Source organism: Gallinula chloropus (assembly GCF_964237585.1).
Source record: "Gallinula chloropus genome assembly, chromosome: 1".
Classification (NCBI taxonomy): domain Eukaryota; kingdom Metazoa; phylum Chordata; class Aves; order Gruiformes; family Rallidae; genus Gallinula; species Gallinula chloropus.
In genome coordinates, this window is record NC_140085.1 from 20216238 (window position 1) to 20285518 (window position 69281).

At 48.2% G+C, this 69281-nt stretch overlaps 6 protein-coding genes across 8 annotated transcripts; 4 read left to right on the top strand and 2 right to left on the bottom strand.

Annotated features, from left to right (window-relative positions):
* Window positions 1-224: 224 nt before the first annotated feature.
* IL2RB (interleukin 2 receptor subunit beta) lies at window positions 225-11265 on the top strand (the record flags this gene model as incomplete). Its single annotated transcript, XM_084277907.1, has 9 exons — window positions 225-351; window positions 674-800; window positions 2294-2399; window positions 3569-3677; window positions 4659-4807; window positions 5218-5389; window positions 7177-7273; window positions 9051-9135; window positions 10438-11265. The coding sequence occupies 9 exons, from the start codon at window positions 225-227 to the stop codon at window positions 11263-11265; spliced, it is 1800 nt and encodes a 599-aa protein (XP_084134033.1).
* A 4712-nt stretch (window positions 11266-15977) lies between these two features.
* TMPRSS6 (transmembrane serine protease 6) lies at window positions 15978-34528 on the top strand. Of its 2 annotated transcripts, none has more exons than XM_084264616.1 (18): window positions 15978-16022; window positions 17630-17786; window positions 17956-18098; window positions 18293-18360; window positions 19554-19738; window positions 22450-22491; window positions 23449-23653; window positions 24010-24146; window positions 24702-24814; window positions 25300-25409; window positions 26471-26616; window positions 27568-27666; window positions 28874-28987; window positions 29278-29394; window positions 30164-30332; window positions 31413-31684; window positions 32609-32745; window positions 33419-34528. In XM_084264616.1, the coding sequence occupies exons 2-18, from the start codon at window positions 17630-17632 to the stop codon at window positions 33575-33577; spliced, it is 2373 nt and encodes a 790-aa protein (XP_084120742.1). In that variant the 5' UTR covers window positions 15978-16022; the 3' UTR covers window positions 33578-34528. The 2 variants fall into 2 exon arrangements, with proteins under 2 accessions (XP_084120742.1, XP_084120743.1); XM_084264617.1 differs by lacking the exon at window positions 15978-16022 and adding an exon at window positions 16083-16122.
* A 2512-nt stretch (window positions 34529-37040) lies between these two features.
* On the bottom strand, window positions 37041-42373 carry KCTD17 (potassium channel tetramerization domain containing 17; the record flags this gene model as incomplete). The annotated part of the gene is made up of 6 exons (XM_084269801.1): window positions 37041-37139; window positions 37851-37976; window positions 38347-38442; window positions 39349-39440; window positions 41153-41261; window positions 42167-42373. The coding sequence occupies 6 exons, from the start codon at window positions 42371-42373 to the stop codon at window positions 37041-37043; spliced, it is 729 nt and encodes a 242-aa protein (XP_084125927.1).
* Window positions 42374-49381: 7008 nt separating this feature from the next.
* MPST (mercaptopyruvate sulfurtransferase) lies at window positions 49382-52218 on the bottom strand. 2 transcript variants are annotated; one of them, XM_084279274.1, is made up of 3 exons: window positions 52194-52218; window positions 50981-51633; window positions 49382-50381 (listed from the first exon to the last, which is right to left on the bottom strand). In XM_084279274.1, the coding sequence occupies exons 2-3, from the start codon at window positions 51573-51575 to the stop codon at window positions 50083-50085; spliced, it is 894 nt and encodes a 297-aa protein (XP_084135400.1). In that variant the 5' UTR covers window positions 51576-51633; window positions 52194-52218; the 3' UTR covers window positions 49382-50082. The 2 variants fall into 2 exon arrangements, with proteins under 2 accessions (XP_084135400.1, XP_084135399.1); XM_084279273.1 differs by lacking the exon at window positions 52194-52218 and adding an exon at window positions 52029-52061.
* Window positions 52219-52347: 129 nt separating this feature from the next.
* LOC311204992 (thiosulfate sulfurtransferase) lies at window positions 52348-61146 on the top strand. Its single transcript, XM_084279275.1, has 2 exons — window positions 52348-53018; window positions 60663-61146. Exons 1-2 carry the CDS (start codon window positions 52433-52435, stop codon window positions 60959-60961), a joined length of 885 nt encoding a protein of 294 aa, XP_084135401.1. The 5' UTR covers window positions 52348-52432; the 3' UTR covers window positions 60962-61146.
* A 3717-nt stretch (window positions 61147-64863) lies between these two features.
* On the top strand, window positions 64864-67381 carry CIMIP4 (ciliary microtubule inner protein 4; the record flags this gene model as incomplete). The annotated part of the gene is made up of 4 exons (XM_084274459.1): window positions 64864-65118; window positions 65632-65779; window positions 66988-67098; window positions 67296-67381. Exons 1-4 carry the CDS (start codon window positions 64900-64902, stop codon window positions 67379-67381), a joined length of 564 nt encoding a protein of 187 aa, XP_084130585.1. The 5' UTR covers window positions 64864-64899.
* Between the last annotated feature and the right edge of the window lie 1900 nt (window positions 67382-69281).

Here is a 69281-nt window from a genome sequence, read left to right on the forward strand (position 1 = left end):
AGAAGGCTTTACTCCTGCAAACAACCTTTCTGTGTTGCACTGAAAACGGTTTCAGTGCTGAGCAAAGCACCCAAACCAGGAAAAAGATGAGGTGCTGAGGGAAAAGCACAGCTCCAGCTTGGAAAGTTTCTGTGCCTGGCAGATCAGCGCTGGCTTTGAGTCCTGCTCATGGTCAGAGGATGCCTCCTGTGAGATGACATCTTTCTAATTTGCATTGCTGAGCTATGTTGGGGGGGTGTCTTCTGTCTTTCAGTGTGTCACCAGTACAGATGAAGCCCTCTCTGCTGCTTATGTGTCACCTCTGGCTGTTCAACCTCACGTCTCTCTCACAGGCGTCAGACTCGACACAAGGTAAGAAGTGCTTCTCCTCACCTGTGCTAGCTGGGCGAGCAGGGAGAGGTGTCCGCTGGAACAGTGTGTGTGCCATGGTGTTTTGCTGCGCAGTGCTTGTGTTGTAACATAAAGCCACAGGAGGTTGCAGTAGTTAAAGGTCTCTTATGAGCACATCAGCCTCCAAGGACAGTGAAGCGAGTGTCTCTGTCTGTCTTACTTGGAGACAGATATCCAGCAGAGGAGTCAGTCTGGATGGGGCAGAATTGTCTGTGGTGATGGTTAATGCCCAACATCATTGCTAATTCAGTCATGCTGCTGTCCATCTCTTCTCTGCTGGCAGGTGCCTCCAGCCTGACTTGTACATATGACTCACGGGCAGCTCTCTTCTGTGACTGGAACCCAGGCAGGGACCTGGTTGAAGCACCGTGCCAGCTGGAGTTTATATCAAAGTTAGGTTTTTCTTACAGGTGGGTGACTGGAGAGGCTGAGGAAAGCCAATGCTTTGAATTAAAAGTGTCTCGGAAAGTTTATCACTTAAAAATGTAGGCTCTCCCTCCCCAGGCCATGTGTAGTGAAGTCACAGTCACAGAGCTGAGGGGCTTTGTCTTGAACTCTGTCTCTAATCCCGCGTGGGTTGAGGTGCTGGACACTGATCAGTGTTTGTCATCTGATGGTCCCAGACTGTCTAGCCCAGTCCAAGTTCCAGCTCCATAGCTGTGTTTCATTTTCAAAAAAATCCCTCTTTCTTGGTAGCCACCCTCTGAACTGAAAGGAATTTTCAACAGAAGAGGAGGATGTATAGAGATGGAGGCAGAGGAGGGTGGAATTAAAATTATCTAGGGGCCATTTGCCCATCGCCAGGATGAGATGGGATGTTGCACCCTTAGTAACAATAAATGAAGGAAAATATTGTTTCCCTTATCTCCCCTGGCCCTTTCATATCTCTCAGTTCATGATGTTTTCCTCTCCCACATATCTGCCAGCAAAGGAGTAGGTATGTGGCCAGTACTGCAATACTGTGGTCTCCAAGTATGACATCTCCAGCCAAGAGACTTAGCAGCCTACCCCAGGGCTTCCCTGGGTGCCTGTCATAAGGAGAGGGTCAGTGTGATTCTTGCAGTGTTGCATGACTGGCATAGAGACACCCCTACCAGGGTGAGATTGGTAAATATATTCCGGGGCCAGGTGCATGCACCTAGAAAGCCAGAACATTTATGTTGCTCCATCGGTGTTAACCACAGTGTGGGGCTGGATTTGGAACTATGCCATTGCTTGATCAGAGCTCTAGGACACCACCTCTTCTCACCATCAGCAAGTCCTGGGTTTGATCTGACCTTACAGATGGAGCAGCCAGCTCAGTCTGATATTTCCTCAGCTGCAACCCCATGGATCCTCTCCTACCCTGTCACCCCTTATGTTATAGCTCAGCTTGGGCTGTCTAGCCACACTTGTCAGAGCAGAAGACAGGTCATGGCGTAGCACTGTCAAGCGTGAGCCATGGTCCTGGCTGACTAGGATGTGACCTGGTTCAGAAGTTATGTCTCATGCAGCATCTGAAATGGTCTAGGACTGCCAGTGGCTTGAAGGAGACCTGTAAATCCTAAAGAGGCTGAAACAGGGACCTGCCTGCAAGGACCATGCTGGCGTGGTTGTGGGCAGCAGGTGTGTTTAGGCTCTGTATGCCCTCTGTTAACATTAAGCAGCAGAGGAAATAGCAAGAGGGTTTTGTGAAGACTTGGAAACTGGAAACCTGCTGTTATCTTTGGCTTGAAATAACTGGGATGCATTAACTCTGCAAGTGCCAACACATAAAATTTCTGAGTGATGCAGTGGGGAGAGAAAGTGGGATTACATCTTTACTGTAACCCCTTCAGCAAATACGGTAGGATACAAAATGCATTGAAAGACCTTTAGTGTTCCATAAAATTTGGCTAACTACAACCTCTTGCTTAAAACCCAGGTTATATTTGTCTTCTGAAGAATCCAGTGAGTTCTGTGAATTACCCAAAGCAGAACACACGACAGGACTGAGGAGATGCATCAAGACCTTCAGCGAAAACAGTAATGTGAGTAATTAATCTGGGATGTCCCAGCTAAGAACAAGGTAGAAAGGACTTGTATGTGGCTTTTGGGTGTATAAACATTGTGATGCCCAAGAGTGGTATAAAAAGCCCACACCTAATCCTTGACTCCAGTTCTGAGGTTGGGCCTGAAGTTGTATGCTGTTGATAATGCATCGCCCTTGTTGTTCCTCTGGATTCACTGTGAGCTGGGCAATGCTGACCTGACACATGTAGAGGAGATGTGAGGCGGACAGATCACATGCAATGTTCCATGTCTCAGTTACCTGGGTTTGGTCCCAATCTCTTCCTCTGAGAAGGGATGGACATCACCACCGGCTCTGAGGTCACCTCCTGACCTCATTTTCTCTGAAGAGGTCAGTACCATTTTCCAGACCATTAACTACTGTGAAGCCTGATGAGATGTGTCAAATGCAAGATGAAACAGCAACACATCACTGGAACTAATGGTGATGAAAATCCTCTAGCTATTATTCTTTATTTAAATCAGTCTTTTTTTAAGACTCATTATGTATTTCCTTGTCATATCCAGAACTACTGTAGTCCTTGTGTTTTCAGAAAACAACCCACCCAAATATGAGCTAATTCTCTTTACTGATAAAGTCACAATCAATTCCAATGACAGACAAGCTTTCTTACATTTGTACATCATCTGCAAAGATAAATTGCAGGGCTGGTAAACAGCTCCAAAACATTTTATTTCTAATCAAGCTAATTTCCCTACTGCTTATTTAATACTGTATGATGTATGTGGACCTTTAGTATCATTGTATTTCAAGAGTAATATTTAATACTAATGTCATCTTAACTTTACCAATGAATACAAAATGTTTTGGTGAAAATATTTTTCCTCAGTAAATGTCACTCTGAGAAAGTAACTTTTTTCCTTCTTAGTCAGCACATACAGCAATCCTAGCAAAGCAGCATATCACAACATTTTGTACCCTTCTCTCTAATGAACAAAAAACATCCAATCACATCAGGTATACATTTTTGGTTCTTCACTCACCACCAAAACTCATGCCTTTCAGCCACATATAACCTCCATAATTATTGTAAAGCATTCTTAAAGCTCTTATACAAAGGCAATGCTTCAAAATAGGAATGCTTATTGATGAGGCCTCTGTATCATCAATGGCAAATTTCCTTGGCAGAGTCAAATCTTCACCACTGCAGACCGTCTTACCATCTCTGTCCATTGCCGCATTGGAGAGAACAGTTCTACACCTGTGCGAATAGAAGGTTTCAGCCCGCTTGCAAATAGTGAGTACTCATCTTTCTTGCAGTCTTTGAAGCTCCCCCATGAAATGATAGGTAATTCCTCTTCCCCATCCACCCCTATGCAACACCCATAGCTGGTTTTAGACTTGTGTCTTTTCCTTGTCCCTTGCTGCAACTAGCATGGATGAATGGCATCGACTCCTGCCATGGGCATCTCTAACATGCAGCGTTATTCCAGCCACTGCCTGTCCTGTGCCTGGGACACTGTTGAATGGTAGTGCTTTGCACTAGGAGTTTTGGCTTCCAATAGGCAATGACAGCTCAGCTGACCTGAAAAATGCACAGTGCAAGGAGAAAGGAAAATGTTGCTGCTTTTCTCCTTCCCCTCTTACCAGATATGTGCTTCCACCCTCCTTTAAGGTAGCTATGGCATGCATCAGTCTTTGCTGAAAGGATTCCACTCACCAATCCAGCAGAAAAACATCTGCTTGGCTCATTTTTATTTTTTCCCCTGGATGTGTGAGTGTACCTAGCTCAAGGAGAAGTCCAATAAAGGTGCTGGAAGTTGAGACACAGGAAGGGATGGCTGGAATCAGGGAATGTGAAGGATCAGCTCAGAGAGTCTGTGTAACTCCATCCTATGTGGCTTCAGCTCTCAGAAAGAGCAGCTGGGATGCTGCTCAACCATGGTCCATTCCTGTCTGTACAATTGCCTTGTGGACCACCCCTGCAAGATAGGATGTGTAGCGGCATGGGGTTGGTTGCACTGACTTCAGGGGACACTTTCACAGGCTCACAGGAGGAGCTGCCTTTAATCTAGTCCAGAGACTTTTGTCTGCAGTGACAGCAGGGATAAAGGAGGAATGGAGAGAGGGAATTCACTGACCATCTCATGTGGCCATGGTCATTGCTGGGTGGAGTCTGTGAGCATGGCCAAGAGACCAGCCCTGATGCAGTGGGGTTTGCGGTAAAACCCTGTTATGGACAGTGTGGAGGTATCAGCCCTGCTTCTTCTGTTTTCAGTAAAGCTGAGGCCTCCAGGAAATCTTCACCTGGTTAGCAAAACTGAAAACACCTACAACTTAACATGGAGCCTGAATATTTCCTCTCACTATTTGAATGGGGAGCGGGAATATCAAGTGCGGTACCGAACCACGAGTCAGTCCTGGGAGGTGAGTATGGAGGGGTGCACTGGGACCTGTCACCATACATATCCTGGTCTTCTTTACATCACACAGGACTTGCTCCTGGGCCTCCCCTCAGGATGAAATCAGTTTTAGTGAAGCTGGAGAACGGATGACACCTATCTGTGTCACCTGCTGCCAAGCATGTGGACATAACAGTGAGGCAGACAGGAATCCTATTTTATTTAGTGCTGTCACAAAGAAATCCAGACAGCTCCAGGACAGATCTGAAAGGGATGAAAGAAGCAAAGCAAAGAAGACTTGTACTCTGGGGTGAACAAGCAGTGCACAAGGCATAGGGATCTGAAACAGGTCCTTTCTGAGGGCCTTGGAAGAGACAGGTACATGAGGCTATAAGCCAGGGTGTTGATGATGCTCTAATTTTGCCCTACTCCCAGGAGGCCAGGAACTTCACCATTATGCAGGACCAGATGTGGGTGATGTTTGAGAGCCTCTCCCCTGACATGAAATATGAAGCAGCTGTCCGTGCAAGGCCAAGTGCCTCAAGTACCTTGAAAGGCGTGTGGAGCGACTGGAGTGAGACCATACTGTGGACGACACATGCTGACCGTAAGGATCGGAGTCAGGCAGTCTGGTTTGGAGGTAAAAAGGGGAAAACAAACTAGAAGGGACAAGCAGGCTGAGAAGCTGGAGAAAGATGGATAGGGAGGGCTGTGTTAATCAAAAAGCAATAGAAAGGTCGGAAATGATCTGTCCCTCCTCATCTGTTAGGTCAGACTGGCTCAACAGGGCTTTGGGGCAAAGACCCCATGACCCCAAATAGCCACTCTGACTTAAAGGAGCCAGGCAGATGTAAATCGGGGCTTACTTCTCCAGAGCAGCAAGGCCAGATGTGTGGTCTGCGGAAGCAGTGGTGAGGGCTGGCATTTTCTCAGGTGCTCTTGTGACCTAGGAACATAAATCCAGCTTTCTAAAAGGGCCTGGTTCACTGGAGCCATTGATCTGTGAAATGCAATGAAAAGGACCACTCAGCTACTGAACCAAAGGAGACCTGAGCCAAGGAAGCAAAGTCTCATAGAGAATCAAAGGAACTTACATGCATGTAAGTCCCTTCCAAAGCAGTCTGTTGAGACTTGCATCAGTCATTACCATGAACCACAGCATGGAGAATAGCTCCAGTCTTGAAAGATAATGCCCTGAGCAAGTCTCTTCAGTGAGTCACTGGCTGTGGTCTCTGTCATTTCTTTTCCAAAAAATAAGCAGATAGAGGTTATTCCCGCTCGTGTCGCCTCCACCCTACCCCTGCTCAGCCCCTCCCTGTTGTGCCTGGTGCTGGTATAAACAGAAGAGCTATGTTTAGAAAGGGCACTGTGTTGCTGTGGCGATCAAATTTTGACAGTGTGTGATGTCAATGAATAGGATACAGCCGCAACCAGTTGTCATAGCAACCAAGACCCAAAGATAACCAGGGTACCAGAGGCAGAGGAGACAGAGTGATCTAAGTAGCATCTCAAGGACAGGCAAAGAATGTCCTAAAAATGTCTCCTCCCTATTTTATTTTTCTCTGCTTCCTCACAGCTACTCTAGAGGAGCTCTGCAGGCCCAGACCAAGGGGTTCTAGGGATGGAGGGATTTGGGGGTAGAAGGCAGAGGGGACAGGCATCAGAACAGCAAGACCAAGCAAAAGTGTATTGAGGAGATGTGTGTGTAAGAGGCAGATTAAGAGAAGTCTGGGATAATGCCAAACAAGCCTGAGGAGGGCTGGCAGCATTGGTAATGTGGGAACTCAGTCTCTAACCCTACAATCCAAATACCAAAATCATCATGTGGTACAAAGTTCCTAGCCTCTCAAAGCTTTCTTATACCTGTCCAAAGATAGAAACCAACCCCTTGACCTCTAACCTTCTCCATCCTTGGGCCTCCTTCCTTCTCAAAGGCCTGTGAACCTCATGACTCCACTCCCCCACTGATTGATAATGGTGTTTCAAGTGCCCAACCCCACGCTGATTCTAGGACTTCCTGCTTTCCTTTGCAACAAAATAGACAGGTTGATGGACACTTCAACCAGTAGACTGTGGTACCTCATCTGTGCAACACCCAGCTGTGGTGGTGTTATGAACATGGGCTTTAACCTGTTCAGCCCAAGTTATCTATTAGGTATGCCAAGTAGACTCTGAAACCTATCTCAGCTCAAAGACATCCTACACAACACAGCAGAACTCATTTATCTGACCTGTATCATATTTTTTAATAATACAATGTTTTATATATTATATAAAATCATAATAAAGGCCCACTTTGATCAGCTTGAGCAGCCATGGAAGGGATGCAGCTCCCACTTCCAGAATCCTGGCTAACTTTTCACAGCAACTCCTCCATTCTCTCTCATTTTGCAGAAACATCTGGGCCGTTCTTGCCAGCTCTTATAGCAAGCACTTGTGTTATCGTGATCATCGTGACTCTCTTCCTTATTAACTTCCGGAACCTGAAATGGTAAATGAGAATCCAGCTTTCCTCTCTGTTCCCCTCCTATATTTTGTGTGTCTTCTCAAAACCCTGGCTATTTTTCACCTGGTATAGTTCAGGATAGAGAGTGACTTAAAAATATGGTTTATAGCCCAACCTTTTGAGGCTGACATTTGCCTGGGGAGATACATATCACCACCCAAGATGATGCCGGTTCACCGCTGTCATCATATTGTGCCGCACTCCCATGACCTTGTGCCATGCCCTGGCTGATCCAAAACAGCTGCCTCAACACTTCTGTTGTCTGTGGGTTAGAATGGTGTTACCTGGCAGGGATGCACCAAAACTGACTCTTAAAAAGAAGGCCACTGGGCTGAGCACTCCCTCAGCAGAGAGGACGAAGCAACCCTAGGTACCGCTACCTTCTTGCTTCGTTAAACACTGGCAAGAGCTCAGGCAGGGCTTGGTTACATTCAGTCTGCAGTCAAAAATGAGTACAGTTCTTCTTCTCCCTGGTCTGTGTAGTCCTGAAGTGTCTCATCACACTCTGGTAAACATCTACATGATACTTTAAAGGTCTGTTTGCCAGTCCTTCTACCCAGGCACTGTTTTTATGCAGGACTGAAAGTACCTCACTAGGTTACTCTGTGCAATAATATGGAGAGTGATGTGTCAGCATGGTAATGTTAGAAATGCCCTCAGATTTTGTCATCTCAGGACAGGGGCAGAGAAACAGGATGCTAATGTTTGTGGCAGAGAGCAAGGAGAAACGTTCCCAGGGACAAGGCAGAAGAGGCTGGGATGGTTCTTCTGTAAGGAAAGAAGAAGATGCATATGGAAGGAAGATGGGTATTGAGAAAGTCGCTGGTCATAATAGAAGGGCAAAGAAGTGTTGGCTATATGGCATAGAGAGAGATAAAAAATCCTCCTTTCACCACAGAGTATAATTAACCTGAGGGAATTGGGTGGAAGATAATGCTGAGGTAAGATCCAAGGAAGGATTAGACATGCATGAATAAAAATAGCATCTGCAGTGATGTAAGGTAGTTTATATGCAAGAACTAGCAAATTCCGATGCTTCAGAGAGTACACTGATTGCCTCCAGAGGTCAGGAGTGTTTTTCCTCAGAGCATCCCACACCAAAGCTTCAGCAAATTGCTGACAGGATCAGCCACCCTCTCTGAGGGATGGAGGAGCAGATCAGATCACTTAATGCTGCCTCAGGATGACAACATATTGTATCCAGTAAAGTACAGGCCACTGGGCTGGTGCAAGGCATGCTCAGAAGGCTTGCACGGCCAGCGTGTCCTACTTATGCCATACAGTGTCCTGCTAACAGGACAGCCAGCCAGCTGTGGCACAGCTTTGCCTGTGATGGTACCATTCAGGCCACATGAGTCACTGTAGCAGCAGCAGCAAAGGAAAGACAGGGCAACTCACGGTAGCTAGAGCTTGGATATGAGGGAGACCTGCCCAGCTTGTCATCAGAACAAAGGGCTAAGGGGCCAGGTGGAGAAGTTAAGGTGACTGGTCAAGGCAGGGAAGAAACCAGTGAAAAGCTAGTTACGCTCCCCTTGAGAGAAGGCTGAGGGGAGTGTACTGTCAGGTTTAACTGCCTCATCTCTAGACATCTCATCCTTCAGCTACTGCATTTTAGTCCACTTAAGAGCATAAAGAGCCCTCAGCCTTGTATTTGACCTCTCCCCATGCCAGGGTAGTACCTGTGAGCTGTGATGTTCTATCCTCACCACAGTGCCAGGATCAGATCCTGCTTCATTCCTCCTTCTCATGTTCTTTTTTCAAGGTTTAAGAAGATCCTGAAGATTCATATCCCAGACCCCGAGAAGTTCTTTCCCCCACTTGTTTCAGTTCATGGAGGTGATATTCAGGTATGGGACTGGGGATGGAGCCACTTGGTAATGAGGGAAACATGAGGGCAAGGAGGATCCAACTGCACATGTCTGGGAAAAATAGCTGGTTGCTGGACCTACATGTGCACACAAAACACATGTGCCTGTAACCCCAGCTGCCACGTTCTCTGCTCAAGTTTTATTTTCTGACCTTCTAAAACCTGACACTTGGCTGAGGCATCTCTAATTACAGAACTGAGAAACCCCAAACTACGCAAACCTCAGCACAAGGGACCTCAGATCTCCTTCCACTCCACTTCTGCCCCTCCCTGCTTGCCTTCGGCTGCCCAGCTCTTCCCCAGAGTTACTGCTGTGATACCCTCCTCCTGGATGTGAGCCTTTCCTCTGCTCCTAATGTGAATTGCTGTCATGCTGGTTGGCACTTAGCCAGTTTCTGCATTCTCGTTCTCCCTCCCTTTTTTTCTCCAGGCTCACTTTCTCCCTTCCCCTAATCTCTCCTTGAGTATAGGCAGCTACAAGGAGACACCATTCTGTGCAGTACTGAAGGGAGTGTCAGATGCAAGATGTGGGAGGCGATCTCAAGGGACATCTCACTTTAAGAAGTGGTGAAACAAATGGCAGAGGATCCAGAGGACAGCAAAGTTTTGGAAAAGCTTAAGTGCAAAAAGCCTTAGAAAGCCACAGGGGCAGAGCGGGGGGTAGGGGGTGAAGGTGTGCAACGGGCACTGGAGACACTTTCTCAGTGCAAAAAGAAATAGAAAAACTGGCTTTACTGGCCATAAAGACAGTTAAGTTAGATGTTATCAAAACTGGTTTATTTTTAAGGAGAACGATGGACTGCAGGATATCACTCATGGTAAGTGTGAAAATCTAGGCAAAAGGGGCCTGGAAGAGCACTTCAGACAAGAAATCTGCATAGGGCCACACAGATTTATCAGGAACTGGTTCAGCACCTAGGAATAGATTGCATGAGATGCATCTCAGTACCACTTTTTGTGCTTCCACATTCACTTCATCTTGTAAATTTTTTCTTCCTTTAATTCTCCATCTTCCATTCCCCCCTCTAGAAATCACAAAACATAGGCTTGCAAGATCTGCTCAGGGTTTCAAAGTGACAGAAAGATATACTGTCTCTGAAAATCCTGCAGATGAGACATCATGAATGTGAATTTCACACCCCACTACCTCCAGCAACTCTTGCTTGGATGGAGAAACGGTCATTTGGTTGCTGTGGGTACTCAAGAGAAGAAACCTTTGGTTTCTCACTGAGAGTTATACTTGGCATGTAACAATCTCCCTCCTTTGTTTCTTCCTCATCAGAAATGGCTCTCGTCCCCATTCTCCACATCTTCCTACTGTGTGAACAGCACAACCCCGGAGATCTCCATACTTGAGGTGATGCAGAAGAATGACCATGAATCCCAGTTTCTGTTATCCAAGGGAACCCTGACTCCTGATCCTCCCTTAGAAACTAGTGGGCACTCTGTATCCAGCTGCTTCACCAACCAAGGGTACTTCTTCTTCCACCTTCCCAACTCCTTTGAGATCGAGCCCTGTCAGGTCTACTTCACCTATGAGCCTTTTACCCAGGAGGGCAGTGGCAATGAGGATGGCGAGTCTTACCATGGTCTCCCCTCCCCGGACCTCTGCACATTGACAGAGAACATGCCCATGTTGCCCCACAATTTCCTTCACTGTATCAAAGCAACCGAGGGCTTCCAAAACAACTCCTTCATGGAAGAGACAGAAGGTGAAGCCCAGCAGGCCATAGCTATTTCTGGGGCTCTCCAGTCAAGTGAGGGCACCGCACCCACACCAGTTCTGAAACAAGGTGAGAAGGTGATGGACAAAACAGATTTACAACCTGCTGAGGCCTTTTGCCATCTAGACACTGACTTTCCTGACCCACCGGACCTGAATGACAGTGATACTAACGATGTAATGGAGGAGAGTGGAAAGGTGGGTACTCTGCCTGGCCCCTGTACACCAGCAGCATGTGCTACCTCTTCTTTCTCTGAGGATCCACCTTTAAGGCAAAGCCAGGAGGAGGATCCATGCAGAACAGCCTTCTCCAGCCAGGTCCTAAACACTGGTGCCTACCTTTCTCTGAGGGACCTCCAAAGCCAGTACAGCCATTGCTCTGTCTAGGATGTGCCTGCAGAAAACCACAGGTGGGAAAGGTCTTCTCTGCAAGAAAGGCTAGGTGGACAGATTTTCTATTCATGACATGAATGTGACTTCAGTATCGAACCCTCTGAGACTGTTCCTTATTGAGGCTGGAGAACACAGTTACTCTAGAGGGTTCCAAAACCAGAAAAGGGATAGGATGGACAAGGATGGCTACATGGATAGCACTCCTTCCCAAGGTAAAGTGTTAGTGAAACAGACCACCGGAAATGAGAGGCCATTTTGCATGGATAGCTGGGCTAATGGACAGTAAAGCCACACATGGATAATGATAAAGGCTCTTCAGTGGCTACACAGCTAATGAAGACATAGAAGACGATTCTTAGACATACAGGCAAGCAAGGACTCACCTTCATAACTGAACCTGTTTCTGTTATTACTGGATCAAAATGGCATAGAAACCCCTTCCCACACTGCTCAAGTGCCATCCTGAACCTCACCAGCTTGTTTTTTCCTTCCCAGCTCCCAGTAGGCGGCTGTGCCAGCATTTCCATGCTCTGCACTCAGCTTTGAGGCTGAGCACGCACATGGTTCATTTGCCTTACCCAGCTGAAAGACCTCTAATGGGAGAAGAAGCTCCTAAAGAGGTAGATACGGGATTTTGTACAAGGGACAGTAGCACTGCCAGTCAGTGCTGGGGCCAATAATGAAATGGCTGAAAATATCTCCTCCTGACTAAGGGTGCAATTGATTCTCTGATGTCCCCACTTCACGTTTTAATCAGAGATAACATTCTGAACTACTTAGTCCAGCTTTAGACTCAAGTCTCTAAGGTCGTCTCAGAGCCACAACTGTGTCAGCTGTGTAAGCAGTGCAGCGCAAAAAGAAATCCCCATTGTTGGGTTAAAAATACTGGGGAAATCCCCCCCCTCCTCCCCCTTCTTTCCCCCAGGTCTGACGATGGCAGTAAAAAGAACGCACACGATTTCCCATTCTTGCTGCGCTATTTTTCATGAAATCGAAAGCCTCTCTGCCCTGCTGGCAAAAGACAGTTATTTGACTATGATAAGCTGATTGCAGAATAGTTCATCCCACATCCTGTATTAGTGGAAAACATCGCAACGGTGCTGCCTATTCCTTCCATTGCTCAAAGGAAACCATTGCCTAATTAGCAGCAAAGATATGGTGAATGAGTCCAGAAAACTAACCCACAAATCAGCACCTTTGCTGAAAAGAAAAACCTCATTCCACTCACAAAGAATGAGGATAGCAAAAACTATGGGGTGTTGGGATTTTTTTTTTATTTTCACTCTGCATTTACTGATCTGAGTTGAGAAAAAGTAGCACACCATAGAAGAAAAGTGACAAGGCAAAGGAAGACAGACTGTTCTGGCTACATCTATCCTTGCATTCAACATCTGTACTTTCTGTATGCTTTCTTGCCATATTTCTGGACTATTCAGCAGTGGGAAAATACCAACCCTGTGCTAAAAAATCTTCCTTCAAAGAGTTTTTTTTTATCAAAAAGGTCAAAGATATCAAACTTCTTGGTACTTCTGTCACTCCTGTGAGTATCACCCAGAACTAATTCTTCCCTACCTCTGTCTGTACTAGTGTCGAGCTTCCCCTTTGTCCTGGTCCCACACTGTTACCTGACCTTGCATTATGTGGTCTGAATATCATTATGAGTCCCAGCTATGGGGTCACCCACTGGCTTGGATTTCACCTCAGAAGAGCTGCTCAAAGGAGTTGAGCCTGCCTGTAGCTGAGAGGGCTGAGGGAGCTGTACCTCTCCTCTCATCAGCTTCCTCACCACCTGCATCAAGATGTGGACTGCTCCATTGTCTCAGGGAGATAGCAGGTGAAGAAGATCCCATAGCTTCCCAGATAGGGAAGACAAGGCTTGCTCAGCTGTTTGCTGTACTTAAGGAATTTTCCCAGATGGAGTTCAAAAAGAGACACTGACTCCCTTGCCCCTGATGGGCTATTTGCTATCCTATGTAAGCCAAGCACCCCAGTTGTACTGATGGTTGTTCTGTCCCAAGATAGGTCTTCATAAGCTTTTCAATTATTCTTGCTGCTAAAATGAGTACAAGAGAAAAAAAAAAAGCCTCTTTGTAAATAAAAGAAATATTAATGAATACACATTGTTTTTTCTGTCCTTCGGTGGGTATGTGTGGGTGGATTAACAGGTTTTCTAAATAGGCAAGTGGGCAAAGCTTTGCTCTGACCCATACACCTTTAGCTCTCCTTCCTACTCCCTTCTCCAAGGAACTCAGCCACCAAAACCATAAAATAGAGTTGGAAGGGATCCTGCTGCAAGACCCTGAGGACCATCCTGCTGGCTCAGTATTTCCTCCCCCCACCCCTTGTGAAAATGCTGACAGCTTTCAAGCTGGCAAGCTGTTAGTACTGTGTTCACAGCCATGCTGGGTGTGAATGTGTGACACACTGCGGCAGGAAGTGCTCGACATCAGATCTAGTGATAACTGGACCTTTCTTCCAGGAAGACAAGATCATGTGGTCTCATATGTGAGTAACCCAGGTTGTGAATACCAAAGACAGAACGCCCTCAGTGATACGGGGCCCTTTCTCTGCTGGGTTGCCAACAGCGCTTTGGAAATGTCACATGAGGAGTGGTACCCTCTCAGGCAGATGCAAACACTCTGTGTGGTTCATAAAACCACAGAAATATGCTATGACAGTATCCATCGGTACCATAGACAAACCAAAGCTGCACACCAGCACTGTGTGGAAACTACTGAGCTAACAGCCACAGACTCAGTCCTCTCTTTCTCTTTACCCCAGAGGCAGCAAAGATAGCTGTCACCTCTCTCCTCTCTCTCTTTCTTTTTTTAAGATACCTTGTTTGTAAATAGGCAACACCACTCTCATCCCCCTCCCACATCCCTTCTTTTTTTTTTTTTTTTACTGTGGATAAGCAAAAAGTCAAGGGTACTTGCAGCAAAGGAATTCCTCTGAAGTCAAATCTGATCAAGGTTTTGGGTCCTTGGTTGATTCAAAAGCCTGCGGTGATAGATGTGGTATGCTTGCTTAGATAGATCAGATTGAGATTCTATATTTTTTGTTCTGCTGAAAACACCAAAGAAGAAGGATGCTTCTTTCCAGGAAAGTTGGATACAAAAAAGTAAGGTCTCTGGCACTGGGAAATACCCTCAGCTGGGTTCTGACACTCTAGCAAGCCCTCATAGCATAAGCTTGGGAAAACCATATAAAAATAATTATCTGCCTAAAGATGCAGCTAGTCTCCTGTTATCTGGGGAAATTTTGGCTCAAAGAAAATTTAAGAGTGAAATCTGATCTCTTAAATCTCTTGAGCACTTCTGCGAGCATTTCTTATTGTCCTTGCATGACTCAGTTTCCCTTATGTACAGCAATGAGTTAGTCAGGATAACCACACCAACATATTCCCAGTAAACACCACAGCTTTACATCCACATTTAACTTTTATCTACTATAATCCACCATGACACAAATACAGCAATAGCTTTTGGTCTTATAGAATCATAGAATCATAGAATGGTCTGGGTTGGAAGGGACCCCAAGGATCATAGAGCTCCAACCCCCCTGCCACAGGCAGGGACACCAACCTCCAGGCCTGGATCTACACAAGGCTGCCCAGGGCCCCATCCAACCTGGCCTTGAACACCTCCAGGGACGGGGAATCCACTACCTCTCTGGGCAGCCTGTTCCAGCACCTCACCACTCTTTCTGTAAAATCTTTCCCCTAATATCTAATCTAAACCTTCCCTCCTTTAGCTTTAGTCCGTTCCCCCTTGTCCTGCCATTATCTGCTCTTTTAAAAAGTCGAATCCCCTCCTGCCTATAAGCTCCCTTCAGGTACTGGAAGGCTGCAATCCCAGATCTGAAGTCCTGAACCAGTGGCAGAGCTGAAAGCAGATATCCCTGCCCAGATGCCAAAATGAGCCAAAATGAGCTCAGCCCCAGGTCAATGCCACTGGCTGGAGCTCAGACCTAGGTCAAGAGTCATCCATGTCCCATCCCTTCCCCCCATTTATTGACAGAATAACTCTATTTACTCTGCTTTATCTGGACCGTGGTTGCTTTTTGTGAAAAATAAAGGGGCACGTACAGAGCTGTGAGGCTGTAAGCAGAACGTGGTGCCGGTGAGGTAGGTGAGGAGGGCCCAGGGCTATAAGAGAAGCAGATGCTGCAGGGAGGAGTGAGTGGCAGTGCAACGGGGTGCGGGGAGCCCAGTGCCAGGAGACTGGGCAGTGGGAAGTGCAAGAGGACCAGACAGCATCTTGCAGGTCAGGACTGAGAGACATTGCGCTTTGCTTTCGTCTGCATGACCACTGTGGGAACTGGACTGGCTGCCTGCTGCCACCAACCCTCTTTCAAGCGATCTACACCTGCCAGCCAGTGTCTGCTCGTCGGTGTGCTGGGGACAAACACCCTGCGCTTTGCCTCTCCCCTCAATGGGAGGGTAGCTAAGAAATACATCAGTTGCTCAGCAACTCTCTGTCCCCTGAGGACAACAACGTGAGCTATCTGCACCAGCCTCCTGGGTTCTTCTCTGCACAGCTGCAGGTGCTCCTACCCCGAGTTTTTCCAGGCTCCCCCTGCTCAGCCCGTGGATCTTCTCCCCCCGAAAGCCTCGGAAACTTCCATTTCAGAAAAGAAAAAAGTCATTGTGCGGGGTGTGCTGACCCATCGTGGCAGGACGGTGCAGGACAAAGGCCAAGCTGAAAGGACATGGCATCAGGTTATTGATCACTGACAGACCTTGAGCTTGGGTAAATAGATGTCCTCCTCTCTCTTCCCATCCATGCATGTGTGAGCTGGCTTGCGTAGGGGGTGTGGGCCAGGCCTCACAGGCGGCAGCAGGCTTCAAAGGTAGGTCTGCAACTCTGGGGGAAACCCCGGTGCCTACCTTAAAATTTTCTGACAAAGAGGCTCTTCTGCTGCTGCTTCCTGCCCTCCTTCCCCCACCCCTCCGTCTGCGGTTCGTTGCTTGTGCCTCCTGTTTCTGAAGGGATGATGTGGTAGCAGAGAAGTGCCTTTGCTTTCCCTCTCCTGGCCTGCCCAGCCTGGTTCAGTGGGGAGGACATCCTTCCCAAGGGTTGCACAGAAACATTACCCACCAGAAGCAAGGGAGGGCAATCTATGCTGGCCACTTGTACCATGTGCCTCTCTGGAAGGGTGCATTAGAGCAAGCAAGATGTTCAGCTGAGTGTCTGAGTACTGGTGATGTTCAGCAAGCTGGGTTTAATTTTCCAGAGTGAGTTACCTGGTGCTTACATTCTGCAAGCACGTTTCCACCTTTCAAGGCAGCCTGGAGAGCCCACTCTCCCCAGCTGTGAGAACAAGCCAGGGTATCCTTGTGGGTTAAAATGGATGTGAGGCCAACCATCTCCTTCCACATCTGCAACAAGTCCCTCCTGTGCATTCATGCTTGCACAGCCACACGCACTACTGGGTGTGAAGAGTAGTCACAGACACGTAGACAGGGCACTGGCATTCCCAAAGGCTCTGTGACCTCCCATGCAGATGCTTTCACATTCCATTCCTCTCCAGTCACAGAAACCCCAAAGTCTTTGTGGGAAGCTGTGCACTGTGTGATGGCAGAGGAAAGGAGAAAGCAGGTGGGTGAGACAACCAAGATGAACTTGGATCTCTTGGGAAACGGCATTTCTTACCCTAGAGTCTGGCAGAAGGGGAGCAGTTAGGAAGAAGCAAAATAAAGAGTCTGGGATAGATGCAGAGCAAAGGAAGACAGAAGGTGTCCCCTGGCACAAGCAGAGGGTGGTGGAAGGATGAATACTGTTCAGGTGCTCTCTCCTCACTAGGTCAGCTAGTAATTCAGTGCCAGCATGGACTTAGCCCTGGGATGCACAGTCTGGTGGGAATGGCAAGGTTTGCTTACTTTTAGAGAGCAAGAATAAAACGGCACAGCAGGCAAAGTGCAACTCCCAGGCTGTGGCTGTTTTGTGCAACTTCTGTGTGTATTTGAGGTCATGAAATTTTGTTTGCATTGGTTTCTAGGTCAATGCAATACCAGTTTTAAAACCATTCCCAGCGTGGGGAGACAATACTTTTGTCTCTGGAGAAATTAATTATTGTATTCAGTTGTGATATTGGCAGAAGGAAAACCCAGGGAAGGCCTTTAAAAACTGAGGGATTACCCAGGAGGCATAGACAGGGCAGTGCCTTGGAAGCCTGTCTCCCACTGAATTAGGTGTTTTACTCACATTTGCACTAAGCAAGTCTTTTATGGTTAGCACACAGATCTCTTGAGATTATAGGTCTTAGGAGATGACCACGGAGATGGCAGAGGACCTCCAGAGACATATGTAAAGGAATGCAGAAAACCCAGCCTGATCACGGTGTGCTGTGTCACTAGATGCCCCAGATGGAGACCGAGGAACAGGAGGAAGATTCCAATTCCCTCTCAAAGGATGGATCAGAGACTAACTCCCATGACTGCCGCCGCTATGTGCCCCTTGGGATAGCATTTCTTTTGTTGGCTGGAGCTGCTGCAGCAACCTGGTATTTCCTAGGTAAAAATTCAACATGCTTTGTCCTCATGCAGGAGGTGGATGGGGTGTAGTCAATGCCCGGGCCAAAGTGTGGTAGTGACTCTGGGTGATTTTACAGACTCATACATAGAAGTAAAACCCTCTCTCCTACATATAAGAAAGTTAATCCTGTAGTGTCTTCTGTTGGCAGACTACAGACCATGGCACCTGGAACCGGCCATCCTGCAGCTTTACTCTGGCAGCCTCCAGGTCCTCAATCGCCAATACTTCCCGGACCTTGGGAAGGTGGAATCCAGAGCCTTCTGGTTGGAGTCAGCTAAGCTCCAGAAGATGGTGAGGGCAATTTCATGACCAGAGCTGGCCCTGAGGCAGTTCAGTGAGTAGAAAGAGGAAGGGGTCAGGTACCCCCATTCAAATGACAGACTTGGTGGGTCTGTACAGCAAGAGGGATGAAATGTAGGGTTGGCCATAGGTCCTCTGCCACTGTTACTTTGCACAATAGTTATAAGATGACATTCTCTTTGCAGCTGAAGGAACTGATTCGTGCCACAGAGCTGGGTCGCTATTACAACTCGAGCACAGTGTATGCCTTTGGGTGAGTAGCACCCAGAGCATTTTTACTTGTTCGTGAACGAAAGCTTCCAGTCATCTGTACTGTGGTTTCACTGAAATCTAGCTATGAAAAACTGCTGCATTCCCGAACATGAGCTTTAGACTAGGCTGGGAAATCCAGATCCAGAATGGTTACAGCATGACAGAGCTGGAGATATTTTGATATTCACCCAAGGTCATGACGGAAAGCCAAAACTGCGAAATTTTTCAGAGTCAAAAGTTCAAGACATAAAAAAAAAATTACTAGGAAGAACTGAGACAAAAAATTACTAAGAACTGAAAAAAAAAATCTGGGTTAAGCCGCTGGAAATCAACTTCTCTAATTCAAGAAAGTCATTTTATGGCCTGATTCTAGGGACCAGAAGGGAGAGGCCATAATGCAACATGGATGGTCCACCTGGGAATAGGGTATCAGTGGAATGGTACAAATGTGGGACTACAGCTTTGCAGGTCATCACAGTAGATCAAGAAAGCAGGAATAAGTTCCAAACTGACGTATACATTTGCTTCTGGTTTTTTACACCCCTAAATTTGTCCTTCAGCTAAGGAAAATTCCAATTTTGATGCAACTCCATTTCCAACCGGGGAAGGAAAAGTTTCACTTGCAGTTCTTCCTCTAGCCTTTTACTGAACAAAGGTTTGTTTCAACATTTCTTACCCCTCCCTCAGCCAATTTTCTCTGCCAGTTGGTTGAACAAGCTTTCCCAGTCACAGTCTCCTGCAGCTTGAGCCTGCCCAGCATTAATGGCTTGTGGTAAGGTACTGAGTCATACTTGTCACCACTGGGAGCTGAGACAATGGAGTCCTGAGTGTTTGTTTTCAACCTCTGGTCAGTAGTAACTAAAGGTCATTTCTGCCTGAAATGAGCCTACTCATTAGACCAGTCTTGATTAATTACCACATTAATTTCACCACGTATGGTCATCACTAAAGCCAGATGGCACAAAACATCTTCCTCCCCTAAAGGAGTGAGCATTAACTAGCACCATGGACATCGCAGCTCTTCCGCCCCGCTCAGAGTCCCTATTCTGGGTCACAGTAGCGAGCTGGAAAGTCCACACATATATGTAGGATTTGTGGGAAAACAGTGGGGGGTTAATCTCTGGGGTTTGTCTCTCCAGCGATTCTGGAGAGGATCACCGGAAAAGGCTATTTCACATGCTGTTTCTTTGTTAGGGAGGAGGCTCTGACCTTCTTCTTCTGGTTTGCCCTTCGAATCCCTGAGAGTCAGCAGAAGGAGTTGACTGCTGAGAGGGTAAACACAATGCTCCACCAAGAGCTCTCCACCACCTTCAACAGCTCAGACAGCCTATCCTACCAGACGGAGTACAAGGTCAACCCAGACTCGCTGGTTCTGCTGGGTAAGTACCACCTGTTCAGCTATGGCCTGAGAAGTCAGAAATGCTCCAAGGTTTATTAGGGGATGTCGTGAAGTTACAAGTAGAGGCCAGAAGTCGCTACTGAGGGGAGAGAGGAAAATTGAAGATGATAGGGAGTAAGTGAGGATCAGGAAATACAATTACATGTGTTTCTTCTTCATAGAGGAGAACTAAAGTTTGACTTTAAAAAAACATCCTTGCTTTGAAGGACTGAAGATTATTTGAGATACAGTTGACCATGACCAGCTAGGTAACTTCTTTTTTTTGCATTTTCCCATAAGCTTTGGCTTCTGAAGAGTAAGACCTTAACGGGTCATCACTTTGATCAGCTCAGCTCAAAAGTAGCAAGCAATTAGGTTTCCTGCTTTCCTTTAGGAGATTATCCCAGGCTACTTGAGAGAAAAAAGGCAACATACCCCACTAGTCTTACTCTGAGACAAAGCATTGTTGCCACTACAATTCCTGACATATGATTTTAGGGATTATTTATTGTTGCTCAAAGTGAAGATCACAGCCTGTTTAAAAAGCTGCCCCTACAGAACTGCTCTAAAATAGGTGTTAGATAAAGGACTAGGGAGAGTGTCTCTATTCAGTGCACCCAAGTCAAATGGAATTTGTATTTGGTCTTTATAACAAGAGTTATCTTCTCAGCCTGATCTGATCCCTGTTACAGAGCCCCAAACCCCACAGGTTATAAAATACTTTGTGTTTCTTCCCTCTCCTTGTGACTCTCATTTCCAAGTGTTTTCTTGCCATGAAATGTTATAAGGTCTTTTCCCCAGACACGTTATCTTGCATTTTTCTAAGGTGAATCTTAGTTTAATACCTCACCCATATTTTCTTTATTTTTTCTGTCTGCATCTCTATTGCTTTGATTTGGGGGTCATTTTTTTTGTGTCTCCAGAGAAAAAATTGTTTCCTCAAAATGTTTTTCACTCCCTCACCCATCCCATTGTGTCAAGATGTTATTCTGGAGCTGCATTAGAACCTCATGAAGACATGTCCTCCCTCAGTCACCATCAGTCCTTTACTTATGATCTTTTTCCAGCGTACCAGACCTTATGCTTAGCCAATTTAATTTAACATTCTTAAGAAAGATAGCATAAGACAATATGCTAAATGCTTCCATGTCACCCCATCTAGCATTTTCCCTTTATTTACTCACTTCATAACATAACTCATAAACAAATAAAAGCGATGCCGACATTCTTTTTAGATATTCCCGGTTCCCTCTTATTCCCTTCACGTTTCTTTCACTGGTTTATTCTTTCCAGCAGACCACACTTCTTTCTGCTTTAGAATTAACACACTAGTTGTAGTTTCTCCAGTTCCTTCTGCTTTTCCTAGTCAGAAGCACTGACTAGAAACTGTGGCAAAAGCCAGAAACCTCTTACGTGTGTGGGCCAGGATGACCTCAAGACAGTGACTTAACCTCTGGCTTCGTTTTGCTCTGTAAAATTGGACTCAAAAAATAGCTAGCTAGTAGCAAGTCATTATCACTCCTTTTCTTTCTGACAGACTCATTTGCTGATCTGCTTAGCTTTAAGCATTAAGTCTTGCAGCCTGACTTAAGACACAGAGCAGCAAACTACTGACTAGTGGAGGAACCTCTCCAGCATCTCCCATGCATTATTTTTACCTACAGCTACACCCACACCAGGACACTAGCCTTCCCTTTCCCCCAAAGGGCTTCAGGACTTTGTTCTCCTCAGAGGAACTCAGCTCTATTACCTTCAGCTAAAACAGTAGTTAATATCAGCCCAGCATATATCTTTCCCTAGAGCACGTGAACTTCTCTGGGAGCCTGCCTTATGCCTGCAGGATCATCTTTTCCACAACATCTGTTTGTACCATGACAAAAGTAATTAGCTCTCCCCACAGAATATCAAGCTCTGTTTAGAGGTTACAGAAGCCCCAACCTAAACAAATCCCCAACAACCAAGCTTACACCCAACTGACCTCATGGTGCCTTTTATTTTGGCAATTATTCTCAGTAGCACCTGACCTCTGGTCACTTCCAGTTCAGCTGGGAGGCTGGAGCAAAGCCCAGCTCTCCTTAAAGTGTTGTCCACCCTGTGACTCTGTTTTGCACACACTTGTAGTTCTTGGTGGTAGATTTCTCTGCATCTCCTTTCTCCAGAGGTGAACGCTATAAGGACGTTGAGATGCTCATCAACCAGTGGTCATCAAAAGAGCCCTCCTCCTTCCCCACCCTCAGTAACTCCCATGCGTTTCAGTGAGGGTTATTTAAACTGGGAGAGCAAGGGAGGGGTAAGTAGACAGTAAAGGTTTTGGGAAGTGGGGCTGTACCTTGTGGTGTGGCTGGCAGAGGACAAGGGTGGCTACCTGAGGTGATGCTCAGCCCTCCTGGGAAGGAAAAGAGGTCCTGGAATAGTGCACAAAAACAAGCAAGGAATAAACACAGAGAACCTCGTGGTGGGCTGGACAGTGTGAGTCAGGGCTGTTGGAAATGGGGCAGAGGCTAGAGAGATTTCCCAGAGGGATGAGGTCGGGAAAGCATGACTGAAACTGGCCCCTGATAGCAGACAGAGAAAGATCTGCAGCATGCCCCGTGCCAAAGCTGTGAGCCATTTATGTAGGAAGGAAGGGAATCACCACCTGCTATGCTAGCATTCAGATACTGCCAGTGTCTCTTTTTGTTTATCTTCCTTAATATATTTCCTTTCTAACAGAATCCAGTATGAAAGACATAGTAGTGCTGAAATCCACTCTGGGTAGGCTATTTTTTCCTTTCCTTTTGAGTTTATGACTTTGTGGGAGGGATATTTACAGGGGACAGAAAGTGTGCTGGCTTCTTGGAGTTGTAAATCCTGGGAAGGGGAGACGAGAACAGCAGCAAGGGAGCACCAGTGCTTCTGCTTGGCCAGACCCAAACTTCCTGGCAGTGTGCGACTGCTCTGAACATTCCAGCACCTCTGTCCCAGTAGCACACCACTGTGCAGAGATACCAGCTTCCAGGGGCAGTGCAGCCACCTTAGTCTTGTCCCTGTCCTGATGAGTCCCATCATATAGCTTTGGTGTGCTGGTAGAACAGTGCTAATTCCCGACCCCATGAAACCCTACTGAGCAGGGGAGGGGGTTTCTCTATGTGGCTCTGCACTGGATGTGGTGTCAGTCATTTAAGAGTTGTTGTCTTAGCAATGTTTGAAGGTGCTTTTAGTAATTTCAGGCAGTGTTGTAAGTGCTGTGTCTGGCATCTTGCATTTGATATACTATTGGGAACTCAAATTTAAGCTGATTTTTACTCAAAAATCCTGGATTGGAAGGCTGCTGAAACCTGGAAATCTGACAGGGTTGGGGTGTGTGTGTGTGTAAATCCAGGAAGAATGTGGAGATGAGAGGAGAAAGAGATGAAAAAGAAAATTAATCCAGTGGCAGACAACTACATTGTGCTGGTGTTTAAAGTCTAGGGTAGTATTGGCTTAACCAAGGAAGAGGGGACAGTCCTTATAGACAGAAACTGGGACACTGGTACAAGGGGACTGGAACCACTGCCACAAGAGTAAACTGAGATTACGGGTATGAGTCAGTCTTCCCCTAAAATAGAGCTCATGCTGATATCCCAAGGGACAATATCTTAATTTCCCTTAGTACGAACTCGTAAACCCCCCCTTTGCCTCCATTTACATCACCCTGAGGTTCAAATCACTGTATCTTTTCCCTGGCTTCAGGTTGCTACAGGTACAGCTATGTCCAGGAGGATGATGTCCTACGGCTGGAGGGCCCTGACTACTTGGCCTCTAGTTGTCTTTGGCACCTCCACAGCCTCAAGGGCTACATGATCAAGCTACACCTGGAGTGGACTCTCCCGGACTGCAGAGACCGCCTGGCTATGTACGATGCAGCTGGGCCCCTGGAGAAACACCTCATCACCTCGTAGGTAGCTCCTGAGCAGGGCGAGCACGGCAGGGAAGCCGGGCAGGATGGCACAAAACACCACAGCAGGGGAAAGTGTTAGACTACATCAGAGGAAATTCTCTTTGATGCAGAACCTGCCTCTCACTGATCAGCTGAAGTCACTGATGTGGGATATCACACAGCCAGCCTTAGAGTCTGAGAGGTTACAGCTGCACGGGCTGTCTCTATGCTGGCCCTATATTTGATTCAGTTAGTGTTTCGCAGCAGGCATGTGCTGTGGTTAACACAGACCTCCATTGTCTCTCTTTCTTGTTCTTCTCTTTTGTTTGTTTGTTCCTTGCTTCACTCCCATCTTTTTATCTCTTTTCCCTGAGGATCTATGGCTGCAGCCGGCAGGAGCCCGTTGTGGAAGTCCTTTCATCTGGCCCTGTCATGTCCATCGTGTGGAAGAAAGCCATGTACAGCTACTATGACCCCTTCATCCTCTCAGCACAGGCAGTGCTCCTCAAAGGTGAGGAAGGCTGGAGGAGGGAGGCCATAGATATATGAAGGAAGGAGACGGGTTATATCATACAACATCACAGCTCCTAGATGTGCTCCCATACTCACTGGGAGCAGAATTCAGTCTAGATTGCAAGGGCAGAGGCAGAAGTGCTCAATGAAAAGCAGGTTAGATTCTGCTCCCTCACCTGGACTCACACATTAACTTGAGTTTTTACAACCCAGTCCCTGGCAAGCAGAGCCTGAGTGATCATTCTTATAGATGGGCAGCCAGATGTGGCCTGGGCATCACATCCAGAGGTGCTCGCAGACAAATGCCATTCTGTAGAAGAGACTAAAGCAGCAATGTACATTACCGCTACCCTTCTCTAAACAAGATGAGGAGGCTAGAATTCTTGCCAGGCAGAAATGACCCCCTGGAGGGAGATGGTGCGAGATCCCAGTCACCTCTATAATCAGGCCTTAGAACCCCTTTTCTCCCTTCCGACAATGGGAGGAGTACATGGCTTCACCAGGCTTATGTTGAGCAGACAGTTACCAGGGCTTTCTATGACTGTATTCACAGGCTGTGAAGTGAATATTACTCTGCAGGAGGGCCTGGAGCTGCAGGGGAAGATTGGCACCCCACACTACCCCAGTTACTACTCGCCCAACACGCAGTGCACCTGGCACATGACGGTAAGAGCCAGTTCCCACACGAGCATCCATTCCATCCATAAAACCCATGTGGTACTCTCCACACTGGGGACTGAGGGGCAGTACAGGCAATGCTCTCAGTCAAATCATCATGAGAAGCGAGCAGTGGCGGGCAGCCTGCCTAGCGTCCACATGATATGTGTTTCTGAAGGGGAAGGAGTCTAATTTTACATGCCAGCGCAGAGATTCCATAGCTGAGGGGGAATCTGAAATCTGATATCCAGAGGAGTTCTTCAAAGCAGGAGCAGATTGCTAGAAATTCCTAGCAATTACCATGCCTTGAGTCCAGCAGCAGACACACCCCAGCCTGCGGCCTGGCCTCTGTTCAGGGGGTGCTTCTTTCTGGCCTGCCATGTGTGAATTGGCAGCTCTCCCCCTCGTCTACTCTGCTTATTTCTGTCACATGGACCGGACTGCAGCACTCATAGGAGCCATCTACACTCTACTCTGTATCCTCTTGCCTGCAGGTACCATCCCTCGACTATGGGGTGACTCTGTGGTTCGACGCCTATGCACTCAGCAGACAGAAGCACGACCTGCCCTGTACCCAAGGCCAGTGGATAATTCAGAGCAGAAGGTGTGTGCTCGGGTCCTGCTTTCTGTCTCTCACTTCCCACCTGGCACTAAACTGGGATTAAACCTCTGCAGGTTCCCTGCTCCAGCCAACAGGTCTGAGGCAGGAGAGCCTACCACCACACACCGTGGCCACTGTTGGGGCTGATGTCTCTTTTCTACTAGTTCTTCAGCCTCTCTTGTTCACAGGTTCCCCAGTGAGCACATTTATCACATATTTGCTTTGAGCTATAAGCCTGCCTTCTCTGTCTTGCTGTTTGCATCAGGCTTCCTAATTTTCTCCTGTGTGTGTAACCTCGGTGTCCTCCTACATCTCCTTTACGTCAGATTTGTTTGCAAATCTGCCTGTCACCACCTCTTCAATATTATCTGAGTGTGCCATTGCCTTGCATCCACCTCCGTACAGATCTCCTGCCTAGCTTCATATCCTCCTGCTTTGACTACAGCCACTTTTCCCCTGCAGGACTTCCCAAAATTAGCATCCATACATAGGTGGGGCTGCTGCCCACCACTGCCCAGATGCAAAGGACCAAGAGCTGTGCTCCCATTTCCTCAAAGTCGGCTCCAAGATGATGGACCTATGGCTTCTGGTTTTCCTCCCATTTACTGCAAAATTGCCCCTTTCCCTCCAAAACTTCCCTCAGCCCATCTCATTAACTTCCTCTCTACTGGTCCTGTATGGGTAACTTCTTTTCCTCTAAAGGTCTGATCCAGAAGCTATGTTCCCCTAGCTTTTTTTTCCCACTTTTTCTCTCTCTGCCTTTCTCAAATTGTCAGTGGCACAGTTTCTGCAAGATGGCTGCTTTGGGAAGATAAATTTAAGAAGTGAATTGCTTTGTGTGGTGTGAATTCAGCACTTTCCCAGAAAATGGGAAATATCAAAAGATAGTGTGATCACTCTGGACTCTGGATTGCATGACATATTAAAGGCGTTTTTCCTTTCTGGGCTCCCCCCACACCCAGTCTGTGTGTCCCCTTCCCACCCCAGCCCCACCAAGCCCCATTGCTCCACTTGTCTTCTCCTCCCTCCCTGCCTGAGACATTCCACTTGTGTTTACTCCTCAGGTTGTGTGGCCTGCGGACCCTGCAAGCCTATGCTGAGCGGATCCCAGTTACGTCCTCTACTAACATCACCATCACCTTCACCTCCCAGATCTCCTTAACTGGCCCTGGCGTACAGGCGGCTTACAGCCTGTACAACCTTTCTGACCGTGAGTTCTCGCTCCTTCCTGCTCCTTAGTGGGGTGGTGGCTACCAACAGCCCCTGTGCAGTTGGCTTGTATTATAAGAAACACAAGACACATCCCATGAGCCCTAACTGCCATCTGCCCTTCAGGCACCTGCTAACAAATGTGGTGATGCACACACCACTGATCTCCTGAAGAGGCATTTATATGTGAAGCTGCTTCTGCACATGTGGCCCTGCCTCATTTTGCCAGAGCGTCCATGCACCAAAGCCCAGCTTCAGAGAGCTGCTTACAGGCTCACCCCTCTGCCCCCATCAGGGACTAGCCTTGGGAATTCAATGAGAGAGACCATCTCTGACTTGAAGTGACTTCCATTTCAATTATAAGGGCTCTCAGAGAGAGATGTTTCCCGCTCGTCTTCGGATCCGTGAGAGACAAATAAAACCTCACACAAATATGCATACATATGCAAATGCACACCCACGCTCATCTTTCCAAGGTTTCTCCATCTCCCTTCTAAAAGATACCTGTAGTGCTTACCAGTCCCTGAATGCATGCACCTGCCAACACGTGTCTCATTGACCCCTTCAAGGCCTTGACCAGGTTTTAACAGCAACTCCGTATAACCCATTTCAGCGTTTCTGCAGCATTCAGGAGTCATGAAGCAGTGCTAAACCAAAGGTACAGCCTGCCAGGCAGGTGGTTGTCTTGGCTTTTGCCTGTTGGTGGCACAGGAAGCAGGGAAAGATCCCCTCCTTCCCCTGGTGCGTAGCCTGGCTCCGTTTGCCCTTTTTTGGAGCGGACGGTGTGGCAGATTTTGTGGAGCACAGTCAGCAAGTGCGGGTGGCACGTTGCTGCAGCACACGTGTGGTCAGGAAGGTGTGCAACTCCACGCTCCACTTTCAAGCCACGGGGCTCCGCTGCAAGGAGGTTTCCAGTCACTGGGGACTAAACTACTCTCTGGTGGTTTCACAGCATGTCCCGGGGAGTTCCTGTGTTCGGTGAACGGCCTGTGTGTGCCAGCCTGTGATGGAATCAAAGATTGCCCCAATGGGCTGGATGAGAGAAATTGTGGTGAGTGGTTTCTTCTCCCCGATGGTTCTTGGCCTCAGCAGGACACAGCCCCTTGCCCCTCCAAAGGTAGGGAGAGATGAGGGGGATTCATTTTGCCTAGGTACAGACTTCTACCTTCTCTCCAGAAGCTTAAAACTCTGCATCCATTAAGGCCTCATCCCACAGCTACACGGCTTCAGCCCTCTCGGAAAGGAGCAGCAGTGCTTCTTGCTCCTGTGCACAGCACAGTCTTCCTGGGAGAATTCCCAATACCCATGTGCCAAGAGCTCTAGGCAGCCTGAAAGAAGCTCCTTGCACAGGCTGTCCCCCACCTTGTCCTGCATACCCCCACCCAGGCCGGACAATTAACCTCAGCCCTTCCCTACAGCCCCCCTGCTGTCATACCACTCAGCATCCCCCTCCCAACCTGCCCACACCTCCTCAAACCCACCTGCTACCCTACTCTTTCGCTGTTCATCCCCAGGATGTTTGTGACACTTGATCTGTACAAATCCTCACTCCATATATTGTGCCCTAGTTTGGGAGTATGGCAGTCCTTGAGCAGACATCAATTCTTCATGTCAACAGCAGTTAGTGCTGACACAGACACCATCCACAGCATCCCAGGACTCCTGCAAAGCCCCTTTCTCATAGGAACAGCGATTCTCCCATCCGTGGTTTCAGTGGGGGGGGGGGGGCTCACCACATTGCTGCCACCATGAATTTTTCACTAGTTATCCTCTACAGATGTTTTTTCACAGACAGAAAAATCCCTGAACCACTGGAGACAGTGGCCAGTTCTGAAAGATTCAGGTCTGGTGACAGCAACCTGGGGTCAACCAAGAGCCCAGTGACCACAAGACAAGTCCATAGTGATGAGGCAAGTCTGAGGCTGAGCCAAGAAGTCGAGGAAAGTTAAGTCAGCATCAGGAAGGTACAAGACAGGGTGCAGGTATGTCTACAACATAGATAAGGCAAAGAACAATAGCAAGGACCTTGGATTAAATGAAGTTCCTGAGAAAAGGGGATTAGGCTCCTGCTCTGCATGGCAATCTGTTTCAAGGTCACACAATTGCACTATACCAGAGCTGGTCTTAAGAACAGGCTGCGAAATCCTTATGAGGTGGGGGAGGGGTTTGTGGAGCCTGCTGGTGCACTTATGGCCCCGACCTCACACCTGACACCTTGTCTTGCATCCCTAATTCCTGGGTGCTTCCTTCCCCTGCAGTGTGCCCTGCAAAGTTCCAGTGCCGTGAGGACAGCACCTGCATCGAGTTCAGCAGGGTCTGTAATCGTCAGCTGGACTGTGCCAACGGGAGCGATGAGGAGCAGTGCAGCGAAGGTAGGGAGGGGATGGTGCCGGGCTGGCCAGTACTTTCTCCCGTGCTCGAGCCAAGGCTGTTGGTAGGATACTTCCCTCTCATGAGGTAAGGGCACCAGCTGGGAGTTAACGTGCCCAACCTGCTCACAGTGTGTGCTTTGTAGCTGCAAGCTTGCTCAGGAAATTCCCTGTCGTCATTTATGGAGTTCTCTCGAGCTCTCTGTTGCCTTCTTTTCTCCACTGAAAGGACTTCAGGCTGTGTTCGCAACCTGCTGCCCTGCATCAGCCCTGGCTCTCCTTCTTCTTCACAGGGGTCCCCTGTGGTCCTTTCACCTACCGCTGTGAAGATGGGACCTGTGTGAAGAAACCCAACCCCCTGTGTGACACCACTGCAGACTGCAAGGACCTGTCTGATGAGAAGCGCTGTGGTGAGGAAATGTTCAGTCACACATCAACCAGGCAGGTTCAGGATGTCACGTAGCTTCAAGCCACCCTCTTTTCCCCCCATCACCCCAGCATAAGCACCCACCATCCCTTGTTCCCCTACCTTCTCCCTACCTTAGCCCCATGGCAGCAGTGTCACTGCTCCATCCTGCAGTGGTGGTGGTGGCAGCAATGAGCCAGCTTCATGCTGAGCTGCCAGGAGGCACTGTCTGCTCTTTGGACAGCTGCTCCCCATCTCCCTCAGGCAGAGGCATCAGGCCAGAGAGATGTGTCTCACACGCCAGGTTCTACCCACAGGCTGCCTGTTGGACCACTGTGTTGGCTTATGTGAAGTAGTGCCATCCTACAAGGCTCCAGCCAGGGAAATCACCCGTGACTGCATGGTCACTGGCAGGGAGAGAGCTCCTGTTTTGATTTCCCTGCTTGTGTTTTCTGGAGCTTTGGTGGGCAGCAAAAATGAATGGCTGCAAGGGTTCCCTGACAGGATAGCAGGGAGCACAGGCAGGGTGCTGCCCTGAAGGCATCCCCAGGCTGCAGCTGGTGGTGAGGTAAAGCTCTGCAGGCATCAGCTGGGGCTTGGAAGGAGTGCTCGCTATACCTGTCCTGGGAAGAACATAAAGCATCAGCTGAGTGCGTAAGACAACATATTAGAGGTCAAACTCTTCAGTCAGTTAGGTAAGAAAGGAAGGCCAGGCACAGTATATCACGTTCCTCTCCTCCCCTGACATATCTGCTGCGTCTTCTCCTCCTCAGACTGTGGGCTGCAAGCCTCTCTCAGCAGGATCGTGGGTGGTGCAAACTCTGTGGAAGGGGAATGGCCGTGGCAGGCCAGCCTGCAAGTTCGGGGACGCCACATTTGCGGGGGAACACTCATTGCTGACCGCTGGGTGGTCTCAGCTGCCCACTGCTTCCAGGATGAGAGGTAAAAGGAGAAACTGCTGGGCAGGAGAAGGACTTGCATTGTTCTCCATGTCACACATGACTGAAAGATCATCTGGCCTGTGAAAATGTCATGGGGCAGCCGTACCCTACATCTCTCACCTGTGGCATGCTCCCCTGTGACTTGGAGCTGGCAAGAGGGGTATGGATAGACATACTAATATGTGGGCATGCAATTCACAGAGCAGCTTTGAGAGGGCAGTGGTAGTGGAAGGCACTTTACAGCTCTGCTTTTGCTTTGGGTCTGAGTTGTCCCCATGATGTTATAACCATGGAGGCATCAGCATTTGTTAGGACAGCACCAGGATAGCATTACCTGGGGAGGATGTTGTTTGGGTCCCATGCTGCCCACCTCCAAGACCTGCCCTTTCAGGAGGAAGCACCGTCTCGCCACCATTTCCTTGCACCCGGAGTACGTACCACAACAGTGGTGGTAACGTGCAGATCAGAGGGGTTCACTCATTCTTTCAAACTGGGAAGAAGTGAGGAGGAGGAAGGTCTGTAGCTGTGCTGGGTGACAGGACTGGATGGAGGAAGGAGTGTACACCCTCAGGCCCAGTCTCCACCTCATCCAAACTCCCCTTTTCCTCTACCAGTGAGCAGTGGGAATCCCCCGCTTCCTCAGCTACTGTTGCTAGACTTTTCTGTCTGCCCGTTCCTCCGGAGGCTATGTGAGCTTGGGGAGGTGGAGGAGCTGCTGATCATCCTTGGGTGACACCTGCCTAGGCAGGATTTGGGCTGCCTTACAGTTGTGTTTCCCACCTCACCCTTCTCCTGCCATATTCCCACCCATGTCCTACAACCCTGCAAGAAAGCCCACCAGAACTGTGAGCCAGACTTTCAAGTGGTCTATGTGGGCTAAATTTGGCCATTTTGAGGTGTCCAAATGCAGAATGGAGGGTGCTAGTCCAGCCCTGTTAGATGTGTGTGCCTGTCAGGGAGAGGATTTAAATGGTATTCACTTGCAAATAACATCCCCATTTGCTTATTTAACCTATATACACCTTTCAGCCCATCCTTCTCAGTTCATGTGATGAGTTATCTTCTCCGCTGTGCCCTACAGACTGGCCTCTGCTTCCATCTGGACTGTTTACTTAGGTAAATATCTGCAAAATGCCACCAGCCACACAGAGGTGTCCTTCAAGGTGATCCGCCTCTTCCTTCACCCTTATTACGAGGAAGACAGCCATGATTATGATGTGGCCCTGCTCCAGCTGGACCATCCTGTGATCATATCACCCTTAATCCAGCCCATCTGCTTGCCTGCCCCTTCTCACCTCTTTGAGCCTGGCCTTCATTGCTGGATCACTGGCTGGGGAGCCCTCAAGGAAGGTGGTAGGTGCAAGATCTTTCCTGGTGCCCTACTGTAGCTGAGCCGAGGTGAAAACATAGATTCAGATGTAGGTAGGAAGAACAGGCTTCCATTCTCCCCAAAACATTATGCTTCCTTCATCCCCTTTGATTTTTGGTCAGAGGTTGGCCAAAGACACCTGTTGAGGGCCTTGGAACCTCATTTAGAAAGTCAGGTGTGAAAGTCTGATAAGCTATATGGAGACAGCATGTGTTCCTTAATCCAAAGACTAGAATAACCTTTCAGGAAGTAGAGAGGGGTCTGACGGGCTATTCAGCCATTGTCACAGCATGGAGCAGTCCCAAACCTGACCCCATCCTTACACAGACATGAAGGCTCCTGTTGGGTCATTCCCCAGGGAGCTGACCAGCGATAAATGAGATTAAAAAACTGTTCTTCATCAAACCAGGACTGAATCTCCTGAGGACACTTTTTTGTGGTCCCTGCAGCAATATTTTCCCTGTTTTAAAGACCCTAGTACCTGTGTCCCCCCAGCAACACCTACATTGGTAAATTCAGGGTCCCCTGGGGATGACACACTTTAATTGTTGCTGTGCCTTGGATTTGACTATTTTGATCACATAGCACACACACACTGTTGGGTGACAGCACCCAAAACTCTGATATCCCAGACATTTCCCCAAACCAAAATCCCCCTCATCCCAAAAGCTGATGTTCTTACAGCATATCCCTGTGGGGAAAGGTACTGCAAGGGAATGTTAGTCCTTCCTTGCAGGTGAAGTGCCGTGCTGACATTCAGAGGCTGAGGTGCCAGTGGAGAGCAGAACAGTAATTCAGAGGTCAGCTTTCAGCATGCAGTGAGGTGGGCATGGGCTGGGAGATCACAGGAAATGGTGGAATGCTCCACCGCTGCTCACTTGCACTGCTTTTGGTTCTCTACCCCTCAGGTCACATCAGCAACGTTCTACAGAAGGTGGACGTGCAGCTCATCCAGCAGGACATCTGCAGTGAGGCCTATCACTACATGATTTCTCCCAGGATGCTGTGTGCTGGGTACCACAAGGGCAAGAAAGACGCCTGCCAGGTGACAGAGGAGTTGTGGGATCAGGGTTGACTACTGGGGATGGAGTGTCTCCCGAGTCCCCCAGATGCATTCCATATCCTGACTCCCTTAACCCTTCCTCTGGTCTAAGTGGCAAACACAGCTCTGATGACCATTTCTTCCCAGCATTTTTGCCTTAGACAGGATCCAAATATGCTTAAACTTTGCTTCTCATTTAAGCCCATTCTCCACTCTTTACCTCCCACTTCTGAGTCTACATCAGTCTCTTTCCCCCTCAGCCTCATTAACATCTCTCACACACAGTAACCTGTCTGTTCCCTCCTTACTACCAATCTCAAGGAAATCCTTTGTCTCCCGTCCCTCCGGGTATCCAGTTAAATTCCACCAGCTGCCTTGCTCTCTGTATATTTGGAAATGCCACACGGAACAGAAGGAAACAATGGAGCTGTCAGCTTCTTGGGAGCTGGCAAAGGGGGAGGAATTTGTATGGTGAAGGATGCAACAATGGGTTGGATGTTTGCTCTGGAGGCTCTTTTTGACATCTGAATAAGGTGTAAGGAATGTTGCATGTGTCCTAGGCCTAAATTGAGGGGATACAGGAATCTGCAAACAGAGGGACTGAAAGCTAGTGTAATCATCCAACAGAAGAAACTGGTAGATAACCAGCACCCTATTTTTCTTTCCCTTTCTCTAGGGTGATTCTGGAGGTCCTCTGGCCTGCAAGGAACCCAGTGGCAGGTGGTTTCTGGCAGGTTTGGTGAGCTGGGGAATGGGATGTGCACGTCCAAATCACTATGGAGTATACACCAGGATCACTCAAGTGCTGGGCTGGATGAACCAAACCATGAGCTGAGAAAAGTGCATCTCTGCCTTCTCCCTGTCAGACCTACACTCACATGGCACTCGTTCCCAATCCTGCTCACTTGCCTCTCAAAGAGAGTTGCTGTGTGGGATGTTGTCAGACCCAGGATGCTCTTCTGAGCAGGGTAAAAAAAGCCTGTACTGGGGATTGCAGAGAAGCTCAGGCAAACCCTCTTCCCCCTCAGTACTTCCCAGGGAGCGTCCCCAGGTGTTTTTAGATCATCTGTCCAAAAAAGTTGGCAGTGAGGCAGGATGGAAGAGGACATGGGTGACATGACACAGTAAGAGTCCCAAGTTGATTGTTTCTGAGAAAAGGAATAAGGGGCGTTGAACTTCCCATGAACCATGTGATTCAGCCACAATCTTATGCTGGAACATTTGCTGAAAGAAAATGTGACTGATATAGTTAAGAGATTCCAGTAACTGTGAAATCAATCTGCCTCCCTCTTCCTTCCTGCTGCTTATCCTTCTTCCCCCTTCCCCTCCCATCACTCCTCCTCTTCCATCTCCCTAATTGCTTCTTTTCTTAGCTGGCATGTGCTGCTCAGCTCAGCCAGGCAGCTCTTCACGTCTCACTGACTCCCAGGCACGAGTCCAGCATCACACCCCGGAGCGCGTGTCCTGCCTCCCTGCTGGAGCAGCACCCAGCCTCCTCTCCTGCATTTTCCTCAGGGAAAGGCCCCCCGGCCCCTCAGTAAAAACACTGTAGCAGCCCCCATCCCCGTACCTCAGCCCTGCTGAACACTTCCAACATGAGGGCTCTGAACTGCCTCTGTCTCCTAATTCAGATAATGCAGGAGGTGAAGGAGAAGGGCAAAGTGTTTCAACAGTGACCACTATGGGTTTGGGGTTTTTTACTGAAGAGATACGTGTGTGTGTGTGTGTGTGCATATACACAGTGGGCCACTCTCTGGAATTAGAAATAAAAATAATTCGAGGGGTGTTTTTGTCTCCAGTTTGCCTTTTTCTGTTAAAAATTATATTAGGGTTTATAGCTTTTTGACCAAACTCTAATCCTGGCACTAGAAAAAGTTTCCACACCCCTTCTCTCTCTCTCAGCTGTGTCCATACACTGGTTAGACATGTCCTTGTTATGATTATGGGGTGGAGGTTCCAATAAACACACCTGCTCTCTAGCCCCAGCAGTGGGGATGCAGCACCGATCCAGTGGGAAGTACCTCCAACTGCCAGGAGACGGGTGCAGCACAAGCAGCTTCTGGTGGCTCCAGGTGATGAATCCAAACTCCTCCAGCTCCCAGCCCCTTCTACTAGCACCACATTTCTGCCGCTTGAAATGAGAGGCAACAAGGAGGAACAGACTGTGAATTTTATTCAGGAGTTACAACCTCGTGTCCTCAGACAGAACAGTGAAGTAAATGCCCTGCTCCCTGAGGCTGGGATCTGCTTGTGCTTGCAAGACTTGACATCAGCTGCCAGCATGGCCCCGGTACCCAGGGAGCACGCCTGTTCCCCCCGCACCCTGCCCACACAGGGCTGCTCTGGCTGACAGGGAGGGAGGCACCAAGGAGCACGACACCCAGCACAGGGACACCCTGACAGCAGTGCAGGTGGCCTAGAACTGGGAAGTGGCTCCGCATTTGTCCTCTGACCACAAGCCCAGACCCGTTGCCTGCAACAGGCAAGGACTGGTCCCAGGCCCAGCAGCTGCCACCACCTCGGGCCCCCAGCCGCATCCAGGGTGCTGAGGAAGGGACCGCAGCGGCTGATCACTGATGTCCCCAGCAGGGGCCACTGTGACATTAAGGAAAGCCAGCCTGCCAGGCATGGCAGGGGCCGTGGGCTCCAGCCCCTGCAGCAAGCAGCCCAGCCTCCCTCCGGGGCCGGAGCTCCGACGAGAATTTGTAAAAAGAATGGCGGCATGGGGGGAGTGAAGGGGGCTGGGGAGTGTCACCGCGGGGCACGGCGCTGCCGAGCACTGCGGTACGTAAATAAAGATATACACCAGAAACTGAAAGGCTGGAATGGAGTGTTGGGATCACATCTTCAGACCTCAGGCTTGTAACAGCTAGAGAAGGAGAGAGAAAGAGAGAAACAAAATAAATTGTAGGGGAAAAAAAAAATGATTGAGCGTGGAGGGGAAGGGAGAGTGAAAAACAGGAAAAGGGAAACAACAGAGGAAATGAAAACAGAAGAAAAAGAAAAGACTTGTGGAGTGAGAACAGAGAAAAAGGAAGAAAAAGTCTGCATGATTAACATGCACTGACTTGTAAGAGAATAATGCTCAGGTCCCACTGCCATGGACAAGAACGCTCTTGAACAGAGGGAGAGAAATGCCAGCCACTAACAAGTGCATCCCATCATGACAATGGGTGGCACGGAGCACCTCTGGTTTAACAAGAGCCTGTTTTCCAGTATGAGAGAGGAGTCCTCCTTCTGAGGCTTTCTGTACCCAGCCCCACGCACCTTGGCCGGGCAGCCTGAGCAGCAAGCAGAGCACAGAGGCTCCTTTTGCACACAGCTGCAGGAACATCTGGAGCAGGGACCGGCCACATCCGCTCTACCTTCACCACCCTCTCCCCCTTTGCCTCAGCCTGGCAGAGGCAGTGGGGGTGAAAGCCCAGGGAAGCGAGAGCGGGGAGTGGGAATAAAAAATAAATCACAGGCTGCCTGCTGCAAACTGCTCTGGGGCTGGCAGGCAAAGGAGCTGCGGCCAGCAGCCTGGAGAAGCGATCTGGCATGCGTGTCAGGCAGACACGTGGCAGACTTCCCCCCTACCCCTGCCACCCCTGCCTGTTTCGCATTCATTTCCACTCCTCTTCATCTCTCCCAGCTGCACTCTCCTTCCTGCTGCCAGAGCCTCTGGTCTGGAGCAGGAGGGTCTGCTTGGCAGGTAAAGGCACATGTAGGGTAAGGACCAGAAAAACTACCTTAGGAATGAGTAAACCTCCCCTCCCTCCCTTCCCCTCCCCAAGCTCTACAAACCGGGGCCATACCCACAAGAGGGAAGTGAGTCACTCATGCAGAGCTCAGGCTGGCGGGAGCTGAGAGTGCGGACAGGTAACGTACCTGCAGAGGAGGAAAAGTGAGGAGCAGAGAGAGACACAGGTCCCCAGGCAGGGACTGCTCTGAGCCCCAGGGGAGGGGGGCAAAGACAGCAGAGGGAAGGATGCTACAGGCTGGGAAGTGGGGCAGGGTGGGAGGCAGGTGACAGTGCGGGACAGACATGGAGGGGAGTGGGACGAAGGCAGAAAGAGTTTAGTGCAATCCCAAACAGACAGACAGTCTGCAAATAAAAATAAACCGTTTGGAATATAAAGCAGCAGCCACTGTAACAACTCTCCCCTGTGAGCTTGATCTCCAGAGACTTCTGCTCCTGGAGAGGACCTCCCCCGCATCCCACACCTGCCCTTGTCCTTCCCTGCTGTTAGCTGTGAGCTCTCACCAGGAAGGTGGATGGGTCTGTGCTTGGGTTGGTTTTGTTTTTAATCTTTTCATCAAGGATTTGTTGCACCTTTCTCCTCTGCTTCTGCTTCTGCCTCTTCCTCCTCCTCCTCCACCTCCTGCTCTTCCTCCTCCAGGTCCTCCTCTGTGCTCTGTGGCCCAGCATGTAGGACAAAGGGAAGAAAGAGTGGAGATACTTGCAAGATGAGCCGTGGCAGTTCTTTCTGACACACCAGGGAATAAAGCAATGGTCATGACACCAGAAGGAAAAAGGGACCTTTCCTCATAGCCAAGAAAGCTCTGAGTCAGGGAGCAAAGAGACTTGTCTTCCTCCAGAGCATCAGGTCAGGGCTATCTAAGCCATTTACACGTGCTGTGATCTCACTGACCCACAACAGCCATCAGTTGCTAGTGCTCCTTCTTGTATCCTAGGTGTCTACAGGGTGCCATGCGTTGCCACACATTTCTGTCCTCCCCTCAAAAGGGGAGCAGGTGATCCCCTGCCCCTTAGGCTGGGGCTCAGCAAAAAGAAAGAGAATGCTGCAAAACCTTCAAGGAAATCACACCATGACAGCAGAGTAACACACACAGCACGGTCATGAGGAGGCATGAGGGGGATGAGAAGTGCTAGGGTCACTTGCTAAAGCTGTTTGCAACACAGAGCTGGTCACCACCACTCTCAGCACACACACTCCTACGTGTAAAGGGTGTAACGTCATGGTGTTGAACACCAGAACAAGTCCCCGTGTTTCACCACTGAGGTACAACCCAAAGTCACAGTGGAGAGAGGAAAAAGAGAGAGAGCAAACAAGAAAAGGGTCTCATAGGTGACAGGAGCATGGCCATAGCAAAGTTGGTCTCACCTTGGCTTTGTGGCAGGGCTCAGAGCTCAGGCCACTGGAGGAGTTGTACAACTCTTTGGAGACCACACACAAGAACTCTGTTTGATCCTCATTCCCGTAGTTATAGGAGGAGCCAATGTTTACAAGCTGGAAGAGATGAGTAAGAACAACAAGCACAGGCTACTGCAAACATCCGCTCCACCTGGGGAGCAAGGCAGAAAGCCCTCCATGTAGCAAGGAGTTCTATGCATACCCCCAGTAGAAAGGCCTCCCAACTAAGCTGAGGGGACAGCACAGAGAACCAGGAGAGGAGTCAGCCAGGATGCAAAACACGTTAGTTTCACACAGCATCCTCTAAACCTCTAGTGAAGGGGCAGAGAGAGCCAGTGTGACAGCACCATCAATGACTGACCCAACATTCTCAGAGAGAGAAGGTGCTTTGCCTGCAGCCTCTATGGTATCCATGATCTCTTTCCAAAAGACAACTCCTGTCCAGCCTCTTCTACCTTCTCCATACCTGCTCAAAGCACCATCCATCCGACATAGTGGAAACCATCTGAGTGAGCTCCTCTTCCTGACACTGCAGCACACGGTACACATGCTTAGGAGGCACCTGACAGCAAAATTGCAGAGCATGTTGGCAATGGTCAAATACTAAAGGCTGTTGCCCTCCCACAGAAGAAAGCACTAGGCTACTTCCACACGTCCCAGGCTAAAGGGGAGTGGAAACCACAGCCCAATGTTCTACTATGCTGTCACGGAGAGCAAGAACAACGGTATCTCTTCTGGAGAGGAGGAACTGAGCTAAGAGCTCCCTGCATTGTTCCCAGAAAATACTGGGCTCTTTCGATGGGGCGTTTGCATTTGTCATTACAAAGTCATTTATACAAATCCTGATGGGGTTTTGTGAGTGCAAAGCAACTGTGTTGCTGGAGGCTTAAAACCTGAGGCAGATGTGATGAAAAGTGAGACATCAGCCAACACCCCCAGAAGACAGATTTTAAAAAGTTACTGGCCAAGATAAGGCATGATTGTGCCACAGGATTGATTCCTTGTGCATCAATTTCTGCATTTAATTCTTCCACAGACATCTCTTCACCTGTCCACACTGTGTTTCTCTACAGGTATCCCCATGTGATAACATTCCCAGAACTCTCCACACCAGACACCTCCTCCCTACGCCTCCACTCTCCTCACAAACATCATTTCATATCCCACAGCAACCAGCTGACTTCTTCCAAAAGCTAGAGGAGATGATTTGCTTCCAGGGGCTACATCCAATATTACTTCTGGGGATGTAAAACAAGCTTGTACCTTCTTTATTGTAAATAAAATGGTGGTAGTCTGCCTCCTGCAAGATGTTGCTATGCAGACGTTAGCACATAAATTCTAATTAGTTGCTTCTTTCCAATCCTTGCTGCTTCTTCCAGGAGTGCTCTCCCTCTAGACTCACCTCTCTCTTTTCACACTCCCTCCTTTGCCCACCACACTCATCTTTCCTTACCCTTTCTTTCCATACCTGAGTTACTGTGTAGTCCTTCTCCTCCAGTCGATCCTTGATTATCTGGATTAAAGGACCAATGTTATAGAACTCGGCTTCTTCTAGGACCCCTGAGAAAGAAAGACAGAAGGACCACAAAAGCAGAAAGTTAACAGCCCGTCTTTGTGTTTTGGCTTGGAAAAGATCAACTTCCCAAGGTCCATAAGGAGAAGTTACACTCCAGTCTCGCTTTTTAAAAGTTTCTGTTGCTTGAAACTCTCCGTGCAGAGAACTGAACCCTGGATCTCTGCATTGCATTCCTAATGCACATCCCAGTTTCCTTATGCTGCCTCCTACTGCAGAAACAGGCACAGCCAGTGCTGAGGACTGTTAACACCTTTGAATAAATGTAGGCTGCAGCCTCTCTCAGTGCTCACCAGTTAATCACCTTGTTCAGGCTCTCTTCAGAAGGCAGAGAACCACAACTAGTTCTGAGCTCATCATCAAAAGACCCTAAAAAAATCCCAGCTTGCCTCCTGGGGCAGTTGGAGTTGCACCTACCCATATGACTTCAGAGGATCTTTGGCTCTCTCCCCCATGCTTCACATCCAAGCAGGTAAACAGAGAAGTGTTTTGCTTGTTTTTCTCAATGATGTCTGCATCCATTACCTATCCTGAGACTCACAGGTCTGCTAACAGGCCTTCAGGGAAAGGGAGGTGGGTTCCCAGAGGGTGGGTGAGGGGAAGGAGGCTAGGAACCAACACTCACATGTCCCCAGGGCACTACACAGACAACACAGGGAGAAGGATTGGGCTTTCACTACCTGACACATTCAGACCCCTCCAGAGCCAGACTCAGCCATGAATTGTCTAATGGGTTAGCTTTATGCCAGCCTGAGTGTCTGCAGCAGGAACAAAATGCAATGTTAGGCTGCCAACAGGACTCTTGTTCGTGCTTCAGATATGATGCTAAAACCTGTGGATAAACTCTGCCTGACCTCAGAATTGCATCTGTAAACACCTCACAGTCCTGTTTATTCCAGTTCTGTACCATCACTCAGATATATTTTTGGAATTATAATTCACAAGACAATTCTGAAGAAAACTTTCCATGCATTAGGTAAAAAAAGTGAGAGGCAAGAAAACTAATGAACATGCTTGGCAAGCGCTGGACAGCACAGCCTGTCTTTGGCATTGGCTGCTTGTTAGAATCTAGCATCCAAAAATTATAAGGCATTAGGGATTGTTGGCTGGTAAAACCATGATGATGTTACTGAGTTCTCTTGTTGTACCCCCCCATCAACTTCAAACAAGGGCTTGGTTTGTCTGGCTTGCTCCACTGGAATTGCTGAAGTCCACAACCTAGAGCACTTGTAGCATACATTACACATCCCTGATTAATGGGGGTCTTTAACAGTCAGTAGAAGAGATTAGGTTAGTCTTGTTTGGTCTTCTGGGTTTTCATTCCTAATTAGAACCACTCAGTTATTAGCAGAAAACTCAGTCAACAAAGCCTGGTTAAAGGTGGATCAGGAACATGCAATAAAATGTTTTGTTGAGACTGAGAGATCTTGCCTACTTCTATCTTGGTAACATCTCTGCTGAACTAAGAGTCATGAAGCCACAACACACGTAGGATGCCTTCCCCACCTCCTCCAAACCTCCTTAGTAAAGGAAACATCAGTATGCTTTCCAAGAGCTGCATGCAAGGATAGACTTCTCAAATCCCACCTCACTAACCTCCAGAAGGAGAAAGAGAGACAACAAGGTCAATAACAAACCCTACTGTGTCCTGGCTACAGCAGCAATGTTAAGTGGGAAGATTCTGAGCTCCAAGACTCACCCTCTTCAGCCATATTTTTATTCAGAACCAGCTTCCCATGACGGAGGAAGTTCAGGATGGGTCCAAAATAAGTGGGGTCCCGGTCTATTAGGTATGCACCAGTCTCATCCTAGAAACAGATAGACAATGAGAAGAAAATGCCCATAGGAAGCGTATCACCTACCCAGAAATGCTCCAGACTACAAGAAAATACAAAGATGCCACTGCCACTCCTTTGTGAGATGATCCTAAGGACGAGGATCAACTCAAGCATAAGGAGCCCAAAGCACACACAGGCCCAGGCAGTTACAGAGGACAACAGCCAGCCAGTGCACACAGGGGACATCTTGACCTGCACCCACAGGTGAGGTGGAGAGCAGACCCCCTTCTGGCAAAGGTCGCCACAGCACTGCAGAATTCTGGGGAAAGAACCACAGATTTTTTTGAAGTTGTGGCTGAACTCTGACTTTCTGCAGGCTTCACACTCGTGGTAAATGGAATCAACCTCAGTAATTTACTCTCCTGAAATGGACTACAGGGAGTTCCTAGCCAAGTCAGCCCAGATTGAATTTTAACTCCTATATTATTATGCTCACCATGCCCATCTCAGTATGGACCAACCCAGCTCAGAAAACCAAAAATAGGTCTCAGGCACCTTCTGCAACTATGTGTACAGGCCTGGTGTGAGAGAACAGAGAGACCCCTCGTAAGGGACAAGGCTGAGTCAAGCAGATATAGCTGGGAGTTAGACCCAGGAATTGTGGGGTGATAGGGAGGTGGGAGAGCAGGGGTGAGGGGAGTGGGGGGTGGGATGACCACCTCTCTTTTTCCCCAGCTTGGGAAGACAGTCACTAGGCTACAGCACAGCAAGATGGGATCTGGCAAGGGGAAACCCTTCCCAGGGGAGGGGGGAGAAAGAGATATTTTTCACTCAGCTACTCCTGCTGCTGTCAGGGTCCGGCTCCATCCCTGCATCTCTCCAGCCCTCCCCATGCTCGGTGGGGCACACTGCGGGAGGCAACCCAGCTGCCTTACCCGGTCCGACTGCAGCTCCTCGCCCTGGCACAAGCGACACAGGAAAGATTTCTGCTCCCGACAGAGGGTCTGCCTGGTGGTGAGGAAGACGGTGCCCCCCACATTGAGCCTCACCCACTTAGCCTGGGTGCCAGCGGGTGGCGGGATGTCCCAGGCGCAGCATAGCCCCACGGCACCCTGCATCTCCTCCCCGCCCTCCATCCTCATCCTCACCCCCTCCCCCGGCGTGCAGGGACTCTGCCGCAGGTGCTGCCTGCTGGGGAATGCCGGGATCTGTAGTTTATCTGCCTCTCTCTTAGCAGCAGCTTTGTTTTCCAGGGGCTGGGGTCCTCCCTGCGGCAGTCAAGGGGGTCTTGGGGGCAGGAAGGATGCTCTGTGCTGGAGGATATCGCTGTGGCTATTAGGAGGGGGCAAAACCACAGCCCCACAGCACTGTCTCACTGGCTTTTCCCCTGTTCCTATTTCCAGTAACGAGGACCAGCCAGCATTTCGGAAATACAGGGTGTTATGCAAAACTTGTCAGCATTTATTTCCACAGACATCCTCTCTGGCTCTTTAAAAGGTTCTGGAAACTGTAGTTTGCAGGGACATTCACAAAAGGGTGCTGGGAACTGTAGTTTTCCCAGCTCACCGCCCCTGCAATGAGGATACCTTAATGAAGGGGGCTGCACTGTATGTATTACATGATCTCAGCTCTGCGACCTGTAGTCTGCCTTCTTCCAGCCTGATTCCTGCCTGCAAGCTTCCTTGGTGTCAGGAAGAACAGCCTGCTCCCCAGCAGTCAGCAGATTAAGCCTGTCAGCACTGTGCTCTACAGCCTTCCCTTCAGGTTATCCATTACCACCAGCTCACAGCTCAGCGCTGCATCAGCTGCCACCCTGTTCTTGCTGCAAAATGTGCAGACTGTTGCCTTCTTGCTAACATACGTCAGGTCACTTCTGGGAACTGCATCCTGGATCTGCATGAAGTGCTGGCAGGGGACGGGAATAATTTCTCTTCCAGCTTGGAAGAGTCTCTGACTCAGCAAACTCCCCCCTCTCCAGCACAAACCATGCCAGAGACCCCCTGTGTTCTTCACTGTGCTCCCACCGTCCCTGTTTGTGCCTGGGCAACAGAGAGCTCACATTTTAACTCAGCTCTGTGTGGAGCTTTACCTCTGCCCTGGGTATGCATCACCCGCTGAGGCCGATGTGCCAAGCCTGCCGTAGGGAATCCAGCCTCTGCCACTGGCTCCTGCCAGGCACAGCCTGGAGCTCAGCAACTCCTACCCCATGGGACTCTGGTCAAATGCACTCCTTGGCATGGACACAACCCAAACAAGCCCTCCCTCCAGCAGTTCTGCTTTTCCCACTCCCACATAAGCACAACCGTGCTTGCCAGCAGCTCAAGCATATTAGGAGCAGAAAAGAAAGGCTGATGTTTCACCTGAATGTGGCCCAAAGTCTTCTTTCACCTAAGCAGCTTTCTGGCTCTTCCTTGCCAGGGCAATGCAGCACTGCAGAGAACAACGTGGTGCCTTGCAGATACTTTATTGTTCTTGCACCCAGATCTCTGTGTCTTTTGAGGTGGGAGTTTACTGGGGAAGAGGGTGGATAAAGAGAAATATTATGGTTTAGGCTTATATTCCTTTTATTTTTGCCCTTCCCTCTTCTTTTACTTAAAATTGCTCCCTTTTACCGCTACAGGACGTGAAAGCAGCATCAAGGCTCAGGATTTCCTTCACAAAAGGTCGCCCAAGTGTGCACTTTGCTCCTTCTGTGGAGGAGTGCAAAGAGGAGGAGGGGAAGAGAAGGTAACAAGGAAAAGGTTTTGAGATTGCTTATCTCCAACTAATTTAAGCACAGGAACAATTCAATTGCTGCAGGTTGTAAATTTAAGTAACTCTGGATGCCCTTTAATTTATATCAGGAGCTGGCCAGCACTAGCATGACCAATAAAAAGGAGTGGATGAAAAATTATTTTTGCCAACCTATATGGAGCAGACTTTGGCTCAAATAAGCACCAGCCCTTAGATCAGTCTCCACTGAGCTGTGTTGGGCATCCAAGATGCTCAGGCTAAGACTGACCTGAGCTGAAGCATCACCGTGCAGCACAGCTCTGGGCTATGGGACTGTTGCCCTCCCACTTCTGCCTCCGAGTCAAACCATGGCAAATCTGATACCTTTGCCCTGCACTCTGGTGTACAAGGGATGCAGGAGCCTGTCTATGCTGGCTGCAGCTCCAGCAGAGAATTTGGGTGAGGACTGTGGCGCTCTGATATGAATGCAGCATTTGGGTGCCAGCCTATAGCCCCTTATCTCCCACTCCAAGAAATCCACCCTGCCTTTGTTTTCTTCTGTCTTCTATCAAGGGCTCACTTTCCTCCCCTCACAACCTCTCAGCCTTTCTTGTTCTTTTTTAGGTCAAATATCCTGTTTACAATACCTTACTCCCCAACCTCTCCTATGCCAATGCTGCTCTCAGGTAAGGGATAATCTGTATTCAGAGCACACCTTCTTCCAGCAACGCCAGCCTCCATCTGTGGCCAGCATTCAAGTCTTTCTCAACCCACGACCATGGTGTGAAAGGTTACTTGGTTGTTGTAGTTTTGCATCTTTGTATCTAAAGAGGTACACTGTGAGTAAGGAAAGAGGTCAGGGCATAGCACGCCCATCCACAGAGCCGCCTTTTCTGCAGCACACAGCACAAACTTTACTGGAACCCCCCAGAGGCCAGGGAGTTCCCCACAGTACATGAAAATGCTCTTTAGGAAGAAGTCAGGCTGGGGTGAGTTGCTGACTGAAATGCTGTGATGAGTCAGTGGTGTGGGCTAAACACAGACTGGCTTTGCACACCATCGCCAGACACAGTTCTGAGACGCAGTGGGCATGCCCTTGTTAAGGCCCATTAAAACTAAGCAACAGAACAGAAGAGAAATAAATTTAAAGAATCCCATGGCTGTTCCTCCTGCTTTGATGGTAGCTGTACACAAAACACACGCACAGAAAGAGGCACAGCAGCAAGCACAGGCAGGGCAGTGTGATGCTGCAATGCCGTACAGCCCCGCCGAGCACCCAGTTAATCATGGGGACAACTGCACAGATACACAGGAAAAGCAAGACACACACAGAGTAAATTGGTGATGGGAAGAGCTGAGGAAAACAGAGCAGGAGGCAAACTGGGAGCTGCTTGGTTCAGCAGCCAGCAGTGCAAACCTGCATAAAGCTGTGCACACTGCAGCGCTCCGTACATGCATTGCAGCCCAACGAGTCAGCTGGGCACATAGTGTTCAGCACATCACTGCCACTGTGGAGCTGCTCTTAGGGAAGTTTTGCATTGTGGAGCATCAGTGGGAGCAGGGATCACCGTGTGTTTGCTGCTGTGGCAGGCTGCAGACACACATCTGGGATTAAACTCCCGTGATCATTTAGTTGATGAACACACTGTGGCGTGAAGCACTGGAGGAGAAACTGTCTCTTCTCTATAGGAAGTGGGGAGGGGAAGACAAGTAATGCTCTGACTTTTGCCATTAAGCCAACAGTAAACTGGGAAAAGAAAGCTCCCTACACTGGACTTGGGGGTGGAAGACAGTTCACTTGTAGTCAACAGAGCCCAGCTTGACTGCTGGCTGAGCCAAGCCTACTGAAGCTGAAGAGAAAGGTCCCACAGCACGCAGGTGAGCTAGCCTTTCTCCAGCCCCTTGTGGTCTGTGAGCAATGTACCTGCATTCAAAATAGTGTGTAAAGTCTGTGTGTGTTTCTACAACCCTTAGCACCTTTGCTGGGAGGAGGAGAGAAAACAGCCCCATAGCACCCAGTTGTGAGGTGGCACCAGCACAGATGGGACGAACAAGAACGGGCCCTGCTGGTAAGGGTGATTACCAGGGCTCACACAGGGGTCATTAGTGGGAAGGGACAGCAGTGCTGGCAGAAGAAGAGCTGACTTGGGAAAGTTTGCAGGGGAACAAAATGTTTGCTGGGAAACCAAGTGTGAAATAGTGCAACCTGACTGCTAGGCAGCAGCAGGGAAGGAAGAGGAAGGCAGAGGACAAAGACAACATCTGAGGAACAAAGGACTGTGGGATTACTGTTGGAGAACCATTGACCAGACTGTTTGCACAGAGTTCAAAACCGCTTCAGGACAAAAGCATTACAGGTAGTAAAACATAGCAATAAAGGAATTACATGCTGGGCTGGGATTTTCAAATTTATAGAGAACGCTGTAAAAGCTCTGGTCTCACATTAGCCACAAGTCAGTGTGACCCTATTCCTTCATCATGGCTGAATTTTAGGCTACTTTTTGGCCACCGTAAGCCCTATTCCACCAAAGATATGCTATTCCCCTTTCCCTGTGGCAAATTTTCCACAGGAGGGTCATGAACATTAGTGATTCGCATTCATATCTGCTTCTCCCCTTCCCAGTTTCCAGTTCCCACAGGAAATGCACCAAGTCAGGGACATAAAGATCTGCAGAACATTTATAGACACAGTGCAAGTCCCCTCAGATGTTCCATATGTCCAGTAGCATCTGTTACAGCTCAAAATAGGTTTTTACAGTTTCTAGGCTTTGAAACATTGTCTCAGTCTCCACAAGGTTCCCAGTGCTCTGCCTGCAGCATGAGAACAGATCTCAGCTCAAAGAAAGAGAGTATCTGAAGAGACTCTTGGACAGATTTGTGATACATGATGTAACAGGGCATACCCTAGAAATACAAAATGTTTTGTCATGGGGAGAAAGTTCTCCAGTTCTCCTTTGTGAGGAAAGCAAGGCAAAGCCATGCAGCTGGCCAAAAGCTGGAAAACAGAAGAACCATTGAGATTTTTATGGCCCAAAAAAACCCCGCCTGGGCGAAGGACAGTTAAGTACTGCCAACCTTAGCACACATACCAGAGAGGGGGAAGGGTCCTGCTGGATGTCATTGAGCCACACAGGCAAAATGTAGAGCAAGGGGAGAGGGAAGTCTTGTGTGCAGTTTGCAATCTTCAGGTGGGTGGCTGGGCTGCACCAGGCAGCTCCCTGTGACACACAGGACAGACAAAAGCAGCTCAGTCTCCAGAGGGATCAGAGAGACTCTCACCAACTCCAGGGACTGCTGGGGGTCACTGGGAAAAAAGAAATACAGTGCTTAAGCTGCACTGCCAAATCTTCTGGAAGTGGACAAGAGCAAAAGCAGCCCCCTGCACCCATGAGAAATGATTAACAAAGTCTGAAAGAATTTGTCAGTTTTCTCTACTAACTACATTTTCCTGGAGAAAGGGATCAGGCACAGCAATCCTCTCTCTCTACGTAGGAGCCTGGTCTGGCTTCACATTAAAAAACCCAGCCCCACCTCCCAGCCACCCCCTGGGTGTTAAACCTTAAGGACCCACTGTGAAAACCTCTTACCTTGGTTAATGGCAGCACAAGCTAGAAATCTAAACTGAAAAGACATCACAAGCCATACCCTGCTGTAAGATCCAATGCTGAACTAAAATGTTCAAATACAGAATCACAGCATCATAGGGGTTGGAAGGAACTTTAAGAGATCATCAGGTCCAACCCCCCTGCCAGAGCAGGTTCCCTAGGACAGATCACACAGGTGGGCATCCAGACTGGTCTTGAATATCTCCAGAGATGGAGACTCCACCACCTCCCTGGGCAGCCTATTCCAGTGCTGAAGTGTCAGAAAATGCAGCACCCTTGTTGCCCCCATTGGGAGGCCCCTCTGCAATACTTGCTGCTCCCATCCAGTGCTTATCTTTTGTTTTCACGTCCACACCATACTTCAGCTGAAAAAGTTTGTTGTTTTTTGTTGGGTTGGGGTTTTTTTTACTGCCCTCAGACTGCAATCAGATGTCCTACATGACGTGCTGACTAGTTCTTCCCTTTCCCCTGCAGAAAACAGTTGCCAGAAAATCACCCCACTTGGGATAAAGGAAGGTGCTGCTACCAGCCTTTAAAGACACAGTATCTACCTGGGTGGGGAAATTCATAAAGCATGAGAGTAGAAGAACCTTTCCCTAGTAGGAAGAAGAAGAAAATTAAACAAACTGCCAATTAGATTCAGAACTGAAGAGTCTCAACAATTTGCAAGGGCCTGCATTCCCTTTTGGGAAGTCTCAGCCCAAAGAACTAAATGGAGCTGGCAAATACAAAGGTTTATTACTTTAGCTAGATCTGTGCCTTGCACTGCCTACTGAAGGGTCACTTGTTTAAGACTCCTGTGCACTCTGTGTACTCAGTACATGCTGTAATGCCAGCCCAAGTCCCCAAAGAGCTGGGTGGTCAGATTGGATGCAAGTAGGGCAACAGAGCACTTCAGTCACCAGAAATGGGTGGAATGAAAGGTCAGGCTGTATGTGCGGGGGGACAGAGGAAGAAACCATCCACCCAGGGAAACTCTAGCTCCACAGGAGGCAAACAGAAACAGAGCTTGTGTGTGTGCAAGTCAAGCCCAGGGAGAAGGCAGGGCTGCAATCAGAGGCCAAAGGAAATGCAAAGAATAAACACTCTCCAAGAGGAGAGGACCCAGCCCTCGTATTCAGTGGCTGGGAGGGGACCCTGCAAATCTGTGACCACAAGCACCCACAGCATTCCCTAGAAAGGATGACTCCATCATCCCCAGATGTCTTGTTACTGCAAACCCAAGAGCAAAACCTGTTTCATCAACTGTCAAAGTTACCAGTGATACTGAGCAGGTGGAGGGCTGGGGGGTTTTATTGTTTTGAGATTCGTGGGTTTGGTTTTGCTGGGGGGAGGGGAGGGTGGATTGAGAGGAGAAAATCCTAGAGAGAACAAATAATTTTATAGTCAGAAATACCCAGGGGGATTTCAGCTCTCAGATGTGAAACAATGGCATTGGGGAAGGATACTTGCCACTGTGGGCTATTCCTCTGTAGGTCTCAGTTCCCCTAAGTTTTTTAAGGTTACATGGCAAGTCTCACAGAAAAAATGGAAACAGTTGAATTTTCACCATGTGAACTTACATTCAGCCTTTGAAGAACAGAGCTGTGACTGACTAACATGGAGTTTTAGGCCAAAAATCAAATGGACAAGGACTGAAAGGAGGAGCATGGCAAAACGTCCTAAGTGTGAGGCACATCATTGTCTTTCCTGGGCCAAAAAGCTTGCTGAGGGCAAGAGAAGTAGTTCAACTGATGAAAAGAAGGAAGCATATTTGTATCATCAAAACAGAGTGACCCCATAAAAACCTCTGGAGTTCCTGGAATGACCCAAGCAACACTCACATAAGTTTCATTCAGTAGAAAGACCTTGAAACATATGTTTATTTGCTCTTTTTTTAATCCCAAAATATTTTTTTTCCCCCAAGGGGAATTTTGGACCATGGGAGTACAAAACTGGCTAAGTATACATTGCAGTTAGAGTCCAAGCACAAGAAGAAATCCAAACCAAGTCTCTAACCTAAATGCTAATCTGGAAGCCATGTTTACTCCTTTAACAGCTATATTTTTTTCCCTAAGTTTTGCACTCAGATTGGCTGTAAAATGCATGGATGGCTACTAGGACAGAGGCAGTGAGCAAGCTCATGAGGCACAGTTATACAGGTATGACCACCCTGTGAGCAAACACAGTATAACGTCCTGAGTCACGAGCTTGGCTTGACTCAATTACTTCCCCAAGCCACCGTCAGCACTCTCTCTCCCTTCAATCAGGTACTGAAAAAAGATCACAGACTCACAGAATGGCTGAGACTGGAAGTGACCTCAGGAAGGCACCTGGTTCACCTCAAGCAGGACCACCTAAAGCTGGCTGCCCAGGTCAGCTTTCTGCTCCTAAGCAGCAGCAGTAAAGTAAGGAGAAAGTGTCCACAAGCACCCTGTGTACTTGTCACCCAACACCTTCAACCTCACAACACTTAACCAGGAATGCTAAACCCATCTTTTCCAAATCCTGTTTCAAGGCAAATTATCTGCACCAGTGGGAGATGAAGCAGCTTGCTACACTGTCTTCCCCTTTCCCTCAGAAATGATGTTTTCAGGCTGTGCCCGCATGTACCATTCCACCCAGGCTCCATCATACACAGCCACATCTGGTTTGCCACAGAGGTATGCCCCCAGAGCCACATGGCAGGCAGTGACCCCAGAGCCACACGTGGCTACCACTGGCTTTAACAGGTCCACCTTCTTCTCCTGGAACAGACTGCGGATCTGCTCAGGGGTCTTCTCTAAGCCAGACTCTGTGAGGAAATCAGTGAAGGGGATGTTCATCGACCCAGGGACATGACCAGGCTCAATTCCTGGAACAAAAAACAGCACAGATAAGAATTAACCTCTACTGCCTGGAACAAATTCATCACAAAACCTGTTCTCTGTTTCACTGGGACAATAATTTATTGTTTAGTCTATTTTTAACAACAACCAAAAAAAATGTATTTAACAACTTTGCTTTACTAGATTAGTGATTACTCAGGAAGGATGGCTTTAACCTTCAGGTTACAACATGGACACAATCCTGTCAAGTTCTGTGTTTCCTCCCAGCATCACAGATGCCTACTCTGATGAGGCACTGACTGAAAGACCTCCACAGGCCATTCTGAGGGCAAGAGCAGCGCCAATGCACCGAGAGACCAATTAATATCTTTGAGGTGTGTGAAAGCTACATTCTTTGACATTTCCCCTGTCCCCTGAGAAAAAAAAACCCACATGGCTTCCCCTCTCCTGAATTTTTCAGCACTTGTTAGTTAAAAGGAAAGGAGGACAGGTGGATACACTACTTCAAGTCCCATCCCATAAAGGACAACCATATTTCCCTTAATTATTTCTACAAGAGTCAAACTGATGGGCACTTTAAATGAAGCCCCTCTTTATTATGCCAATGTCTCAGGAGGCACATTACCATCTCGGGGCTCTGGCTCTACTCCCCGGAACCGTCCTGCAGCACGTGCATCCACTAGTTGGAAGCGGTGGGAATCCAAGTTATCTATGACATCCTCATATGTTTTCACCAGGGACTTGTCCAAGGAGGCGTGGAACTCTGAGGGAGCTACCTGGCTTTTCCCAGAGCTCAGTGCATTCCCCTCTCGCAGCCAGTTCTTCAGGCCACCATCCAGAAGGGATACCGCTTCATGTCCGAAGGCTCGGAACATCCACCACACCCGGGGTGCTGAGAAGAGACCTTGGTCGCTGCCATCATACACCACAACATGAGAATCATTCCCCACACCCAGCTTCCCCACATACTCAGCAAAGTCATCAGCCTTGGGCAGCATGTGGTCATAAGGTGAGGTACGGTCACTGCACTGGTCGATGTCAAAGAAAACCGCACCAGGGATATGGCGCTCCTCAAATTCCCGCTTTGGGTCACGCTTCATCTTTGGCAAATACCAGGATGCATCCACGATTCTCAAGGCCAGACCAGCCTGCTGGGACTTAATGGCTTCTGAAAGCCATTTCGCAGACACCAGAGCACGGTAGAGAAGTTGTTGCGACATTGCTCCTGAGGTCTGGCAGAGACTACCTGACTCCTGAGATCTCCCTGAATCCACCTGACTGCAAGAGGAAAAAGAAGCCACAAATTAGAGACCAGCCTTACAAGAAGCAACTGGACCAAGACTCATTTTGGGATGAAAGACCTGCGTTTGCCCTGAGGTGCTGGCTAAGCTCACAGCACAGGGTTTAAAATGTTCCAGTCCTAAAAATAAAGTTTCACTGAGCCCAACCCAAACCCTGCCCTGAGCGGGACAGTCCTGACACAGTCCTGCCCCGCACCCGGTCCCGGTAGCCCAACACACCCCTCCACCTCCAGCGACCACCGGACAGCACTGACAGCAGCAGGAGGGGAGCGGGGCAGCCCCAGGGACCCTGAGCGGAGCGGACCCATTGCCCCGGGACGAGGCACGGCTCTGCCCCACCACCCTGCAGCCCACCTCCAGCCGAGGCCTTACCGGGGCTCTACCATTCCTCGCACGAGCCTGACCCTCTCCGCCTCCCGCTGAGACCCCTCCCACCCCGGAAACCCCCGCTCCGGCGGGGCTGAGGCTCCCTCCGCGTCCGGGCGGCCAGCCGGCCGGCCAGCCCACCACACCGCCCCGCCCCGTACCGTACTGTACCTCCGTGCTGGGCCTCCACCGAGCAGTATCCACCCTCAGTCCCCGCCCGCCATGGACGCCACCGGGGGGGCGGGAGCTAGGACCCTCCCAGCGAGCAGCTCCCGGGCGGTGCCGCCCGCCCCGCCTCCTCGGGCCGCACCGCCCACCCCGCGTCCCCCCGCTGGCGCCATTTTGTGTGTGTGTGAGTGTACGTGTGTGTCCCTACCGGCGTCACCCTCTCCCAGCTTCAGCCCTCCGAGATGGCGCCCCAGGTGCTCGGCAGGGCGCTGGTCAGCGCTAAGTGGCTCTCAGAGGCGGTGCAGGCCGGGCGGGTAGGGCCGAGCCTGCGGATACTGGATGCCTCCTGGTACCCGCCGCAGGAGCGAAATGCTCGTCAGGAGTTCAAGGAGAGGCACATCCCTGGGGCGTCCTTCTTTGACATCGAGGAGTGCCGGGACCAGACCTCCCCGTATGACTTCATGCTGCCTACCGAGTCCCACTTTGCTGACTACGTGGGGCGCTTGGGGGTCAGCAATGACACCCACGTGGTGGTGTATGATGGGGACAAGCTGGGCACCTTCTACGCTCCCCGCGCCTGGTGGATGTTCAGGGCATTCGGGCACAAGGAGGTCTCCGTGTTGAACGGCGGCTTCAAGAACTGGGTGAAGGAGGGCCACCCTGTCACGGCGGAGGTCAGCCAGCCCAGTCCGGCTGTCTTTAAGGCCAAGCTGAATACGATCCTGCTGAAGACCTTTGAGGAGATGATACAGAATGTGGGGTCCCTGCGGTTCCAGGTGGTGGATTCCCGCCCTGAGGGCCGGTTCCGCGGGACTGAGCTGGACCAAGGTAATGGAGATGGGCATGACACCTGCCCCCAGCACCAGAGTGGTGGTAATAGTTTATCAGCAATAGCGGTGATAATAGATTATCAACATTATTATTGACTGGAGTGTTGATAATAGTCCGGGCATAACAGGTCCGCCCAGCAAACAGATTTTCCTAATGCACAGGTCACTTTTAGTGTAGTTGGTTGTAAAACTGCAGGAGGAAGTAGCAGAAGAGGTCTGCAGTCAGTTAGCTCCCCTGTCGTACACTCTGCAGAAGTTAATCAGACAGAATGCAAACACAGGAGGTGAGAGCTCCCAGGGGTTTGCTCAGGGTCCTATCTAGCACTAGCAGATGTGCGAACTATCAGTATTCATACAGGCACCTCTCACTATAATGAATACACAGCAAAAGCCCAGGTTTTCAGCAATACAGTAACCCAAGGGACATTTTCCTTCTTGCTCTGTTTCCCAGCAAGTAAAGAACTTGCTTGTGCTGATCTTTGTCCTTTTGCTCTCTGCCATTAAATCTAACAAGCTTAAGTAAGAATAGACCAAAAACCTTGCCAAATATATGGGCTGTCAACCTCTTTCTTTTCAATGCCCCAAGTAACAGGAACAAAAATTGGGAGTTTTGGCCTCGGTCAAACACTGGACCCACAAGCAGCAGGGGTGGGAAAAGTCCTGTGCAGTGGGGACAGTAGGAACAGAAGTGTGTCTATAATGAAATTGAAGTTGGTTGTTAAAGGAGGCCCTTAATGTGTAATTTAAGCCTTGGTATATCCCAGAATAACCTTTGATCCAAAAGGGAATCACAGAAATTGTTTAAAAGACAAACGCAGAGTTTCAGAAACAGCACAGAGAAGCCCTGCAACAGTTGCTGCAGGAGTGGGCGTGCAGCAGGCTTCTGCAGTCCTCAGACAGCGTTGTGCACCTGCCTCACGTGCAGGTTGTAATTCTCTTCCGGCTGTTTCCTTGTGTGCATGCGGCTGCACAGCCATCGGGTGTGACACCGTGTCCTGAAATACATTTCCAGACCTCAGGAGCATCTGGCTGTAAGCAGCTCTGTACGTGTGGGTTCGTGTACGTGTCTACTGCGAGCCCCCCCAGACACACTCAACCTGCGCAAGACAATACAGAAGGTGGCAAAGGTACCAGAAGTGACAGAGGGGACTGTTGCATAGAGAGAGAGCAGGAGTTAGGCTGATCACTCATTCTGTTTCTTCACCTACTGCTGCCCATTAAAGTGAAGGTTGAATTTTAACCTCAAGACGTGAATAAAATGCTCTGGGAGCTGGGGGACTTTGCATTTAGCTTCTCGAAGTGGGAATTGTCAGCAGGTGACAAAACACTGCAGCCCCTGACAGCATCTTGAAAACAGATTTTTTTTTCCTTTGAAATGAGTCAGCATGGAACAGTTTATTTGTGGTGGTCCAGTTTTGCTTCCCACAGCAGATCCAACAGGATAAGCACTCCAGCTGCAGCTGCTCGTTCCACAGGAGCTTGACAGCCTTCTGAAACAGGCCAGCCATAGCTGCGCTACAGCCAGCAGTAGGTAAAAGGCAGTGCTTACACCTAAAAGAGCAATTTGAAATCAATGCTGATTAATTACAGGGGTCATCCAATCAGGGAGGAGAAATGTTGCCTGCAATTTAGAGAAGAATGGTCTTGAGGTTAAGGAACTTGCAGTGTTCTCAGGTGATTTCAGTTTAATTATTGCCTCAGCTCTTGACTTCCTAATTAAGTCAATTAATCTCTCCAGTTTCATGAACTCCATCTCTAGAAGAGGCTAATTTCAGCTGACTCTTTTGCCTCTTTAGTTTCTCAGTTCCTTGTGGTAAGAATTAGTTGTCTGTTTTATTTTGATGCAGCAACTACCTTGCTGGGATTTAGACCTCTAGCATTTAAGATAAGTCATAATACATGGCTAATTTTTAGTTACTGGGAGAGGTTTACCCAGGTTACCAGGGCGGAGGGAAATGTTCTGTAAGCCAAGTTTCATAGGTCTTAAATGCTGATATTGATTTGGATGAAAAAGCTTGGATGTTCATGCAGCACAAGCCCACGGGATGTGCAGCTCGCACGTGTGCACGGTGTGGTTAAAGGTGTCCCAGCTCAGTGCTGGGTTTCTGGAGGAACTGCGTTCCAGGCCCTGCTCCCTAGCTATGACTCAGCCCAACCAGGTTCTGCAAGGGCCCACGTCCCCAGGCGCTGTGTGGTGCAGGTCTGTGGAACCAGCCTTGAGCTGAGACAATCCCAGGCAACCCAGGGGCAGGTTATAAAGCTAATGACACGTTGGTTACCAGTGCTGACTGTCTGTGAGTGTTGGGCACTGAAAACTGAGGCACCAGAATTATAGCAGAAGAGTTGTAAATTTATGAATTCTTTTGCAGACAACTGAGAAAAGAGTGGAAAGCTGCTAGACAAGAAATCTGTCATCTAAGAAAGGATCATAAGATCATTTTGGTTGGAAAAGACCTTCAAGATCATCAAGTCCAACCGTTAACCTAGCACTGTCAAGTCCAACCACTAAACCATGTCCCTAAACACCACATCTATGTGTGTTTTAAATACCTCCAGGGATAGTGACTCAGCCACTTCCCTGAGCAGCCTGTTCCAATGATTGAGAACCATAAGAAGGCAAACCCCAAGCAGTTTCATGAGCGTCCAACTGTTTTTCCTCTCATTCTCGGCCCTTGGGTAGTCTTTGTCTCCCTTGTGCATACACAATTCTTAAGGTTTTACCCATTTTCCCAGTGTTCAGTCCTCCCTGCCCCAAACACAAAGCTCATCTGGAATGTTTGGTGGCAGTGGGAATGAATAAAATGCTGCTGCTTCTTCCCGCTCTTCTCTGAGGTGGGGGTTCTGTAGCTGGGAGTGGGCTGGCTATAATTTGACCACAAAGTAATGCTCAAGGCACAATGTGGAAAGCAATGAGAGGCTTTATCAGTGTGTTTCAGTCCAGAGCAACCTACAATGCAAAGTTGTCCATTCATGTGATGAGGGTGACAAATATCACCTGCCAGAATTAGCACCCACAGCCCTGCTAGTTCTTGGAGTTGACTCCTCTGGCTGTATAGGCACGGGGTATTTTGATATCAGTGGCAAAGGCCTATTGATTTGACTATGAAGACTTCTCAGGGAGCTGGTCAGGACCAAGCTTCAAGCATTCCTTCCAATGAATTCATGGTAGGTTAGGTGAGATTACTAACAGTCCTTTCCAAGGCATATGAATTGAATGGAAGAGAGAGATAAAAAAGGAGGCAACAGGGGAATCATTTGGAAAGGAACAGCTGTCTGCAGCCAACCAGCTCCAAGACCACAGGGAGTTAAATGTGGACAAGGCACATCTTTTATCTTTTTGATGTTTAGAAATTCCATCTGGAGCTTTCACAAAGGGAAAAGCTAGAGAGAAGGGTCTGTAGTCTTAGCTAGATAAATGGCCAACAAAAAAAAAAAAATTATATTTAAGCAGAGAATCTTAACAGATGTGGAAAAGGGGATTAAGCAGTGTAGAAGATAACATATTACAGGTTACAAATTGTGAGGGAGGATTGCCAGAAGCCAAGCTGAGTGAGGCTTGGCAAAAGGAATTAAAACAAATAACAAAAACTGCTGGAGCAAAGTGAATAGAAAGAGAACAAGGAGAGAAAGAGTAAATAGGGTTGCTATGCAGTTAGCAGGGTTCCAGATGAAAGATTATTTGTGCACAGCCTCAGAATTATACTGAGTCTGTGCTACAGTCTTTTTTTTTCCTCCTGAGGATAAGTCTGCAGAGTAGGGGGAGGGGGAGCAAGGAGTAGGGGAAAGAAGTGGAATTTATAATTTCTAAGAGGGATTATATCTAAAAGTTACCCATGTGCTCAGACCTGTGAGCTAGATGATTTCTATCCAAATGTTTGTCAGTAATGTGACATTGCAGCTCCATGAGGTGAGAATTTAGTAAACTTCATCAGAGCATGGTTCTGTAGGACAGGCACACTAGCAAAGTTTGTATTCGTATTTGGGATAGGAGGCACAGCACAACCTGGGCAGCTGTTGATCTTTTATCATAACATGGACAGACCAGATGTCTTTCAAAATACTCTTCAGGAACAGTAATTTGAAATAACAGCAAAATTGTATAAAATACATTGGAAAACTTGCACTGCAGGTAAGGGCTCTTATTTCCTTTCCAATGCAACTGATTTGCCAGATGAGAGAAATGGGAATGTTCATATCTGGAAGTTATGTCTGATGTTTTCTTCCAGCCATTGGAAGCATCTGTGAGGTAGACTTGTTCCAGTTGGGCTTTATTAATGCTTTGGGCATAATATTAGAGGGGCAGTTATTAGTTCAATGTGAGAAGAGGGCAAATAGCATGGGTACTGTTAGATTCCTAAAAAACCTGACTATAAGGGAGATAAGAATAGCTTGTGCTGAAAGCAGATCTGTGGGGCTGGAAGCTGCCAGCATGGTGCCATCATTATGCTTCTGTGTTTTATTTCAGATTTTTCTGAATCATTGAGGCACTGAAAAAAGGGAGTTGCTGCTTAAATGAGCTGCTGGCACAGCCTGGGGAAGGTTTAAATGGTCACATGGGGAGTATTATGTGAGGTACCAGCTGCAGTGATAGAAGTGACGGGAAGCATAACGCTACAGAGAGCAAGGTTGGATGCTTAGTAGCCTGAAACAATTGCTCATGTTTCTCTTACAAGCTGAAGAGCCACATTTGGAAACAATAGAAGAGAATAAGACTTGGATGAATTAGTTGGGTGCAAGAACCTCAGTTGCAATTTGGCCTTGACAGCAGCAGTTATTAACCACTTATCTACCAGTTGAGATGTTAGGAAATGCTATGTCCTTATCCAGAAACCTGGTGGTCACCTAGAACTATTTCTAGGGTGGCCGAGGTGGTGAAAAGTGTACTCAGTGAGCTATGAGGGCTTTAGGCTAAGGACATGAGGCTTTTGGGAGTACTGAGTGCTCACCATCAGTATGCTGGAGCTATAGCAGAAAGGAAGAAAAATGATTTCAGTCGCAGGTCAATGATAGCTCAAGGACAAATGCTGTATGGACTGACTCTATCACACAGTGTTGCAAATTAGTATTCCTCCTCATGTGAGCAAGGAGGTGCCTCAGCAGGAAGTTTCATGGCAAGAATCCAAACTGGTTCTGAGATTGATGCTTTTATGAGAGGAGTGTATAAAGTGATCGCTGTAGTAGCTGTGAGCCAGACTGCAATCCTAGGGTTCCTTCCTGCAGTTTTTAAGGGTGACTGCATGGATCTGGTATGGTGTGTGCTGCGTCCAGCCTTGCCTTCCAGTCCTGTGTTTCTCTGCTCTTGTCCTAGCAGCAAGTGAGCTGGTAAAAACTTTCTCAATCACTCAAGAACACTTCTTAGGCAGTCCAAGAGATTGTGGTTGTGCAATGTCAGCTCAGTCTTTCATCTGAACACCCACACACACGACTAAATGCAGCTTCTACAGAATTCCCCATCTTTCACTCACAGAGTCCAAGTACTTGTCTCTGACTCCAACAGACTGTTGAATCTCTGGAGCAAGGAAGTCTCCCAACAGATCAAAGTAAAAAATGTTCTAAAATGAGACTGATCTTTTCAGATTTGCTCAGATCCTAACTGAAGAGTTGTTTACAGGTGGTGAGTGTATGTCACAGTAGTCCCCAATAAGAAGGGGTACAGACCTACTTATTTTAAGATGCATGAACTGTTTAGAAAAGCCATCATGACCACGGGGCTCGGGATGCCTAAGAACTGAATCATTGGGCCATGAAGCTTCTTTGAGCTAGAGCTGGCCCTTCTACTTCAGTCTCCATGACTTCTTGATCTCAGGACACTTCCTAGTGCCATAGGATGTTGTGAGAGATGTGTTCTGTGGCTCATGTACTTGTCTGTATTGGGGTCATCACCAGTGTAGTGGCAGAGCCTTGCCGAAATCCCTTGCCAAGGGACAGGGTCAGCACCATTCACTCTGTGGGAAAGTAGTAGCCTAACCCAGGCATGTAACTCCCTCCAGTAAAAAGCTCTGCAGTCTGAGAACTGCAAACAAAGTTTTCTCATCCTCATTTTTTGTATTATATTTCCCTTCTGTCGTAGAGTCACTATTTTAATGAGCATGGGGTTTGCAGCTCTCTGTACTGATCAACTGTTGTTTTTTTGGAAAGAATGTGGTGAAAACATCCGTCCAAAACACTGGGGGAGGGGGGCTGTGGGGGGTGGTGTGGGGAGGTGGTTTAATGTTTGTCCTTCCAGAAGTCAGCAGTTTTTTCTCCCAACTTCTCCCTGTAATGCTAAACTCTTCTGAAGGATGCGTGAGGTGACTAGCAGGCAACAGTGCCAAATTTCTAAGGCACTCAGGGAGGATAAATCAAGAGATGAAGAGGGTCCATCTGGTACAGGGAGAGTTATTGTGAAGCTGACTCAGGACAGCTTTGGTTGTCTTTAGGCTTTCACTCTTTGGCCAGCAGAGCAAAAATACCCTCCTCAATACCCTGCTAATCCCCTATTTCCCTCTTATATCTTGTCGTGTCATGACATTGCTCTCCATAGGCAATGAAACCAGTGTTGTTATGATGTGTGATGTCAATTTCTGACTGGGTGTACTTTAATCATTTGACTACTTTAATCCCTGCCCCAGTCTCTCCCATCTGCTGAGGTTGGTTACCCTGATGATTTAGGCAAGTGGAAATCTGTCCGTGAAGCAGAGTACTATTTATGTGACTTTCCCAGAGCTGTCTCATTAGAAGTTCAAACCTAGCAAGGAACCACTCCCTGAAATGCATTTTCAGTGTAATATATAATGTTTCCTGCTCCAACAACGCTCTATCCAAAGCCTCTCAAAGTCAGTGGGAGAGCTTCCATTGAGTGTAATGGATTCTGATTAAGCCTGTAAGTGACAGAGTTTGAATTTCAAGGGCATAATGAAAATCTTACCCATCGTATTTTTATATCTGCTTTTCACTGAAGACCTTGTTCGTGAGATGCAGCTTTCAACTTGCCTGAAGTGGTCAGTTACAGCAGTAGAGAAACAGAACCCATGCTGATATCGTCCATGGAGCAGATAAAAAGTGATAGAAAATATAAATTCTCACTTCTCTGACCCTATTGCCCCAGGATAGCTGCCTCAGCAGTAATGTGCTGACTTTAAGGCTGCTTTACTTTTCTGAAGCATGATTTTAAAGTGACACATGAATAAACTGTGAACAGATAACTACTTTCACAAATTCCACATACAAACCACACTTCCCCTTTCTGAGAGCCGTGTCACTACACGCTGCTGGCTTATTTGTGGAAGGTCAGAAATGCACTGCTGCATTTCTTTTTACTCAGGTCTCTTTAATGCCTTTGTTAGGATCTTTTCTGTGGTGGTTCTGTGGTTCTTGTCACATCTAGGACTTCTTCATGTTCCTACCTCTCATTGCTTTCAGGGAGGGAATAGTTTGCTAAATATTCTGAAAGATTTGACTTCACCGAAGTTAAATGATCTCAGTCCTCTTCTTTTTAGCCCCGTACCTCTTTGCATCTTCATCATCACCTGAAACAAATGAGTGTCTTGGAGAGAGTGGGACTATCTGCAGTGATGTCTCTTTAATGTCTCTTTTGTAGGTGTCTCATCGCCTATGCTGATGCCTCCTTGCTCATGGTTCTGTTTCCTGTTCACTCTTGCAGGGCTGGAATCTGGTCATATCCCTGGTGCTGTGAACATACCCTTCTCCTCATTCCTATCAGAAAGTGGCCATGAGAAGAGTATTGAGGAGATCCAAGAAATATTCCGTGAGAAGAAAATTGATCTCTCAAAGCCCCTGACGGCCACATGCCGCAAGGGTGTCACGGCCTGTCACATTGCCCTGGCAGCCTACCTCTGTGGCAAGCGTGATGTGGCTGTTTATGATGGTTCCTGGTCAGAATGGTTCCACCGTGCCCCGCCTCGCTACAAGGTCTCGGAGTTGAACCGCAGCAAGGCCTAGGAGGAGAGCTGTTCCTTGGGCAGTGAGATCTAGCAGCTCTCTCCAGCCCAGGGCACCAGGGAAGGGAGGAGGTGGAAGTGAAGAAAAACCATGTGATTTATATTTTGTCAATTTTTCTAAGAGGGATATGTAGATTTCTACTGATCTTTCCATTTCTCACAGTGAATAAAATCTAAGATGATGCATATGTGAATATTTCTAATTCTTCTCTGTTGCCGGTGATCTGCTTGTGCTGGGTGGGAAAAGCAGCTTTGCAGCATGAGGGAGAGTTGCAGGAGTTCCAGTGACCTGGTGAGAGCTCACATCCATGGTGGAGCAGAATGGTTGAAAAGTCTGGGGCTAAAACACAGCCCTGGGTGCTGGACACAGGAGGGCCAAGCTGTGGTTCTGTCATTGACTTAATGTAAGATTTTCTCCTAGCCCACTATCTCCCCTTTTCTAATGTGGAAAACAGGGGCACCTTCCCCCTCCTCTCTGATGAGGGTCAGCGAGCTCCTGTGAAGCATTTGGAGATGCTAGAAGATCCAGTTCTGCTGAGGCAGAGACTTGTTGATTATTGTCACGGTGTTACAGAAGTCTCCATGAGATCCTGTGGATGTCATGAGAGGACAGGTGTTTCATGAGACATGAGCCTTTTACTCTCTTGCTTGTTTGGTGTATTCAATCAGCAAAGATGACCCTGATCTCTGACATGTTTCTGGTTCCCATGGAGACCACAGCTCATAGACAGAGGGAGGGTTGTTCCTTAGCAACTGTGTCTGCTCTACAGTCTTCATCCAACCTCCATTCCTGGACACCACCAGAACCTGTCTGCTTGTACAAATCACTGTGGCACCACACGAGGAATCATGGACCAGGTGAGAGAGGTAGTTATGGAAGAGGCTTTGCCTTTTGTTAAATCTTGGATCTTTTTAAAAAAAGAAAGAAAAAAAGAAAAAAATAAATGAAAGATCCAGTGTCATTTTGACACCAATGGAGCTTCTCAGGTCTGGAAAGTCACTTAAACTCCTCGTATTTTGGAGGCCCGGCCAGACATGAAGGGCATATGGGACAATTTTACACCTGCCCAAGGAGGTTAATGTTCTGCCTGGGGAAGACAGCTCCTGCCAAGGCTGCATGTCAGCAAAACCAGTGTTTTCATTTTTTATTTTTTTGCCAGAAAGAAAAAGTTTACAAAGTGTTATCTCTTTGATCAAGGTACATCTTTTCTGCTATGTCTTCTGTTGTCCCTCATAGAATTAGATTAACAAAAGAGTATGTAGACAGTTCTGTGACTTCTAGTAGAATGAACAATAAGCAATAACAATGGTAACACAGGCATTTGCAAACTAGGAAGTAGGAGAGTTGCAGGCTTCAGTGTCGTTTTGTCCTGGAGGAACTGGGGAAATGCCAGTTATCAATGAGCAGGATTTGGGAAATGAGCACGTTGAATCACTACACAAACATTCTGCTTTGTTGGAAGAAGTGGCAGAGGAGGAATTTCTACAACAGCAGACTAGAAAGTTCTTTTCACTGAATATAGGAATAGCAGACAGACATGTTTCTGCTTTAAGTAGGAGGTGGGAGTTAACGCAGGAGTTTATTTAGCAACACAGATTCCTGCACTTTGATCATGTTTAAATGTTTGGCTCTTCCTTAAAAAGAACGAAGAGTGTTACAGAAAATCCTGCCCTGTGAGCCAGGACTGGGTTCCTCTCCTCGTCTCAGGTGGCCCTGTTCTTTTTGTGGAAGAGGTGCTGTGCTTAATACACTTGCAGAGCACACAGCCCCGGCTCCTGGAGTGTGATTGATACACTAACTTCAGCTTCAGGATCCCAGCATTGCACCAGACATGCTGCTGCAGAGCACTGGCACTGGTTCAAGTCAGCCCCAGTGAGTTAACTTGGAAGCAGTAGGCTTCCTGCCCCATTGGTTGGTGTCTTCATTCCAAAAACTAGCCTCCAGAGCAGAAGGTAGGCGTATACATCATATTGTGGACTAACTTGGTGATTGCAAACATACATCCCTTCCTGATCCAGACCCGCCTGCACTGCTGCTAATGCCAGCAGGCTCACAAGTACCCTGTTTGCCACCATGGGACGTCAGTTGTAACCTGCCACAGGTTCCACGTGGGTCCTGTAGGGTCCCACTGGGGTGAGGAACACAGGCCACCAGCAGTACACGACTGAGGGTTACACAGACATTCCCTCTGTAAAGACAGGATTCTCTTCCTGGTGCAGGAGGCAGTTTGCAAAGGCTGGGTGTTGGACTAGCAAAGCAAAATGGGATAGTCTGTGCCAGACTCGGGAAAGAAACTCTGTCTCCAGCCTGTGTCTGTCTGTCTGCCTTTGTGTAGCAAGTGTTGCACAGGCACTTCATGTTTATCACTTCCTCTCCCCATTTTTTTCTGGTCTTACCTTAATGCACCAAAGGAAGGAACTGTTGTACAGCATGTGACAGGTCTGACATCTCTAGGTGCTTCACAATTTAAAAATTACAGTTTCACTGGGGTGTTTTGGGGTTTTTTTCTGTTTTGGCTCATTTCTGCACGACTGTCTGGGAAAACTCTTGCAGCTCAGTATTCCTGGGGGCACTGGCTGACTATGTCCTAGGCAGGCTGTCCCATGAGAGCTGCTAATGTGAAGTCCTGCAGGACTTCGGTGCTTTTTTAATGGGTTATAGGACCAATTGTCCAGGTAGGGACAGATCTACCTTGGTCTGAGAAAGCTTATAATACATTGTGTGAGAATAATCTATGTCATCTAAAGATGAGCAGGGCTACCATCACCTTCCTTCCTGTCTCTAAGCCTGACTCAGCCTTTGTTTCTCTCCCAAGGGGGTGCTAGAGATTCCAACTTCCCTGACATCTGATGTAACAGAAGGTGACACAGTGGTTGCCCACAGGACTTCAGGTAAGCAAGAGGACAGAGGAGCTGTCCCTCCTTTAGAGCTTGCTTTGCAGAACACCTTGTATGGCTGTATGTCATTCCCTCCCTCCTTCATGCCCATAGCTTTGTGAGTGAAAACTGCTTGGACAGGGAAACCCTGTGCTATGGTCTGATGGATAAAATTCCCCCCACCCTAAGCATGTCTTCCTCCACTGGTGGACTTACCTCATTACCTTCCTGCACAAGTGCAATGAGCCACTGACATGCTTTAAACTAATCAGCAAACACTGATGAGCCATGAAGACTATGCTTGTTTGTAGGAGTGAGAGTGATTGTGGGTTGGAGAGGCCCCTGCACATAAGAAAACACAGACTTTTGTGCATGTTTGACCACAAAATTTTTACTTCCGCAATTTTGTGCATGTTCATCCAAAATTCCTCAGGAACCTTCACTGGTCCAGCAGGAAAGTCAGTAGAATGCTGCTAGGTTGTTGGGTTTTTTCTCTCTTCCTTTTTGAGACCTTTTTTTGTTGTTGTCTGACAATGGCACAGACATGTCCAGTTGTTTTCAGCTCCATTTATGGTACCACCTATCATCAAAACAGTGTAAAATTCATTGAGCTATTATTTTTGTCTTTAAGTGGAACCTGAGGAAGAGAAAAAGCAACAACATCTAGAAGGTTTACGTCCCAGCAGACAGAGAACACCCCAGAGGAGCTCCAGCAAAGTCTACTGGAAGATGTCCAAGGGCCTAATGGCTCAGGCAACACCAAAGAAATCCACATACGTGAAATCCCAGGCATCTCTTCGTGCAGAGCAGTGTTTTCAGACTGAAAAACAAAGCAAATGGACTCTCCAGGCCAAAACTCCCCCCACGCAGAGTCTTCATTCAAGAAGACTCAGAGAGAGCAGAGAAGATACTTCTGCCACCGAAGACCCACTCGTGGGGCATGAGCCAAGAGGGAGGGACGGCACTTACCACCTGTCTGCAATATCCAGCAAGGGAGGGGCAGAAGACACCAAATCTGTCTCAAATGCCAAAGAACCAGCACCAGATCAGCACCAAACACGGATGTCTGGAGGATCTGGATATTCCCACAAGTCCATCAAAGCCAGCTCCAGGAAAGCCAAGAAAACCTGCAGCAAATTAAGTGCCAAAGAGTCCGTCTCATCATTAGGGCCAGATATGAAAGCAGAAGGGAAGCTCCTTCTGGAGAACAGGAACAGCTTGACCTCTGCTAACAGCAAATGCAAATTTGTCCATGCAGATCAACTTGCCAGCAGTGACAAGGTACTGAAGGAAGCCATGTCATGTATCTTTTGTGGCAGGTTAAAGGCTGGTTTCATGGTATCGTAGGGGGCTGAGTGGGTGGGATATTACTAGTATATCTGCAGTTTCTAGAAAACATGTAGAGGGATGGATTTGGACTTCACACTATAGGGTAGTGACACTTTCCACAGATGGCCTTTCCTGTGTCTCTTTTAATTTAGTATTTCCATGCTCCTTGCAGATTTCTGTAGCCAGAGTCCCAACTCAGTGAGGCAAAACAATGTGGTACCAGGACTCAGTCCAGGACCTTACACCATCACCCCTTTCTAATCCTCCCCCCACCCCCTCTTACTAGTCTTAGTTGTACTGTGTGATTGCAATGCCTACAGAAGCTGCTGAGGGAGACTCAAGGACAAACCCAGGTCCCAAGGATTAGTCACAGCTCAAAGACCTGTGCAGGGGTGGAAATGCCAGGAGTTTGTTGCGCTTAAGAAATGTGGAATGACAGTGGTTCCTTGTTGTTCGTGTTTTCAGCAACGCCGAGCCCTGTGTGAGACAGCATTAATCATGGGGCAGAAGAGACTCAGCGACCGCTCCAAACTGTTGAAAACCTCTTTGAGCTCCACAGTGTTCACAGATTTCAACCAGCTGGGGTTTAACCTGAGATCAAATGTCTTCCAAGGTGAGGAGACACACATACCTTTGCCTGACCTTCAAAACTGGGTCTGTCTACACTTTGCCTGGGCTCAGGGCAGCCACACTGCTTTGGATAGAGATCTGATTGTAGGTGACCTTCACTTTCCCCTCTAATTCCTTCTATCCACAGTCACCTTGTTTCCAGGCTGTGGTGCTTGAGGAAATGAAAGCCAGAGCCTCCCTTTCTAAGTAGTCTGTATCTTTCACCTTTTTTCCCAGGGTGTGAAAAGTGAGGGCGTGTCATGACCCCTCTCATCCCTGTTCAGAGCTGTTTAAATGGACACCATTTGTAATGAAACATCCCCTGTCATATGTCCCAAGTTACATCCACTTCCAATACTGACATTACTTCTCTTCCAGACCTTTAGAAATATGGGTCTCTGAAATGTCTTCCCCATGCCTCTGTTTTCAAGGTCCCCAGGGATCCCTTCCAAACATTGCAAACTAAGTACTCATCCCATGCTTATTACCATCATATCCAGGAAATTGAAATAAATGTCTCTGATTCCAGTTTCTCATGTACCACCATGAGACAGATTCCTTTTCCTTATACAGTATGTTCCATGGCAAGACCTTGCTATGTCTTGAAGACTGCATTGTCCCGAGTCTGTGCAGTCACACAGAAAGGAAGGACATCTTTCCCAGGGAGCTCAAAATCATTATTATCAAGGAAATGGCACAATAAAAAGGAAGGTGAAGAGGAAAGGATGAGAGATTAAAATAAAGCCCCCTCAAATGGCTAAAAATCAAGAGGGGATGAAAAGAGTAGTCACAATTGTGGATTATTTGTAAGTATTATGGCAGAAAAGGAGCTCAAGAAGGCCTGGAGTGATAAGATGGTGCTTTTTGTCGAGCTGTGCTGCTGAATAGGAAGTTACTGACTTGAATGTAGGGATTCGACAGGAGATAAGTGGGCACTTGACTAAAGAAAGGGTACTGGGATACAAATAAAGGTGATACCTTGGCACCCTCTGTGTGTGTCTCATAAGTGAGGATAAATTGGCAAACACAAGTCCACTCCCCCGGTGATGAGGAAGCTCTTCAGCACCTAGCCACACATCTGATCAAAGGTACTGCAGGCAGCACATGCCTTTTCTTGAGCCCTTGGCACCGCTGGTATAGCTCCCCTGCTCAATCCCAGGACTGCCAGAGGGTGATTTTTGTGTAATGTTCCTTGTTTGCTGTTCTTTGCAGGTGGCCCACTGGAGACCCAAAGCCTGATGAAAGATTCCTACACCCCTGATGTAATTCAGAAGGCAATCAGGGACCCTGAGAATTGGCACGGAAGGACTATTGATGAGCTAGGTATGGCTACCTGCCTGGTGAATTCCTAAGATGTGTGTTGCTTCTGCCAAGGACAATGGATGGGTTTGGGCAGAGGCATGGGGGGACTGGAAATTGGCATTTTCATAAGAGAGGAACTCTACAGTTAGAAAAATCCTTGAGGGATAATAGCATTAGAAGGGAGGCTGCAACTCAACTGCGATTTGCCTTCTTTACAGGGAAATGGCATCAGAAAAATGCCCTAAATATCAACCTGCAGAAAGCATTGGAGGACAAATATGGGAAGAAAAAAGGCAAGCCGTAGAAGATGAAGGTTGAGGACTAGAGTGCATTCAGCAAGGGATCATCTTCATCTGCCATCTAATAAACCTCCTTATATGAAGCATGAACCCATTGCTTGCTAGTTGTCAACAGCAGACTTGTTGGTTGTGCTCTCTGCCCCTCTCAGTTACAGTGTCTTTGGGGAGAGAAATGCAAGATAAATGTGAGTCGAAAAAAAATCACTTTGCTGGGCATGTGAGGCATGCAGCCTTGCATGTTGGGGGTGAGAGGCAGCCAGATAGAATTCAGGTGAATTCAGACTTCTTGCCAGCAAGGCACCAAGAAGTGTCCTCTCAAAAACCTGGGCTCAACTCCATATGATTGGCACCAGGTGCCTACGTGGGGTAGGAAAAGAGGATTCTCTGCCCACCGCTCTAGTGGTGGTGTTCAGAACCACTCTCTTTTTTTGTCCTTCTACCTGCTACATGGGGGATTTCAGGAAAGCTCTTAACCTTGGCAGGGAGCAGCAGTAATGTGTGAAAACAGACACAGGCTCACCTGAGAAGGGGAGTCATCAGGGTATTCGTTAAAGCCCAAGCCAATGCAAAGTAACCTTTAGTTTATCACACCTAAAGGGAACAGCAAAGCTGCAAGAAGTCCCAGGACTTCTCCAATCTACAAATGACCCCACAATGTGACTGGACCCTTACTGAAGCTCTCATAAACCAAAATCTCCTGTCAGCTCTTTCCCTAACTCAGATTTCCCTCAGAGAGATGCACATGCATCCAGCCGTCTGCACAATCTTAACTTCAGAGTGTATCTGGAGAGTTACCAAGGGTCACCCAAGGACTTGAATGATGCAGGACATGCAGGTCTTCAGGGCTTCCCACGAGGTTTTTCTCACTGTATTTAATGGCCCTGAGTGCAGCAGCCTGCTTCCAGCACCAAAGCATAGCATTTTGGTGCAGCAATCACAAAGCTCGTGCCTGGGAATAGCGATGCCCCCATCTTTCCTGTCTGGTCCCAAACGTCCGCTATTTGAAAAGATTGATGCTTGGCATCCTGATATGAACTGTTTGGGGGCAAAATTAGGACTGTTACTTCACCCTTTGTCAGTTGGAGATTAGATAACAACATGCTGACTTCACAGAAGTAGTGAAAGAGGTTATAATGTAACTGATGATAATCAAGTGATAATAATTTTCCACCAGCAATCATTAACCATTTGGAATCTGGGTATTTCCTGGCACTTGTCCAAATCTTTCAAATTAAGGGGACTGGCCAGATGGCAGCTTGTAGAAACCTCCCAGCAGGTTTCCCTTGCACATCTGTACCAAGTGGCTCCTGCCTGAGCGCACACCGCTCCAGCTTCAGTGGGACAGTGCAACTCTGTAGGAACAGCCGGTTCTCTGTCTTGCATCCAGCACTGCTGACCAACATGACCCCAGGTACATGATAAATGCTGCCTTCTGGGACAGCAGCAGGGCCTAATCCAGATAACATGGAGCTGAGCTGAAATCCACTGATGCTGTTTGGCGTGCTGGACGCAGGTGGCTTGGGACACAGTTATCTGATGCACAAGCCATAACGTGGGCTGAATCAGCATGCAGATTTACAGACCTGTTTCTAATGGGCATTAGAAATAGGCATTAGGACAGGCAGGATGCAGGATTATGGCACTGCTCTGAGCAAACATCCTTTGCTACCCATGGCAGGCACCTGAAGAGACTGGATCAGAAGGGAAACAGACTGAAAGGTTTTAGCACACCAGCGAGCTCTGTACAACATGACTGCATGGCTTGCCTCCTGCAGTGGAGAAAAGTTACTGTGTACACTTCTGGACACTTTTACAAATTAAAATGTGGTTACAAGCTCTGAAATGGTACAGAATAGTTGGCACTGTACACTGTGCTCACAGGGGTGACAGCTGTGTGGTGCCAAG

What these genes read in the sequence shown, in the direction of transcription:
- TMPRSS6 (XM_084264616.1), top strand. Translation starts at nt 17,630, where the DNA reads ATGCCCCAGATGGAGACCGAGGAACAGGAGGAAGATTCCAATTCCCTC. An exon ending in GCTGGATGAGAGAAATTGTG is followed by an intron (nt 27,667 to 28,873) that starts GTGAGTGGTTTC and finishes CTTCCCCTGCAG; the next exon opens with TGTGCCCTGCAAAGTTCCAG. An exon ending in GTCTGATGAGAAGCGCTGTG is followed by an intron (nt 29,395 to 30,163) that starts GTGAGGAAATGT and finishes TCTCCTCCTCAG; the next exon opens with ACTGTGGGCTGCAAGCCTCT.
- MPST (XM_084279273.1), bottom strand. An exon ending in AGAGCCAGAGCCCCGAGATG is followed by an intron (nt 50,382 to 50,980) that starts GTAATGTGCCTC and finishes TTTTTGTTCCAG; the next exon opens with GAATTGAGCCTGGTCATGTC.
- LOC311204992 (XM_084279275.1), top strand. Translation starts at nt 52,433, where the DNA reads ATGGCGCCCCAGGTGCTCGGCAGGGCGCTGGTCAGCGCTAAGTGGCTC. An exon ending in CGGGACTGAGCTGGACCAAG is followed by an intron (nt 53,019 to 60,662) that starts GTAATGGAGATG and finishes TCACTCTTGCAG; the next exon opens with GGCTGGAATCTGGTCATATC.